Source organism: Miscanthus floridulus, chromosome 13 (genome assembly GCF_019320115.1).
Source record: "Miscanthus floridulus cultivar M001 chromosome 13, ASM1932011v1, whole genome shotgun sequence".
NCBI lineage: Eukaryota > Viridiplantae > Streptophyta > Magnoliopsida > Poales > Poaceae > Miscanthus > Miscanthus floridulus.
In genome coordinates, this window is record NC_089592.1 from 75,438,499 (window position 1) to 75,509,712 (window position 71,214).

Genomic DNA, 71,214 nt, shown 5'->3' on the forward strand with positions numbered 1-71,214 from the left:
GCCTCGGTCTTGCTGGTCAGAAGCTGCAGCCACATGTACCGGCTGTAGTCATCCACTAGCAAGATGAAGTACTTGCGTCTGCCGGGCGTTGCCGGCGTGATCGGCCCGCAGAGGTCACCATGGACCGGCTCGAGGGTCTCTGTTGCGCGGTACTTCGCCGTCTTTGGGAACGGCAGCCTTCTTTGCTTCCCGACCAGGTAGCTGTCACACAGCTCGCCTGCGTGCTCGATGTGAGGCAGCCCAGTCACCATCTTCTCCAGCCGACCAAGAGCGTCGAAGCTGAGATGCCCATATCGAGCATGCCACAGCCACGGCTGCTCAGTGCGCTGTGCATTACCTCTCACTTGGACCATTCATTTAGATAAACATGTGCACTTGATGTTTTCTGTTACGGGAGTGTACGTTTGGCTTTAGAAATGGATTGGTCCATCACTTTCTCACTCCCCATCGTTTCTCACTCCCCATCGTTTTTCCTGTTTGGTTTGAATAATATGCAATGTGTTGATCCATCATCATTCACCCCTGACAAGCCACATGATTAGTACAAACATTAGAGATGAAGTCATTACGCCGAAACTCATAGGATCATCTTATTCTTTTAAAATAAAAGGGAATTTCTTTATTCCGGCTTCTACATGAGTTTTGCCCTTAATCATTCAAAACTAAGTCTGAGACTCTGAACCAATGGCTAAACAAAAACTGCCATGTGCCAACAAATAAGAGCAATCATAAAATCAAACTCTTATGAACCGTTATATCAAGATTGTGGCCAAATGCCTCCTAGCTAGGCACCCCAGTTACTACCGGAGTAATAAAGAGACGTATATATTATCGATCGTCATCACAGGTATGATTGTACGTAAGCCATGACAGAGACTGGAGTAGGATGGCTGGCGGCGGGTCGCTATCCTGGGGGCGTAGGCGCTGGACGCTCAGCGAGTCAAGTGTTCTTGCTTTGAGAGGGGGAGAGCGTGACCTACCTATGAAGTCAAGTTGCGGTCATGTCCAGCCTGCCTGCACCTCGGAAAGCTGTGGGTGTGGCTGCTGGTTACTCTTGAGTACTGTGCTGGGCTACTGGCGGGTGCTTCAGCCTCCAGGAGTTCAGGCCAGATGGAGTCAAGGCGGGTAAGTGATGCAATGCGTGCTCAAGATGACGCAAACCAAGATTCGTGGCTGTGGCTGCTTTGTCGCGTGGCAGGAGTTAGGACGACTGTAGGGCTGGAGGTGGACGACGAGGAGGCTTAGCCTTCAGCGGTGGCGTCTGGGAATTCCCATCGCTGGGAGTGGTGGCCGCGACCGGCGAGGCAGCCCGCAGCTGCGGAGACCTGACGAAAATGACCATGACGCACCGCGAGCGGCGAGCGAGTGTTAGAGAGAGCTTTGGAGGAGAAAAATGTCCCGTCTGGCCTGCCAGCCCAAGCACGTCCCGTCCGGCCCAGCGGCCCACCTCCACCTACTCTTCCAACTCGCAAGCATGTGCCCCTCGCGGGCACGCGCTCCGATGGCAACGGGACGTAACAGTTGGTATCATCGAAATGTTACGTTTCTCGCTACGGAGAATTCATCCCGTCTTCATCTCTATTAACTATCTTGGGTATAGATTCTTGTCTATCTTCGTACCTGTTGGGCATCGATCGGGTAACAGATACCCGACGGGTACTGCATACCCGATAAACAAGGACACTTTGGGTCGCAGCTTTACCATCAGAGATGTTTCTTCTTTACCCGGGTATAAATGTCGGAGTCTCAGAAATACCGAGGAGAATGAGCGAGGTTGCGAGGAGGACGAGCAAAAGTGGCAGAGAGACCGAACTAAGGAAGCGAAGGGCACGAGCGCTCGTGAGGCAGGCGTGCTTGTGCTGCTGACGGAGATGGTGAGAAAAAATTAAACTAGGATTTCTAGAACACACAAACTATATATATGATTGTTTAGATTTGGACCAAAATACCTATGTTGAACTTCTTTGGGCCTAATACTCGTATGACAACTCAAATAGTCGGGTCCCCAACAGGTAACGGGGACGGGTAAACAAGGAACGTTTCCATACCCGTTATACCCGTCGAGGATGGATTCTTGCCCATTTAGATGCTTGCGGATAAAGATATGATCACATTCCGTCTCTAATGGATCAAATATCCGTCGGGTATCGGGGCCGGTTGCCATCTTTACTCCCTGTGTCTAGTGGCCATGACTGGGTGCCCTCCGCTGCCGCCACCGCACTATACCTGCAGCCTATTTGTTTGGCTGTGGCTTGTCGTAAACGATCGTAAATTTTTAGCCAGAACAATATTTTTCTCTCACACAAACTAGTCAACAGCATTTTTTCACGAACCAGCTACGATACGAACAAGAAGTCTGTAGGTCTTCAGCTTCGGGCACTCCGCCGGCGACGAGCACCCACCACCACCAGGTACGCTCACCCATTCTCTTCCGTTCCTGCTGTGCCAAACTGATCACCCAAACCCTCGCTTACGCAGTTAGGCTATTTGTATTCGGATCTGATCTGATCCAATTACAAGAGTAGTATACACGCATTCTGCCTATAAATTTCGATTTTCTTCTTTTATAATGCAAAAATTATTGAGTCTACTGTGTCCACCCATGTCCTTTACTGTGCCCCCCCGGCCGCCCATGGCAGCGGCAGCCGGCAGGTTTTGCTCGGCTGAGTTGCCTCGGTCTGCCTGGAAAGTGAAAACTGATTGGCGCGTGCTGGCTGATGCTGCTTCGGTGGCTTTGGCTCTTGATTGTTTGCCGCTTTCCTTTTTTCCATGTCAGGGATTCTCCAGTGCGAGTTTCGGCCAAGTTGAAATGGATTTTGCTACTCTATACTATATATTCTGCTAAGTTGTGCTAGTCATGCCAGATGGGATGTATATTGGAGTGGGAATATAATGCTTCGTATCTAGACATATCTGTAATTCGTCTTTGATTTTTGAATGTTGCAGAGCCTAGAGGGGCCATTTCTTATTTTGGAGAGACTCCACTCCTCCCTCCTACACCATCACCATCCCTGTCAACAATATGGCACGTAAGTCCGCTCTGTCGCTCGTGAGAGATCAGGCGAAGGTGGGAGTTCTGAAGCGTCTGACTCTGGGCTCGTCCAAGACGGCCGGGCGGAACTCGTCCGGGTGCATCACCTCCTACCACCGTGGTGGAGGGGCCAAGAGGTTGCAGAGGAAAGTTGATGTGAAGAGGGCCACCTCTTCCCTGGGCATTGTGGAGCGGATCGAGTATGACCCGAATCGCTCCTCTAGCATTGCTTTGGTGCGATGGGTGCAAGGAGTGCATTTTCGCCGCCCAAAAGCTCTGCAAGAGCTCGGTGCCAAGCCTCAGATACTGGAATCTGTCACTACTGACGTCTCTGGTAGATTTCCCCTTGCGGCATTGTCTGGTAGAGTGCATAAGGAAAAGGAAGCTTCTGTGCTGTACTCTTCTCTGGGCAATGGAGATATTGCATCTGTTAAATCTGGTGGGAGCTTACCTAGGATAGCATTAGCTGGTGCCAAGCCCACTTTCTTCGCTCAAGTCAGAGGAAATGAAGAAGGAAAACAGACATTCTCTCTTTCTGGAATTCAAAAATGGGCAACGGATGATGCGCTTTGGACACAAAGAATGAAGCGTCAAGCTGCTCTCTCTTGGCAGAATGATCTGGAGAAGAAACATTTGGTTCAGACACAGGCTAACCGCATCAGTAGCTTGGCAGCAAAGTCTGTTGGTATGAGCAAAGGGACAAAGGGAAAGGATGATCGTGTACCAGTATCTTATATATTGGCCAGTCACCAATGCATGCCAGGTAGTACAGTGATGAACTATGATTCCTCGAAACCTTCTAAAGGTCGAGCCTCTTCGCCGTATTCCGCATCTAATCAGTTTGATATAATTGATCTCAACTCAAAGGTAGGGAATTGCATACCACTAGCGAATGCAAGAATTGGAACATGGGTGCACGATATTGAATGTCGTCCCGGTCAGGGTGGGAAGATGGTCCGAGCAGCTGGTACATATGCTAAAGTAGTCCAGGAACCAGGTGCACAGTGTGTTCTGCGCCTTCCTTCAGGTGCTGAGAAAATTGTCGATTCAAAATGCCGTGCGACAATTGGTATAGTCTCCAATCCAAGCCATGGCACACGCAAACTAAGAAAGGCAGGGCATAGCCGGTGGTTAGGTAGACGCCCTATTGTCCGTGGTGTTGCTATGAATCCTGTGGATCATCCCCATGGTGGAGGCGAGGGGCGTACCAAAGGAGGCAGGCCTTCAGTTTCTCCTTGGGGAAAGCCCACTAAAGCAGGGTACCGGTCACCAAGTGTGGCCAGCCGTAAAGCTTAGTGTGGTGTAACAAAGGTTATGGAATGACCATTCTTTTTGTTTTAGATCTTGTACTTGAGTATAATAACGAACAGATGGTGGTGTTAAGAAAGAAGTAACGTTTCCAATACAATGTATGTTAGTATTATATTCTATCCTGAAATGCAAGTTATCTAAGGTTTAAAATTTGTCCCAAATTATATGGTATTCTGGATTACTCAACTCCAATCTATGTGTTTCTTCCTTTTAAACCCCATCCATATACATGCTTTTTAAACACTATCTTGCCCAAAATAACTCATGTAATTGGTAGCCAAAATCAGTGACATGCTTGCTTGCCTTTTTAAACTGTGGCTTAATAGGAAATTATGCAAGTTAACAACTGAACTAAGTAATTAGTGAGAGGCAGGTTAGTCTTTTGCCGGACTTGTTTACCTTGTATTTCAGGATAGAGGAGTACTTTTCTGTTTTTCTTTTTGCAGAAATTTACGGATTTCCACTGTGACATCTTTCACTCCAATTTCCACTGTGATATCTTTCACTCCAATGTGATATACGTCATGTTTCGTGTTTGGTCAGATCTGATTATCGACTTCCTTTCTATATTCCTTTTCCTCTGTATCTTACGGCAAATTTGGTTGTGGTGCACTGTTATGATTGAGAAGGGGGGGGTGTTCTTGTCTTTTAGGCCAAGGCTCATGTTGGTATATTTTGCTATTTCTCTTTATTTTTTTTTCTATATGTTAACATATTGTTCATATTGGATCATGGCTATGTGTATCCTGTGCAGTGAATGCAATTAACTATTTCAAGACAGACGTTCTGATTTATAACAGAGTATGAATTTGGAAATATTGATGATGATCAATATGATAGTCTAACATCCTCAAGCTAGAAAACCGGATGTTTTGGCTCCTTCAACCATTGAAACTGGTTGTTTATCCTCCTTCGGTGGGTTTTAAGGCGGTTTAGTTTGACGTGGCGCCATGTCAGACGTCCTACTTTGCGTCACATCAATCACGAGGAGGTAAATTGGACTACATGGATAGTTCAGTGTAGGGTTCCACGAAAAGCTCACAACCCGGTAGCTCGCTTGACTTGCTTGTTTGTTGCTCGACTTGGCTCGGCTCATTTATATTTGACGAGCTAAGCCAACATTTCAAGTCGTGTGATTAAGGAACCAGCTGCTGAATATTATTGTGTCCATCTTTTTTTCTCAAATGCAAAAGGTTCAAAGAGTGCTGGCGGACAATGAATCTAGAGAAAGAAAAAAGCTCTGCTTGAAGGATGTAAGTCAGGACTGAAGTTATCAGCCTAATCTTCAACATGGTTACATGGACCTAGAGTCGAAACACAAGATACTAGTTTTCCTGTGGTAGTGGTGGTTGGCAAGGAACAAAGCTAATGCAAGAAAAAGAATGGCATGTGTGTCTGAGATCTGCAGCTCTACTGCTTACCATCAGATGGAGTTGGGGAAGATTCAGAACATGTCCACATCAACAAGGCTGAGACAAGGTTCTAAACGGAAGCCACCACCGTTTGACTACTACAAGATCATCGGAACACCGGCAATGGAGGAAGGGGTTTTGTTATAAGAAATGTGGAGATGTACTTGAGGTAGGGACTGAGAAGTTGCAGACTTGCATGCAGAGGCTCTACCAACGTTAAGGATCCTGGAAAGAGCTGTACGCATGGGGATGACCAAGGTAAGGCTTGTATGGAGACGGGCTCTTCAATCCTCAGTGAAGTGCTCAAAACATCAAAATGGGACCGGAATCCATATGGGGTTGTGTTTAGACAAATTCGAGGCTTAATGCTTTCTGAGTTTTCCACTTGCTTAGTTTCGGACTGTAACAGATGTTTAGTTGCCTATGGTGATTCAAACGTGTTTATGAACTATACACCAAACTTTGTAATTCAAATGGTCCCCGGCGATTAGTATCTACCAATGCAAAGGAAGCTCTTGTTTCCGAGTTAAAAAAAAAAAGAGATGTTGACACGCATATCTCACAACACGATGACTCCATCACCACACTCCGACCATAGTGCTCTTGCCGTCCTAAAATAACTGTCTCATTCAGCATCACCAAGAGTTCCCAAAATACTCTCCCAATCTAGAATTTTTAGCAAAATTGAAAAAAAAAACTTATCTTCAACGACTTACAAACCCATCTCCCAATCTTGCATTTGGAAAAACTGACCCCAACGCGCGCAAAGTTACGCGCATCCGAGGTCGTGCGGATTCTGCTCGCGGTACGATTCCCCCGCGCCTTCTACTCCTTCGGGCGCCATCGCGGCCTGCACCGACCGGCACAGCTCGTCCTCCTCCAGGCCCACTGCCACCTTGCGCCGCTGGGCGAACTCGAGGGCTATGCACGGTCGCGCGGGATGGGCCGCCGCCGTTGCCGATGCCGCCACGTTAGGGCATGCGCAGGACCTTGATGCCGGCGGCGACGTGGTCCAGCGAGGTGTCCACGTAGAACATGATTTTTACGACGACGACGATCGCCTTGGAGACGTACACGGAGTCGGTGGACATCTACTCGTACGGGTGCGTGCTGGAGATGGTGACGCGGGGTGCAGATCTTCCACAACGTCACCCGGGGCGTCCCGCCCGCGGCGCTCAAGCGGCTCAAGGACCCCGAGGCCCGAGCTGCGGGGCTTCATCGAGCGCTGCATCGGCCAGCCCCCGGAACCGGCCCTCCGCCGCCGAGCTCTTGCAGGACCCGTTATTTAACGGCATCCGTGGCGGGGAGGACGACGACGCGCTTGCTGATGCATCCAGGCTCCAGCGTCGTCGCCGGCGCGCCCGTGACGTGCTCCAGGAGCTGCGTCGACGACCTCGCCGGGCTGCGGCTGGACGGACCGACTGCTCCTCCCAGCATTCTGCTTCTGTATAAGGCACGTGTTAACTTTATCTGTACCAAAATTTGATTTTTTTAGAGTGAAATATTGCAAACTCTTAGAGATGGCATAATTTATTCCTACCAATTTTTTAAGTTATAAAACAATATGATCTTGGAAAGAAAATATTGGGCACTCTTGAAGATGCTGAGGAGTCCAAATTTTAAATTTAACTAGATTTATATTTGTACATAACATGTTTATTACTAATACTTATTACTGCATTATAAATATCGGTATATTTTTATATATTTTATCAAATTTTAAAGAAGTACAAGTTCTTATCAAATAAATTTATATTTATTTCAGAACCGAGGTAGTGCACATGGGGAATTATGAATTATGAATTAGAAAAAAAAATATTTTTTCAGACCGAGGTAGTGCACTCATTGGAGAGGATCCCCCCCTCGCCCCCCCCCCCCCCCCCCCCCCCCCCCCCATCTCCATAGGCCATAGGGAATTATGAATTATATTAATTAATTGATTAACTAACTATGAATTTGGAAGAGATTAAAACACGGTCTCACGTCTGACGGCGCTCGTTTTTTTTTCTTTTTGATTTTTGGGCACGACACGCCGTGTTCTTGGGTTGTTGCGACTGAATAATATCAGAGAGCGCGTGCATGGTTCCGAGAATAATTTACATAGATAATATCAGAGATCGACGATGCCAGACTGCCAGTACAGTACGTATAAGAGCGTGTTTAGTTGCAGGGAATTTTGGAATTTGGCTACTGTAGCACTTTCGTTTTTATTTGGCAATTAGTGTTTAATCATAGACTAATTAGACTCAAAACGTTCGTCTCGTAATTTCCCACCAAATTGTGTAATTAGTTTTTTTTATCTACATTTAATGCTATATGCACGTATCATAAGATTCGATGTGATAGGTACTGTAGCATTTTTTGGAAAGTTATTTTAGAACTAAACACGGGCTAAATGTATAATATGATATGAGATGCAAGCCTTGCAAGTTGCAAGCGCAGGTGGCGGCGGCGTGGCTGGCTTGACGCGAAGAAAAGAAGAAACACGCGTGGGCAGCACGAGCATCTTGGGCTATTATTATTCTGCCTACCTTGGTCGTCGCCTCTCTCGCCCGTTCGCTGCTATTATTATTCTGCCTGCCCTGGGTCGTTATTTTTTTTCAGCTTATTTTTTCTGTTAGAATATTATTTTTCTCTCACAACAAATCAGTTAGAACAGTATCTGTCGATTGTCGTCCGATAGCGGCAGGGCAGCTCCAGCGTACTCCCTCAGTAAAAGAAAAAAAATCACAGAGTTTTGTGCTGATCAAATATTTTTAAATTTAATTAGGTTTGTAAATAATATAAATAATATTGGTATATTATAAAAAATATATTCAGGATTAATCTAATAGTACTAATTATGCACCATAAATATTAATATTTTTTTGTACTATCTCTGTCAGAAAAAATATAATTCTAGGAGTATATAGTAAACATTAATGTTTATGACGTTAAATAAGTATAGGGAAAATTTGCTCAGAGACATCAGAGAAATGTGGTATATACTAATGAACACCACAAACTCGAAAAGTTGTCAGTATCATTATAAAAATATGTATCTTTGCCGTAACACGCCGCATCAATAAATTTCTCATATTTCAAGAAAGAGAATATGGGCAAGTGTCTTTTCTACCCTTTTCTTTAACGTCCGGCCGGTCCTGGAGAGTGTTCGGCTGGACTGAAATTTTTACTGTTTATGCTGGAATATTGTTCATGCTGGAATATTGTGATAGAGAAACACTGCCCCGGCTGAAAAAATAAGCCGAATAAGCCGGAATTCAGTCCAGCTGAACATTCTCCTGGTCGCCATGGACCCCAATCCTTTACTTTTCCATCCTGTCTCCAGCCATCTCTCTGCTTGGCCTGTCTTCCTGAGCGAGCTCCATGCAGAGCCAGAGCTGGCAACGCTGCAGTGGAGGTCCAAGCCGAGCTCCGATTCCTCCGTGTTCCCAACCGTACAACCCTGCCCATGGTGTGCGCGGTGCGGTGGCGAGCTCCCGTGCATTCCTGCGGTCGGCGCGCAGTCTCCGTCTTCTTTCTCCACGCCTCGCATCGCTATCACCACATCACCCTTCCACTATGTTTCTACAGGGGTGATTGGTTGCTCAAGGGTCAGCGAGCCGAGATGGAGTGACTATCCAGGCTCTTTTAAGCCATGATAAGACTATGTATTTTGCTGTGTTTTGTTGTTTTTGTTGTTGGTCCAGTACGAAACGAGATCGTGTTTGGTTGCACGCATGCATCAAAGTTTTAAGTGTCTGACACATGGGCCCTGCGCCATGCGTGTATAAAGCCATCCCGGATCGCGAGGAAAGGTGAAATTGAGAAGACAGAGGCGTGTGGGATGGAGGGGGGGCAAATGAATGGAACGAAGCAGGCAAAATGTGCGATGAGGAGAACCAAACATAGCCACAATGCACCGCTTGGTACCGGATGGGGCTTTGGACGGCGCGAGCAGAGCAACCAATCACCCCCTACATTGTCGATGATGATAACAATAGATAAGATATATATGCGCCCGTGTGGAATAATCATTTTGGTTCCATAATTATGGCCCAAGACTTTATTTGGTCCCTAAACTTTTAAAACGGCCATAACTTAAATTTTCTTCTAGCCTAGTTTCATCTAGAACCATCAACATAAAAAATTTAATCCTTACACTTTGTATTTTGGATATAATTTCATCTGTAAACAAATAAAGTGTATTTTAGTCCTTAAACTCTTTTTTCGGCTCTACTTCGTCCCTTATCCTGTGGAACGCTATGTTATCATGACTGGTCAGCTCTATGACCTCCTGCGATTCAAGATGGACGGGCATTGTCAGTACTCCCTTCGTTCTAGCATTCTAACTTTATTGAAGAGTCAAAACATTTTAAATTTGATCAAAATTATAGAAAAAATTACAAAAATTTATGACATCAAATAGATATATTATGAAAATATAGTTATTGAAGAATCTAATAATACTTATTTGATATCATAAATGTTATTATTTATTATATAAGTTTGGTTAAACTTGAGATGTTTTGATTTTCTAAGAAAGTTAAAATGTTTTATAATTTAGAACGTAGGAAGTACCATTTTCCTTGGCAACGTCCTCGGCTATCAAATCGGATAGCACACTACGATATTTCCATATTTACAATGAATATAAATAAAATATCCTCCAACAGCTTACGGACTAAAACATATTATTTATATCCTGATTGATTATTAGTTGAGCCTAACGCTAGAAATAGCTAAAGAAGAGATCGTAAAATATGTGTTCTCGAGGTCCTAAATAGGATCACCGTTGGGGCTGTGTAAATTAACCGAGCTAGAGCCGACGGCATCGGCCGGTGCGTAGCTACCCCCTGTCGCAATCACAGCGTTCACCTTCCACTACGTGGTGGCGCTCAACTTGCAGGCGGGCTCGTTCACGACCGACCGCTAACCCGCCTCGCTTGCCGCAAAGTTTATTAGCGGGCTTGCGGCTTGCCACAAAGCTGTAGATCTTGCGGACAAGTGTTCCGCGGACACAACAAACTTATATGCAAAACCCATAAGACGTACAGTACAGTCCCTCATGCAATCTTAATGAGAACAATGTCGATGTCAAGCCACTGCCGTATGAGAACATAATGATTCGTTGGCCAGCCTGTATAAGAAGCAAAAATTAGCTGTGCAGGATGAAGATACATAAGTTCATGGAATAAAGGCACAAAACTCACTAGACTGTTGTGCTTGTTGTAGATTACAGATGCCAGTGCTGCATACAGAGATGCAGTATACATGTTACCGATTTGTTTTGGAAGCAAAGTTGATGGTTGAACTTTGATGTCATACAAATGCTTTGCAACTTGTTGAGAAGCCTGAAAGTTCATAGGATCTTACATCAATTAAGCTTTAAGAATTATCCACCAAATAAGAAAGAACCTTTTCCAAGTCACGGCTTTAGTAACTTTCTTTACTAGTCAGATTTGCAAAAGGTAGAAGCTTCTCTTTAGCATCGTTATCAACTGAGCTAGTGTGGAAGAAAGAAAAGAAAATAGATAAGAAGCTTTGCCTGGGGACCAAAAGCGTTGAATAAAGAAAGGGTAACTTGTACCTCCCAAAATGGAGGTCTTAGAGAACTTCGTAACATTATTTGGTTGACATACCAAAAGGATAAGTATTAATAAGTAGGAAAACAAATGCAATTTAAGCGTAAAGAAAACAAAATGCACCTGCAATTGTGCATGAAATCTGCGATAATAAATGGAAGTGTTAGCATTCCACATAAATTAGGTGAATGGATGGGAAGAATTAATCAGTTGCTAAAAATTATTAGTATTTGAGCAAGCGTGAAGTCATGATACCTTATTATATGGAGAATGGAACACGCAGTAATCTGCATCAGATATTGAGAACTGTTCTCCGACTAGCTTTTCATACCTAATGTCACTCACCATGCATGAATAGGATGTTACTCAAGACCAATACAATAGTAATCGCAGCAAGCTTACTTGGTACAAAACTGTCTATAACATGAATCTAGAGCCATCAAGCAGCATGCTTGAGATAACTTTCCATCAACAACCTACATAATATAAGTCCAGGAAATAAGCAATGGCACAGAAAATATGATAGATAGCCTGAGAAAGGAATAACGAAAAGTATCACTGTGATTTAGAGAAGTCCCTGTTAGCATGCCAAAGTAATTACAGTCATAGATATGAGAGTGGACATGGCTGAATCCTACCGGCTATTCACTTGCAAGATCTGGCTTGTAGAAATCATAAACATGGGCCATGTGGGAAGCTTTATATTTTCTTTCAAAAGATATAGGAGCATCTAGACCAATAAGCATTGCAATAGCAGCAGCACCCCCTGTAGGACGAGCAGGTCCTTCTGCATAAACCTGAAAAGAAAAATTGCATAAGGTAGTCTAGTGCTAAATGTTGCACAGAGACAGAAGGGGTAGACTTAACAACTAGGTTCCAAAACTAGGTGATTTGAGGTGACAAACCGTGCTGTCTGTGCAAACGACAAGGCCATAACGTCCATCCCATGATTTACTCTCAACCCAATTCACACAGTTCAACAAGGCAGTTGTTCCGCCATAGCATGCATTGCTCGAGTCAACTCCTTCAATGTTAGTATTACCACTTTCTTGTGTTTGTATTTCATAGCAAACATTGACAATGACAGATTATTAGGTGAAACTGAAGTGGATGTAGCTAGCAAAATGATGAATGCCACATTGCAACTTTGGGTTAGGTGGAGTGCTCCCCCTCCATTCCTTTTTTTTGTAATTTGCAGAGTCTGTGTCTCAGGGGACAAACCTCGAAAATTTGCATCAGCTATGTTTTGATGGACTTGCTTTTGTCTATCACCGTCTCACTACCAACCTCCAAACGTCCAATGAGCTTAGGATCATTGTTGTACTTTTGCAGTAGGGATGCAACAACTGTCAAGCTGAGAGAATTTCTCGTCATGAACATTTGCAATTCAAGTAGATCGTTACATGAAACACATTCATCTTCACTGCAATTGCTTGCTAGTTTCTACTCTTTGGTTTAGGAGGTCTAATTCCAAAGATAGAATGGAACCAACAGTTATGAACATACCTCATAGATACAATGTCTTCCACCTCGCTGCAGAACGCCATGCAATCCTGCCCAAGCCCAATTGTGTACTTCCCCTTGCTGGCACCGTCATGAGCCTCCGGCGCTCCCTGCAGTCAATCAATGACTAAATGCATCAGGTGCCTACAACCATGACGCATAAACCAACACGTTGTATCCCCTTACAACCCCACATCGAATTCAGCCCTGAACATGAGTCCTCGCCCCCATGTATAACATGATGTAGCTTCTACATCCACATCACTAACCAAAGTCCTATTGAACTTATGATGACAAGAACAAGATCCGAAAAAGGAGCCATGCCCCCACTGCAATAATCCAGGACCAAATATTTAAGAATTTCAAAAGATAGTAACATAAATAAAGTTGAAATGCTAAATTGAAAGGAGTTCTATATCTACGATGAAAAAAATGTCATTTTCTTCTCTAGTTCTCCCTATCTTGCACCCCTTCTTTGCCACCCTTCTTTGCTCAACCTGACACCTCCTTTCCTCAAATATCATCACCATCGCCAATATCATCTTTTAATAATTTAACATCTGATAAACCTGAAACAAGAACGAATAATGAGTTATGAGGTGTCGTTATTGCTCAAACAACAATACTCAAACTAACAATATGCTACTTTGTACAATTCAAAGAAAATGTACCTTCTGCTCTCAACCAATCCTGCAGGCATACTAAGGCTTAAACTTTCTTGCTTGTTAGTCGGCTTCTGTAGTCGCTAACAATTCTTCCACTAGTGGAAAATGCAGATTTAGAAGCTATAGTCGATGCGGATGCTGCAAACACATCTCTTGCCATACGAGAAACTATAGGATACTTTGTAGAATGCATCATCCACCACTGTAGAATATCAAATTTCTTTTGTCGAGGGAAAAGATCATCTTGCAGATATGCGTCAAGCTAACTTTTCACTCTTCCTTTTTTGTGCTGCAAGATGTTGTTCAAAGTCTGCCCAGCAGTCATCTTCATCAGTACTTCCATCATTGGGCTCTGGTTGTGAGTAGTTTAAATCAGGTGCCATTGATGAATATGTAGAAAACAGATTTTGCAATGTGGCCTTTACCATTTCAGTGTATGCTGGACTTTTATCACCAAAACCAGCGTCCAAACGAAATGATACAAAACTGAGCTTAAACCTAGGATCTAGAACTACTGGAACACATATCTGCAACAAGCATATGTCCCGATATTTCTGAAACTTCAGTTTTATTTTGCTCGCCATAACTACAATGGAAATATCTATATTTGATTTCAAAGTTTCTATTTTTCCTTTGACTTCCCATAGGACATGGAAACAGTGGTTTGTTGTTGGGTATAATGTACCAAAAACTATATTTGTAGCATCATAGAAGGGTTTGAACACATTGCAAAGTAGGTCTACCATGTTTCAATCTATATTAGAAGGCTTGTCCATGTAATTAGGATCTTGTGACTCCATAACATCAAAGACTGCCCTATACTCTATTGCAGACTTCAACATTAAATAAGTTGAGTTCTACTGAGTTGAAACATCAAGAGACGGTCTCTTCTCACAGGATATACCTAATTGTGCAATGATTTCCTCGAAACGTTGTTTACGGGCTTGTGAGCTTCTAATGTACTTGACACTATCTCGAATGCGATCAGTAGCACCATCTATCACCTTAAATCCCTCCTTAACAATAAGGTTCAACACATGCGTTACACAACGCATATGTAGGAGATCACCATTTCCAAGCATAAGGTGTCTTTCTGAAAGATTTTTCCTTAAGGAACCAACCATGTTGTTGTTGTTGTTGTTGTTGTTGTTGTTCTTTGCATTATCTAAGGTGACGCTAAATACCTTGTGCTCTAACTTCCATTCTTGCAAACACTTCAACAATGCATTAAACAAAGTAAAACCATCATGAGGTGAAGCTACAAGACCAAAGCCTATTATTCTCTTCTTCAACATCCAGTCATTATCAATGAAGTGGCAAGTAATACACAAGTAATCTAGGTTTTGATTTGAAGTCCACATATCAACAGTTAACAGTGTTCGCCTAAACGGCCTAAAGGCTGATTAAACGGCAACTAAACGATAAACGGTGGTAAACTGTTTTGTTTAGGGGGTAAACGGAAATTAAACGGTTGACTGTTTAAACGGTAAAAAAAAACGGTCTAAACGGCCTAAACGGAACGGAGATAAACAGTATTAAACAGGCTAGGCTGTTTAGACGAACACGAGGTAAATCTAGTTTAGTTTTGTATGGATAAATTTGTATACTTAAGTTTATTATATTTATAAATGTGTACACTTGATATGTTACATGCATAAATATCTATATTTGGTTCTTTTCACATGCATAAATATATATATACATACCAAAATAATTGATTTTTACTCGGATAAATATTTATAAATGCTAGAATACTTTATTTTTTATATGCACATATATAATTATATGTATTTTTAAAGTACAAAACCGTTTAGACCGTTTAACTTCATTTAAACACTGTGTAAATAGCCTAAACGCTAAACGAAGGGCGACCGTGTAAAGACCGTTTACCGTTTAGGAAAATATTAGTAGTTAGACAGACCCTTGAATTTGAATTTTTGATAGTTTCCCGAAGGGCTAACCTTCGATCCTCATATAAGCTCATAATATCATCAGCAATTGTAGTTCTAGACACTATGGTAAACCAAGGATTTAAGGTAGCAATAAATTTCTGAAATGGTGCATGGTCAACTAAACTAAAGGGCAGCTCCTGCAATACGATAAAGTTAACCATGACTTTATGTAAGACCTCTTGGTAAAACTTCCAATTCTTCAGAGCTAGTGAATCAGGGGATAGTCCTGTGTTCATGCTTTCAACCAATTGGTTCATTCTAGTCCTTACTTTGCACACTTTCAAATGCCTATGACAAGCACTTCTACCATTATCTCGAGTAGCAGACAAGAGCTCCAAACAATGAATACATTTAGCTTGTACTACTAGATTCCCCTCATAAATAGGCTTAAATTATTTCCACACATCAGATCTAAGTTTACGTCTCTTAATTAGTCTTGATGCATCTATACAATAAGTATGTAGGTATTGATTAGTACAAGCATTTACTAAAGTATACATAGTCAGTAATTAAGGGAACCTCATGCAGCAAGAAAATTCATCTAAAGGATCAGGACAGTAGAAACGGGACCCTAACCAAGATAGAACAAATCAACAAAGTCAAGACAACAAGAAAAATTTGAGACATAAACTGGTTGCTTCAATATGCAGAAAGTTAAATCTAACCTGGGCCAAGATCAGGAGAAATAAACATTCTTGTATCATCAGATGAAGACAAAGATGGTGATCTTGCATATAGTACCGGAGACTGTCTCATCCTTGTTGACTGTAGCATTCTATTAAGTACAGGAGATCTCACATAATGCACACGTGAAGCAGGTGACTTCCTCTACATTCCTTCTAGATGATTTGAAGCATTAACAACAGATGACTTTCGTTTTGACAGCAAGGATTTGATCCTATCCACGCTCCTTGATGCTGCATCTTTGCCAAGATTAGGAGAAGCAGTCGTTCTTGTATCATCAGGTAAGGTTGAAGATGACAATCCTTCACATGGTGACCTCTGGTGTTTGGCTCTGGAGTGGCGCATCCTTGGCGATGCTAGGATCCTATTCAGTAGCGGGGACCTCACAAATTGCACGTTCGAAGCAGATGACTTCCTCCGCTTCTCTGTTGGAGGCTTTGGAGCATTAACAGCAGATGACACCCGTTTCACTAGCAATGACTTCTTCACGTTCACACTCCTTGAAGTTGTATGCTTACTGCTTTGTTGATCTACTTCTTGACCACTCAATTCTTCTGGCGCAAGCTCAGATGGCAGGATTGCCATGTCCACACCAGCACATCTAGATAGAATACAATAACATGATAAGCTAGAGGACAACCAAATGGTGGCAACAAAATATGGACTACAGTAAAATTAAATATTTGTAGTAGACGATTTAAAAGACCATATTTAAAGATTTCTAGACAATAATTAATCCCGTTTTTAGTTTGTGTTCATGCTCAAAATTGGTTCGGTCCAATTTTTATATGAACACTATGTTCTGGTGATTAATATGAACTCGACGTAGGACTGTGGAGTCTGTATAATTTCTTTAGGGTCCTAAAACACAAATGCAACTAAAAACACTCTGCTGAAATCATCCTTTGCACTATGAGTGTCAACTCTATAATCTGCTCTACTTCGTATATCAGTTCAAGAGAGAACTGTAGAGGTAAACAACCAAAACCAAAGGGAACCGAGCAAAATCCTTACCCATATTTATCTGTCTATAAGAAATTGCTGGACGACGAAGCCACACCCGAGATCTAGCGCCCCAATCCCGCAGAAGTCGACGCTAGGATCTTGGAGGCTTCATGGCCCCCGTCCTCTCCTGCCTCCTCTTGCTCCACCATGGAGGAGCACGAGTCGAGGGCTAGGTTTCCGCCGCCTGCTACGTCCGGAATCGGCATTTCCATCTACGCCAAGGGCCAGGACGAGTTGGAAGGGAGAGCAGAGGAGGGTGATGCCCGACGGCTGACGCCATTGTACCGTGACAACGCGATAGCGGTAGGGTTCAGGGCGAGACGGAAGAGAGAGCAAAGGAGGGTGTTGCGGGTCTTGTGGGTTGTTGCGAGCTTTGTCTCTTGCCCAACGGACTTGCCGGGTTCAAAGACGTTGGGCCACACTACAGCCACGAAGAAAAACTTTGTGGGGCGAGTGTGCGGGTCTCGTTAAGAGCCCGCCCCGCCTGCAACGTGAGGTGGTGCGGTCAGCCGGCGTCGATTTCTCCGGCCGTCGGGCATCACAAGTACTATACAAGTGATGCGAAGCGACACGTACGGCGGGCCACACTCCATCGACAGGTCCAAACCCATGCCCATGGTTGCTACCGTACCCGCCGGCCAAGCGCGTACCACCCGAGAACCAGCAAATCCAATGAAACTGATTTTCGTGAGAAAAGATCTGCCAAAGCACGAGATGTCGCCCATTTTAAATGTTTAAAATACAACACGCCCAATTAAATGAGAATGTGACACAACACGCCCAATTATCTACTCTATCTATCTCAACTAGTAGACGCTACGGTTCTTTGAGAGCCAGGAGCTGCTGCGCCTGCGCGCGTCTGGTGCGGTGCGTGTGCGTCCAAAAGGACCCCACGCGACATCGTTTTCGCAGTGGGTCGTTGTCGGCCCTGAGCACGCACCCCACGCCGCATTGTTTTCGCGGTGGGTCGTCGGCCGTGAGCGCGCGGCGTGTCGGGACGCGACAAACGCCGCATCTCCGGTCGCGCCCCCCGCCTCCGTGCTCCCGTCCACAGGCAGAGATGCCATCACCGTCCCGGTGGGCTGGGAAATATCGCGGCCTGGACGGCCGCCACCGCCCGCGCCCGGTATAATTTCTGTCTGCCACCCATCACACTGCACGTCTGCACCCCGTCCCGCTCCCAGGCTCCCAGACGTGCACGACTGTCTGCTCTGCCCGGCCTCTCCTTAGCCATGGACGCCGCCGCCGCAGCAGCCTCCACCACGCTCCTCTACGGCGCGCTCCTCCTGGCGGCGTTCCTCTTCGTGGCCGCCGCGGTGCGCGGCCGCGGGAGCAAGAGCAACGGCGGCGGTCTTCCGCCGGGTCCCACGGGCCTGCCGCTGGTGGGCAGCCTGCCGTCGCTGGACCCGCAGCTGCACGTCTACTTCGCGCGCCTCGCGGGCAGGTACGGGCCCATATTCTCCATCCGCCTGGGCTCCAAGCTGGGCGTGGTGGTCAGCTCCCCGTCCCTGGCGCGCGAGGTGCTGCGCGAGCAGGACCTCGTCTTCTCCGGCCGCGACGTCCCGGACGCGGCGCGCTCCATCTCCTACGGCGGCGGGCAGAACATCGTGTGGAACCCCGTCGGCCCCACGTGGCGGCTCCTGCGGCGGGTGTGCGTCCGGGAGATGCTCAGCCCCGCGGGGCTGGACAACGTGCACGGCCTCCGCGCGCGCGAGTTCAGGGCCACGCTCGCACACCTCCAGGCGCAGGCCCGCGCCGCGGCCCCCGTCGACGTCGGCGCGCAGATGTTCCTCACCGTCATGAACGTCATCACGGGCACGCTGTGGGGCGGCAACGTCGGCAGCGACAGCGAGCGCGCCGCGGTGGGCAAGGAGTTCAGGCACCTCGTCGCCGAGATCACCGACATGCTCGGCGCGCCCAACGTGTCCGACTTCTTCCCGGCGCTCGCGCGCTTCGACCTGCAGGGGATACGGAAGAAGTCCGACGTGCTCAAGGAGCGGTTCAACCAGATGTTCGCCAGGATCATCGAGCAGAGGGTCAGCGCCGAGCGCGCCGGCGGCCAGCCCCCGGCGCCCGACTTCTTGGAGTACATGCTCAAGCTCGAGAAGGAAGGCGGCGACGGGAAGGCATCCTTCACCATGACCAACGTCAAGGCACTGCTCATGGTATGATTCATCGAGCACCTGCTAGCTGCTAATCACCCAACCTGTACGTCACTTAGTAGTACTACTCCAATTAATACGGCTAATGCATCCAATAAAACGAACGGCAGGACATGGTGGTCGGGGGCACGGAGACCACGTCGAACACCGTGGAGTGGGCCATGGCGGAGCTGATGCAGAAGCCGGAGCTCCTGGCCAAGGTGCGGCAGGAGCTGGACGAGGTGGTGGGCAGGGACGCGGTGGTGGAGGAGTCGCACCTCCCGCAGCTGCACTACCTGCATGCGGTGCTCAAGGAGACGCTGCGGCTGCACCCGGCGCTGCCGCTGATGGTGCCGCACTGCCCCAGCGCCGACGCGACGGTGGGCGGGTACCGCGTCCCCGCGGGGTGCCGCGTGTTCGTCAACGTGTGGGCGATCATGAGGGACCCCGCCGTGTGGAAGGACCCGCAGGAGTTCATCCCGGAGAGGTTCCTGGGCGGTGGCGCCGGCGGCGAAGGCGAAGGGCGCAAGTGGGACTTCAACGGCAGCGAGATGGAGTACCTCCCGTTCGGGTCCGGGCGCAGGATCTGCGCCGGCATTGCCATGGCCGACCGCATGACGGCCTACTCGCTGGCCATGCTGCTGCAGGCGTTCGACTGGGAGCTGCCGGCCGGCGCGAGGCTGGAGCTGGACGAGAAGTTCGCGATCGTCATGAAGAAGGCCACGCCGCTGGTGGCCGTGCCGACGCCGAGGCTGTCCAAGCCTGAGCTCTACGCCGCCTAGTCCATGTCCATCCACGATCCACATCCACTGGAATGGGTCATTGCACAGAAGAATGTAACACATTTTGGCCATCTGTGAGCCCTCGTGAATACGTTGTATACTGAACAGTGATGTTTTACAATTTTAGTCATAAACTCACAAGATGAACAGTATCAATTGAAAGCTCCATAGATCGTTACTTCTACCTATGGACAAATTTGACACGCGTGCGACAGCACCCGTTGAATGGTGGATGGCCGTGTGCGCCAGAGAATCTGCTCTTGTTATCTCTTGTTATCCGATCCATTCTCTGATAGCAAGGCGTGTGGACTTTGGTGCATGCATGTGTGATGTGTCACGGCTGCAACTGCGAGTGACTTTTAGGAGCAAGTTGCAGGCTGCAGTGCAGGGACACCTGACTACCTGAGAGATTTGCATCTGATGGTTCGAAGTTTTATGGTCCTTCGAAATGAGTTTTGCATTTTATTCCATGACAAAGGGCCTATTTGGCACAGTGAGCTGTTTTTTTAGCCAAACTAGTATATTGCCCATGCTAACGCTACGGGACACATTAATCCAAAATGGTGCCCCCACATAATGCAAGAAAAAATAAACTTCAAAATCACTTGACATGAACCAATAGATGAAAACAAAGGGAGAAAAAGGGAGGGTGTCAGAACCGTGCTAACCCTACGGGCCACGCTAAGTCCAAAATCAATTCAGGGTAGGAAATTGCAATTGACCTCATAATTGCATCAATCATCATTTGGATATTCAGGTTTTCATCATAGGTGAAGACATAGAAAAGAAGATGATAATTTAAAAAAAAGGCAAAAGGTAATTAAGCAAGTAGATATCCATTGATATCCTTGTAGGCAAAAGAGTTCCCCTTTGTGTTAACCACTTGCACCCCACGCTGATTGTGAAAAGTTGCAAATGTCATTTGTCTTGTGGCCTTGGTAACAAGTCCACAAAAAATGAGATACTTGATGCCAGTTTGAGTGTAGCCTATACCTGCCTTACCAGACAATCTCAAGCAAGCAAGAAAAACAAAATTGTAGAGATCGATTAAAGGAATAATAAAACAAAAAAAAAAAGCCTGACAAAATCAGGCGCCTATCTTCAGATCACATTTTGTACTGTATAAAATGGCAATGCCAAGAAGACAAGCAAACACCTAATTATACACAGGGCTAAAGGGAAATTAAAATACTCCTGTTCAGAAGTTTCAGTTGGTCTAGATCATTGTACAGAACTGCTCCAGATAGGAGAACATACCAATAGAATTTGTTTATTCTCCCATCACGAATTAAGGGTGCATATAGAGTTGGCATTCTTGTGTGTAACATCAGATTCTCTCCATTTCTGCCCGGTGGTCACCCTGGTGGGATTATCTGCCAAGTTCATCAAAGTTCCAAGAAATTTTAAAAGTCTTGAATACTGAACCAAGAGCAAAACCACAAATCAAGTGCTTGAATATTGAAGACTAAAATAGCACCAACTTTTGTAATTCAGTAACACTTTTACCACGTCAAAATTTAGCAATCACCAGATAGAATATTTTTGGCTATAAGCAATTTGTATAATTGTACTGTTGCACAAATAATGATCAAATTGAGAGCATTCAAAGTCTTGATAAATTGATCTGACGAGCTGGTAGACTTAAAAAAAAAGCTAATGAGCCCCATCTATTCTCGCATCAAACTGGTTCTGTTATTCAAGTGAAATGACATACTGCATGGACAGACTCATGCAAATACTAAAGCCATTCACAGGATATATTATTTCTTTACTAATCTGAAGTCTAGATAGAACAGGAACTATGGAAGATAAAATAGATGCAACAATCAAATGGTACATGGAAGGGCAGGCCTGGTGCAGTGGTGAGAGCTGTCTCACTGAGTCACCAGGTCGTGGGTTCGAAGCAGCCTCTCCGCAGATTTTGCGGGGGAAAGGCTTGTCTCGGTTTATCCCTTCCCCAGACCCCACTCATGTGGGAGCCTCCGGCACTGGATCTGCCCTAATCAAATGGTACATGGAAAAAATCAGGAATCTTCTCAAGTTGATATGGGATATGGTTGCTATGCCACCATGCTCAAGCCAGCAGCAGCCACCCCTACTGCTCTGAAATGGAACATTATTACCTACCTTTACTGCTCTGATATCAAGGTTTATTTCGAGGACTGAGAAGGATCGAAGTTGTGCTTCGTCATCAGGTCGTAGTTCATGGATGCTAGCTGAGAGATATTCTGCACATCATCACAGAAAAAAGAAGGAAAGGCTTGGGCGTCTGAAGTCTCACAAGGAGGGATCAGTTTATGATACAGCCATACAGGACACTCACATCTTGTGTTCTCCGCAGGGGCAAGTGATACGGCGCCGGCGGTGTGGTGAACGGAGGGGAGAGTGGAGAAGGAGGCTGGATTGAGAATTGGAACGCAGAGGATAGCGAGGAACCTCGGCGGTGGGATCTGGTGGGATCTTCTCAGGTGGTCACGGCTGAAGCGCTCGACGCCATCGTCAAAGGGAAACTCCCACCCCGATACAGGGAGAGTTTGTTCCTTCTTCGATATCCCCTGGTTACAATCTAGATGCCCCTTTATAGAACAGAGACATATCTCCTAACAAATCAACCAAATCTCCTAAAATGTCTCCCTGACCCTTACTTTCCTAACAAACCGGGCCTTAGCCACGGTTGGACTCTTTGGACTCTCGTGGACGCCTAGGCCGGCGCGTATACTGGCGGCCAACGAAGGAATCCACAACACTTCCCTCCTCCCCAACAAACAGCTCGTCCGCGAGCTGAAACTGCAGATACAGCTCCTTGAAGTCTTTGACAGGCTCCCACGAAGCTTCAGCTGCAGCACGGCCCTCCCACTGCACAAGTAACTCCCAGCGACCACGGTTCAAACGTGCACAGACCCCACCTGAGAAGGAGTAGGCACCACGCGGTCATGAAGAATGGACGGCAGAGGTACCAACTCAGCTGGAGGGTCGTCCTCAAATTTCTTCAGCAACGCCACATGAAAGACATCATGGATTCTGGCCTTTGGAGGAAGGCGCAGGTGAGAAGCCACAACACCAATCCGCTCCGTGACTTGATAAGGCCCAAAGTAACGAGGCCCAAGCTTGGAGGATGATGCTGGAGTGATGCCGACAGCTGTGCGATGCTGAAGATGGAGCAGAACCCAATCACCGACTGCGTACTCCACAGAGCGCCGTTTCTTGTTCTGGTGCTCAGTCATGACATCCTGAGCCAGCAGCAGCCGATCACGGATATCCTGCAGGAAAGCGTCGCGGTCACGAAGCTGCTGATCCACAGCAGCCACCTTGGCCGTGCCGGCTGTATAGGACAGCAAGGTTGGCGGAGCACGGCCATAGACAACCTCAAAAGGAGTGGCGCGAAGGGCGGACTGGAATCAAGTGTTGAAGCAATACTCCGCCCATGGTAACCACTGCAGCCACGAGCTCGGACGATCGCCAGCGAGGCACCGCAAATACATGACAATGATGCGGTTTGTTACCTCAGACTGTCCATCCGTCTGAGGGTGGAAAGCGCAGCTGCGGAGCAACTTGACCCCCCCAAGACAGAACAACTCCTCCCAGAAGATGCTAGTGAAGACCGGGTCTCGATCGCTCACTATAGAACATGGAAACCCATGGAGCCGGACGATGTTCTCAAAGAAGGCACGGGCCACTGATTGCGCTGAATATGGATGGCTGAGGGCAATGAAATGTGCCATCTTGGAGAACCGGTCGACAATGGTGAGGATGACCGATTTTCCGCTGACACGCGGAAAGCCTTCTACAAAATCCATGGCGATGTCGCTCCAGACATGCTCCGGCACGGGCAGTGGCTGTAGGAGACCGGCCGGATGCAAATGCTCAGTCTTGTTCCGCTGACAAACCGAGCAACTGCGGATGAAATCACGGACAAGGCGGCGTGCACGGCTGTTGTAGAAGGACGCACGCAGCCGGTGTAATGTCTTCTGAGCTCCCTCATGACCTGTGTCGTGAACCTCCTGCAGAAGCTGAGGCCACAGGCACAAAGATGCGCCCCTGGAACAGCAGCAGCCCATCAACAAGAGTCCAGCCAGCAGGGGCTATGCCAGCTGCCAGCTGGTCGCGCAGACTTTGTGCTTGGCCGTCGGCCTGCAGCTCGGCCCGTAGAGCGTCGTAGAGGTTGAAGATGGGCGCGGACAGAGACCGAACTGCAGGAAGGTCTTCATCCCGGCGAGATAAGGCATCGGCGACGGTGTTGAGTCTCCCAGGTCGGTAATCAACAGTGATGTTGTAGCCGAACAGCTTGGTGACCCAAGTGTGCTGCGGAATTGTAGTGAGGCACTGATCCAATATGAACTTCAAGCTCCAATGATCTGTACGAACAGTGAATGGACGCCCCCCACAAATACGGCCGCCAATAACGGACCGCCTTCACCAAACCGATGAGCTCGCGCTCATATGCCGGCAACTTGGCATGATGGGGAGCGACCGCCCTGCTGCTGAAGGCCACCGCACCGTCCCCCTGATGGAGAACAGCACCGAACCCTGCCCCCGACGCGTCGCAGTCGACGATGAAGCACTTGGAGAAGTCAGGAAGCTGGAGCAGGGGCGCCGTCATCAGCGCCCTTTTGAGGGCCAACAACGCCCCATCGGCCTCCGGTGTCCAGGAGAACGCCTTGCGCTTCAAGAGTGTCGTCAAGGGCTCCGCCACACCGCCATAACCGGCGATGAACTTCCGGTAGTATCCGGTCAAGCCCAGGAACCCCCCGGAGAGCGCGGGCCGTGAGAGGCCGCGGCCAAGCCTCCACTGCCTCCACCTTCACCAGATCCATGGCAATGCCCTCAGCTGATATGATGTGACCGAGGTATGCCACCGAGGGTTCGCCAAAAAAACACTTGGAGCGCTTGGCGAAGAGACGGTGAACGCGCAGCTGCTGCAGCACTGTTCACACATGCTGAAGGTTTCTGCCCAGGAAGAACTGAAGATCAAAATATCATAAAAAAACACAAGCACAAAGCGGCAAATGTAGAGCTTCAAAATATCATTCATAAGTGCTTGGAACGTTGCAGGGGCGTTGTGAGGCCAAACGGCATGACGAGGAATTCGAAGTGGCCGCGGTGCGTTCGAAACGCGGTCTTGGCGATATCATCCGGGTGCATGCGCACCTGATGGTACCCGCTGCGAAGATCAATCTTGATGAAGAAGCGGGCACCGCGCAGCTCGTCCACCACCGGAATAGGAAACTTGTCCTTGACAGTGCAATCGTTGAGAGCGCGGTAGTCAACGCAGAAGCGCCAACTGTCATTGTGCTTGCAAACTAGGAGCACCGGGGAGGAGAACGGCGAAGTAGACTCCCGGATGATCCCTTGCGCCAACATGTCGTCGCACTGGCGCTCGATCTCGTCCTTGAGGAGTTGCGGGTATCGGTATGGCCGCACAGCCACAAGAGGCGAGCCAGGCACGAGGTGGATGCGGTGGTCGTGGCGGCGACCTGGTGGCAGTCCGCGCGGCTCCTCGAAGATGTCGGCGTATGACTGCAAGAGCTCCTCCAGCACACCCCGGGGGTCGGCGATGATGCGGACAGCCATGCCAGGGCGGCCCATGCCGATCCAGTGGTGCGAGCGCCCGTTGTACCAGAAGGCCATCGAGAGGGCGGCGAAGTCCCAAACGATAGGCCCCAAAGTACGAAGCCACTGGACGCCGAGGACGAGGTCGAAGGCGCCAAGGTCGAGGGCGAAGCAGTCGATGGCGAAGCGCTTGCCCTGGATGACGACATCGGTGGCAAGGCACACGCCTGGGCTGCGCACGCGATCGCCATTGGCCACCATGACGTTGAGGCCGGCGCGTGGGGTAACCGAGAGGCCCAGGCGAGCGGGCACATCGGAGTGGATGAAGGTGTGCGTGGAACCGGTATCCACCGGTGCCTTGAACAGGACGCCTCCAATGGTAACCTGCAGCAGCATGGAATCAATAGGCCCGAGGCCGGTCAGTGCGTGCAAGGAGATCTCCAAGTCGATGACATCGTCGCCGAACGGATCGTCCTCGCCCTCCGCAAGGTCCATGAGGAAGACGCCCTTCGCCGCGCATTTGTGGTCCTTGGAATAAGGCTCTAGGCAGAAGTAACATTGGCCATTCTGCCGCTTCTCCTGTATCTCCGCCTGTGTAAGACGACAAAAGCGAGAGCGCGGCCCTTCCGTCTTGCTGTCCTGCACACCCGCACCAGTTGACACAGAGGCACGGCGAGTAGAGGACTTGGGCGGCGACGAACTGTTGACGGTGGAGGCCTCCACCTAGTGGCGCTGCTCATACGCCCGCGCCAAACTCATGGCATGCTACAGGTCGACTGGGTACTGGAGTTCCACATTTGAGGCCAACGGCTGACCTAGCCCACCGGTGTAGAGGTCAATGGCCGTCTGCGTGGAGAGGTTGTCGCAGCGGGAGAGCAGGGCTTGGTAGCGCCGAGAGTATTCCTCCATTGTGCCCGTGCGGACCAGGGCCTTGATCTCGACAACAAAGTTAGTGCGAATTGGCGGACCAAAGTGGAGGTTGACGAATTCGACGAAGCGCGGCGAAGAGATCATCCCAAAATCGCGCTCCATCTAGTAGTACCACTCGGCCACGGTGCCATCCAGGTGCAACAATGCCATCCAGACCTTCTCGTCCTCCGTCACACGGTGTCCGCGAAAGTAGTTGTCACATTTGTTGAGCCACGTGAGCGGATCAGACTCCCCATCGAAGCTAGGAAACTGAAACTTCGGTGGCCTATGGGGTTCACGACGGCCGGCGACATCGTCACAGCAGCGCCCTCCGCGGCCAAAGGCGCAACTGCCGTAGTCGTAGTCGCGCCCAAAGGCGCCAAGGTCGAAGTGACGTCCACCAGAGTCGAAATCGCGGTCATCACGAATGCCGTAGTCACGGCCGCGACCGCCACGCTCGTCCAAGTCGCGGGCGCCCCGACTGTAGAAGTCGCGACCGAAGTCGTCCTGATCACGACGCGCAAACCGATCGTGCGAGTCGAAATAGCGTGTGCGGTCTCGAAGCGCGCGGGCGCAGAAATCTTCCCAGGCGCGGTCCCGAGCAGAGCCACGGGCGTCGTAGTCCTCGCGGTCTTCACGGTGGGCGCCGCTGTCGTCGCGATGGACATCCCCGCCGCCAGCCGCGTCCGCCCCCCCCCCCCCCCCCCCTTGCTTGCATAAATCGGGCTTGCCAGTCTCAAAGCGCACTAGGAGGCGGTTGGTGATAGTGGTAAGCTGACTGAAGATACGGTCCAGTTTTGCATCCAGTTTCGCCTCAAAGGCTGCAAGGTTGAAGGGAGTGCTGGACATGGTTGTCGATGCACTCGTGGAGGTCTCCGATACCAAATTGATACGGCGTCGGCGGTGTGGTGAACGGAGGGGAGAGTGTTGAAGGAGGCTGGATTGAGAATTGGAACGCAGAGGATAGCGAGGAACCTCGGCGGTGGGATCTTCTCCGGCGCTCGACGCCACCGTCAAAGGGAAACTCCCACCCTGATACAGGGAGAGCTTATTCCTTCTTCGATATCCCCTGATTACAATCTAGATGCCCCTTTATAGAACAGAGACATATCTCCTAACAAATCAACCAAATCTCTCCCTGACCCTTACTTTCCTAACAAACCGGGCCTTAGCCACGGTTGGACTCTCGTGGACGCCTAGCCCGGCACCTATACTGGCGTCCAACGAAGGAGTCCTCAACAGCAAGCCCCTCCTGTTCCCCTAAAAAAATCATATCACAGTGCTGATTGCTACCTCAATCCGATGAAACCAAATAGTAGATGGTGTGGAGTTTGCCAACTTTGCTCCACTTCAAGGTAAATGAGAAATAATCCAATTCCATTTTCCCAACAAAACTATTCTCTGATACCGCTGCAGCTCCAAAAACAGCAACCGACTACAGAAGCAAACGCCATTTTCGGTACCATTTTCCTAGGAGGTTATTGGAGTATAAAAAAGCAATCATCTATTCATTGAAGTGGTGAAATTGGAAAAAAAAAATCAATAAACAATCAGCAGCACAAGCACCAGATTCAATTATGAAGCAATTCAGAGCAATGCAAGTTACACAGAGAACTTTGAACTAAAAAAATGACCGAAACAAGGAAAACGGAAGAGCTCACCGAGGCAGCAGGAAGCTTATTGGGGTGTCGCTAGCAGAGACCGTGGAAGTTTTGTTACTGCTGCGAGCAGAATGAATATTGTAGAATTAGTAAAGTAGGATTTGATTATTTATCATGAGAACCACAGGAACCCCTAAAACTGATGACAGTACCTGATTAATCACCACTCCTGTTCGTAGTCTTCAGGCTTGCGAGGCGCTTTCCATCTCCAAATCCATCTATTGGAGAGAAGAAAAAAAACCTAAATTTCAGTAATTCCACCAGGAGGTCGACAGTTTGGTTAGTTTTTTCTTGTCTTACCCACCGAGCGGAGGATTTGGCCAGAGCTGCAAACCTCGATTTCCAGCAGCCAAGCAGGGCGGCATGGATGCGGCTAGGAGCACGGGATGCATCGACAGCGCATTGGATGGCTCGAAGTAGGAGGATTACCACGTACTGGGCAGTAGTAGACGGAGCAGAAGGGGGCCGGCCGGAGGCGTCACGCGCGGCGCGGCGGCCGTTTGACCCGCATGCCCTGGCCGGCCGCCGTGCAGGCTGCCTCCCCCGGCGCTGGCGGCCCCGCCCGGCTTCGCGCCTCGCCAGGCGGCGGCGCCCTATCCTGGAACTCCCCGAGCAGCGCTACGACCCGGCGCCAGCGCACCCGCGCCGATGCCCTGCGCGCCACCAGCGCGGCGGCGACCGCTGCCACGCCGAGCCCGACCCTCCGCATCTGCCGTTGGGGGCGCCGACCGCCGGGGCCCCGTTCGCGCCGCTGCGGCGCCCACGGAGAAGATTCAGACCTGTGACCACGTAGGAGCGCGCGGCGATCTCCTTGATGGCCTCGGCCACTCCCGCGCGGTCAAGGTTCCCCACAGCCGCGTCGGCCTCGATGGCCGCCTCGTCCACTCCGTCGACACGAACGGGGAGAGAGCGTCTACTAGAGGGGAAAAATTTTGGGGAATCCAGGGATCGAACCGTGGGTGCACCGCGCGGGCGTGGGGGCGGAGGGAGGGCGTGCGACCGAAGGAGGTGCAGATCCGTTGAAGGATGACCGTCGGATATGGTTAAGGACGGAGAAGAGTTACGTTTTTACGATGATGTTTTTTTTTTGTCTATTTTAGTGTGGATTTAGCTTTTAGGTCGTAGCGGTGAGAAAAGATAATTGTTGAATATATATAGAATAATTTAATTTTTTTTAAACTTGCCTTTCAATAACTCAACCGGCCGAGGCCTCGTACAAGATCAAATCACTAGCAAACGCTGCAGTTACATGCCACCTCTCCGAGCGATTTGTACTAGTGACCTACTTTGGCTAACAAATGTGCAATCTTATTATAATTTCTACTAACACGATAAAAAGAAAATTCTTGAAAGGCAAGTCTAAATTGATCTATCTCCTGTAATACCGGATCAACGATGGACCTGTGTGACTCCTCCTTCCATCCAGATCAGCCGGTTGATCCCCTCAGCAAACACTATTTATCAACCAGCCGCTACAGTATTTCTCCCTCACAAAACCGGCCAGTTTCAGTCAAGTTTCAGACCAGCGAACGGGGCTAGCTCGAGGCTATCAGTCTCCAAAGCAATCCGCTGTAGCCCCAATTCTACAGCCAGCGTCAATCCATCATGGCACGCCATTGCTTCCATTGTGCACACATCTAAGCAGTGATCATACCACTGCGCTTGCGCCGCATGAAAACCTCCATGATGATCTCGAATAATACTTGTTGTCGCTCCTTCCTTTCTGCCCGCATGAAACGCTGCATCGGTATTAACTTTCACCCAGCCTGACGCTAGCGGCTTCCAGCCCGAAGCGACAGACAGGCTCCGGCTTGTGCACCAATTGCCAGAGATCGAAGGCCGTATCCCTTGCCCATAGTGCTGCTTGTTGTATTGTCATCGATTGCTCACCATGACACCGCTTGTTGCGCATCATCCAGAGAGCCCACATGCCACAAAGGATGCCCATACATCAGATCAGAGGCCCAGGTGGTTGTTTGCAAGCTCGGTATGTTAACCCCTGCAGCCAATCTTGTTTGAGACCAAAAATCCTTGGCCACAGTGCAGCCTAGTAGAACATGTCTTATTGACTCTTCTGGTGCTCCACGTGTTTGAATCAGTGTTTTACAGGGGTAGAGATAGAGATAATAATTTCTAAAACAGTTTCATGATGAGGTTGTTTTTCTCCTTCTCTCACAAAAAAAAAATTATAAATTGAAATAAAGCTGAAAGAAAAAAGTCTATATAACCCCAACGTATGGCAGGTTGTCTACTTTGCCTCCTAAACTATAAAGCCAGACATTATACACCTTAAACTATGCAATACCGTTTAAATAACTCCTTAAGGTCTTATTCGGTTACTCAGTATTCCTCCTAGAATGAATCCAGGTGATCAAAACTTATACAAATTATGCAAGTAAATCGGGTAGTAATGATTTCATGCCACAGTTCCCCTTGAAACGAACGGGCCTAAGTGATTTTGCAAGGTGGTTTTGCTCATGCGGCGGTCTACCTTGAATCCGATGCTCTTCTGCATGCGGCTCAGGCGATTTAGCCGCGCCACCTCCCCGTTCGGCTCATCCTGCTCCACCGCCGCAAAATACACAGACTTAGTTTTGTCGGCAGGAGACAGTGGCGTGCCGTGTGTGGACTCTGCTCTCCCGCACCAAGGCGACCGCACTGCCCTGTGCTGGCAGGACGCCGTGGAGAAGAGGAGGCCGACCACTGCGGGGACGTCGGTCGCTGCCAGAGGAGAAGACGAGCAGCCCTCAGCAATCGAGACGCCAGGCCACTGCTGAAGGACTGTGAGAGGCGGGTGGCCGTGCAGACGGACGCGGACTGCCGCAGGGAAGCGCGCGGATCAGGAGGAGGTGCATGTCTCTGCAGAGCTTGAGGAGAGTCTGCTCTCCATCAACCAATCTGCGTCCCCCATCGGAAGCGCCTCTTTGTCTGCAGAGTTCAGTCCTCAGATCTCAGCGGCTCACTCGCGGATAGGATACGGAACTTGTACTGTCTCAGGTCCTGCGCCAGCCTCGACTTGTCCACTGCGCAGCCTCGAAGGGAGACTGCTGCCGGTGCTGATTCAGTACTAGGCTCAAGTTTAGAGCCTAAACCAGCTCTGTTGATTGACCCCTTTCTCTCATATTCATGGGTAAACAACTCAATCGTTTTTGACAAAAATCATTCATGGTAATATGGTATATAGCTCTACCATTTTGGTTTAAGGACCTAGGGTAAAACCTTAATGCTTTGAAAGATATAAGGTCCCAAAGCTTGGTAAATTTGGTACTAAATGAAATTGGAGTTCAGTATTAGCTAGAGTTCGCATTCATGGCTGCACTAGGTGCTGAAACCAGCCATGTTCTCTAACTTTTTTCTCTCACAATTCCATGTCCAAACTGATGAAGAGAGCGCAGTTCGAGGCAGCCACGGCAACGTTCACCACACCGTCTCCCGTCTCAGCTCAGCCGGCAGCCGCAAATCAAGCCACGACACAGTGGCCGCGGCCACCACGGACTGCACGGTAGCCGTCTCCGGCCGCAGCTCGAGCCCTCAAGGAATGCACGCACGCGCCGCTCCACGACACGCACAGCTAGCGGCGCCGCGGTGCAGGCCGGGACGGGAGCGCAGCGCGGGACGACGGTGCGGGACGGGACAGGAGTGCAGCGCGTGGGAAACCCTGTCCGGCGTGGGAACCTCTCAGCAGCCTTGCCTGAGTTGCCTCTGTATAAAAAGGTGGAAGTATGCGCTGCCTTTCTATGACGTGTGGGCCCAAACACCAACGTTTCAATGTGAGTTAGCTCGGACAGACATGTCAACAATACCACCAGCCAAAACAACTCGGAGTTAAATAACTGGTTTAGAAAAGTTTAGACGTTCAATACGTGGTTTTAAAGTTTAGGGATAAAATAGGCACATCATCAAATGAGAGGGGATTATATAGATTTTTTCTAAAGCTAAAAATAGTAGCTAATCCCAACTTCACCCCACACATGTTGGACCTATCCTGCAAAAAAGACAGTTTTGCCCCACTGTAGAGAGAGAGCGCGCGTGCAAATGCCGATGCCGAGGAAGGAGCACGTGCGCCGGGGGCGCCGGGCGCCATCGGGGGCTCGCTCGCTCGCGGCCACCGGGATTTTAGAGTACTTCGTAGTTCAATTTATTTTTCCTACAAAATTCTTTTCTTCCAAGGAGCCTTAAAATAAAATATAATCTTCACACATACAGGCAGTTTGTTCCCTAAGATAAGTTAAAAAAAACAAAATTGGAAAAGGTAGAGCTAAGTGGTTAGATAAATCCAATTATTGAGAAATTTGAGTTGGACATAGACAAGATTAGGTTTCAGTATCCTAGGAGAGAGACAGAACTTTATAGGACTCCATAGGAGGTTTGGGCAAAATATTAAGTGCAAACTATATCTTCGGTGTAATTCATGAAAACCCCATTAAAATCATATTTAAGAGTTTTCAAAAAAAATTGAAACTATACACACCAACCGTGCATCTATAGATGTGCATTGTCACAAAATTTGAGATTCAAACTCGTTTTGCAAAAATTCATATGAAAATGACAAATTTCATCTGCATATGCTGAAAATTTCATCCGGAGGCCGAGTCGTGGGCGTAGGTGCCGACGCCAGCGCCAGCTCTGGCGTTGCCGGAGGCGGAGGTGGTGGTGCCGACGACAACTCCGGCTCTGGCGTCACTGTCGACGAAGGACTGGGCTTCTCTTGTCGTATCCGTCGCTTACTAAAGCTGAAGGTTCATGTTGTCATTTGTGTCTTCCATTTGATTTTTGATTTCATTCATTTTTGGTTTGGGTGCGGGCACGAGTTCTAGATCTGTCTCCTCCCCACCTTCCTCGCCTACATCCCTGGCATCATGTACGCTGTGTACGCCATCTCAAATTAGTAGCTTATTAGTTTAGCTACTACTGTTTGCTCGCCATATGTATGGTATGGATGCCGATTCCAATACCAGCTAGTACTTAGGTAGCACCTGCTCTGCTGTTCTGTGATTGTATCTATCTGTTCATATGCCGATCGAGCCGAATTGTTTATCAGTGTGTGGTCTTCTTTATTAGTATTGATTCAGACATTTCAGTACATGTTAGTGTATAGTTTGAGGTTCAGTTTTCCTTCAATGTTCAGTGTTTCAGATTTCAGTATTGTAGTTTTTCAATTTTCAGTCATGAACGACGCTGGTGCTGGTTCTTCGGGAGCCCTGTTTCGCACTCATCGGTAGGACGCTGCTGCTGGTTCTCCGAGAAACTTGGTTGCCTCGCCCTCGGTGAGATCCTCTGTCCTATGCTTGTCTTATGACCGTCCAGAGCCCAAACATTGGTCACCTGTGCGGCTGTGCTTCTATAGGGATTCATAGTTGTGGGAGATTCAGATTTTTTTTATCGTCCATTTGCAGGGGAGCAGTAGTTCCCAGTTGCTTTGTAGTTCAGGTGTTTGATAAAATGCCTACTTTAGGCCATATTAGGTTTTTATTTATTGATCAGTGGTCAATATTTTTAGGGTGTCCTTTTTGTGTATATGTTTTCTGATCAATAGCCTATATATGCTCCAAAATCTGAGACCCCAGACATGGGTATGACCACATACTCCATTCAGATTTACACAAATTGGTGGAAACCAAGTTTTGGCTGCAAGTATCACCAGATATTTGTCTCCTCTTTTTTTTCAACAAACTCATAGTCATACAAGAACTCCAAACTTTATTATTTGCATGTTTTTTTGGCTAGCAGTACATAATATGTTTCATTACTGACCGGGGACCGATTTCTCGGTTTGTTGTGCGTAGGCACGTCAACAAAAGGTTCAGCAACCAGTACCAGGCCACCATCGGCGCGGACTTCCTCACCAAGGAGGTCCAAATCAACGACCGTGTCTTCACACCTGCGCGCCTCCAATGTTGTTTCAGTGCCTGATTTTGAGTGTTCGGTTCAGTTTTAGGCGTTCTGTCATGTCATCTTAATTATATATTCATTATAAGTTGTATTTTCTCCCAATCTTTAGTATAAGTTTCCTAAAAATAGCTTCATTATATCTTCAGTATAAATTTCTCTGAATCTAATTTCAGTATTAGTAATATATGTAGAGTGTATCCTTAGATTGTTGCTTACTTTCAGTCTCTAATGGATAAAAAAAGAGTCTGATTAAGTGTTGAAAACTTCCAGATTGTAGTTTGTATCTGATATTTTCTTGTGATGGTATGTGTTTACCTAAGTAGGCTGATCCCATCTCCATTTTTTCACTTCAGGACTTGGTAAAGTGGACTTCACTGTCAGGCACCTATCTTCATCAGTCCAGACATTTCCAAGCTCATTTTCTGGATTCTCAAGTGGCCAGCCTTGCATTAGTCCATTGTCTCGTCAGGTTAGTCATTGATGGAAATATGGAATGACCCTTTTCTTTGTCGATGACTTTTGGTCTGTTTCTGCTTTCTGTTTCCATGTTTTAATGAATGAGCACTAGTCTTTGACTCTATCTTTTTGTCAGTATCCTTAGTTTGGTTTCTCACTCTGTCCAATAATTAGGCCTACAGATTTGGTGACTAGTTCCAACTGACCTCCCCCGTCATTTGTTTTCAGTGTGTGGCTTCTACTGCACCGGCTAACTCACAAACAACTAATATTTGAATTTTCAGTTTTGAATATTTTTTTATTGCTTGCATATATTTCAGTTTTTTTATTACCTGTACTCATTTTTGTCAGTATGGTAGCTTTTGCAAGTTGTAATTGTGTGATGTCTGTTTTTTTATTGTAATCTTTGTGTTCTCTCTTAAGTTAGTCTTGTAGATTTTATTGAAATGTTTCCATTAGCTTATAGTTATGAGTGGTTTAGTTTTATTAGTCGTTTTTTGTTCTGTTTCATTCATTTTCATTTTTGATGTGGCTGAGTGTATTGACCGTGCTTTCGTTTGCATACTGTGAACTATTTCAGTTTTTTTTTGTTGAATCTCAGTTCAGTTAATAACTTGAGCCATGATGTGTCCTACGCACATTGCGTCTCCATACGATAGGCTTATTGCATACTGCAGAGGCCATCACCTCTGTCTCCATTTGATTTCGTTGAAGGACCTGCTTGGATAGGGTCTTGTTTGTTCTATTATTTCAGTTTTTCAGAACATGGCTATTTTATTGATTTATTTGGGCCTTGTTCGCTTGAACTTATCAACCGTACATTTTTAGCGAAATAACAATGTTTTCTCTCTCACAACAAATCAGCATCAGCATCAGTCGTTTTTCTAGCCAGCCGAATAGGGCCTTGTTCCATTAGTTTGTTATGCCATGAGACCATGGTTCTGCTCCCTTGATTGTTAAGCAAGCAATGGAGGTACTGAAGAGAAGGAGCAGTAACATGTATTTAGGTTCATGGTGTCTAGGGTGTTGCTGTCTTCCTAAATCTACCTGTACCTTTGAGACAAATCCACATAGAATGGGGTGGTTGAGGATGGAGGGAGTGATAGAGAGAGCATAGAAAAGCAGATCAGAGTGTGGTTAATCTGTTTCAGTAAATGTTTAAGTTTTCTGTTTCAATATTTGTTTGTTTTGTCTTTGGTTAAGTTTTGTTTTTTTCTTCTTCTTTTGATCAGTTTCAGTTTTATGTTTTTTTAGTTTCAGTGTTTCAGTATTTCAATTTTTCTTAGATCCATTGAGTTCTCCGATCTCCTAGCTTCTTCCTATTTTAGTGTTTCAGATTTCCTGGAACAGTCTGAGTTATCTGTTTTGATTTTCAGTTTCTCAGTCCAGCGTAGCTCAACTCTCTGTTTTTTTTTTTTTTTTGCAGACTAGTGGTAGCAGTTTGTTCTGCTGGATTGTATTTTCTCTTTGCAGTTTACTCGGCTGGATTGCATTTTTTTAATTAATCAGTTCAGCAGCAGTGCAACAGCAGGCGAACAGCAGGAGCTCAGGCGAACAACAGCAGACGAACATTTTTTTCAACCTTTGCTGTTTTTTCTTCCTTGGCACACATGTTCCCTCTTTTTTCCTTGCTGTGGTCCCATATTCTGTTGGTCATCTTTCTTCACGTGAGATTCCTGTGTGGTTTGTTGCTGCACGTGAGGAGGTGGCTTATTTGATTAGATCTGGCTGTTGATTGTTGTAATTTCATTCATTTTTATTGTTTTATTTTTCTGTAAAATCTGGGTGTAATTATTTTTCTTTATCTACCAGATTTTGATATGGTTTCAGAAACCTATGTGTCATGTAATGATTGGATGAAAATCTGTTGATAGACTCAAATAAAATCATCCGAAAGATCTGTAGTCACTCAAAAAAAAAAAAAAAAGTTCGCACTACGTGCAATCTTTCCGAAGCTTACATCTCTTCGTTTTACCCACTCAAAAAAAAATCTCTTCGTTTTGCCTGGTTTGTGAGCCTTCTTTTGGGTAGGTTCAAAGCCAGTTAACGTTTTGCGAAGATGAGCACAATGATGTTTGTCTTGACCCAGTAGTGAAAGAGGAATTTATGATATTAATTATGGTGTTAAGTGAGCAAAGTGATAATATAGCATTGGAATTAAGAAATAGAGGAAAAAAATGGTTTACACGAAACCACGATAGAAAAGTATGTGATAAGTCGATGATATAAGAGAAAAAGACAAGTAGATTAGCTGAAAATAGTTTGTATAAATATCTATTGAGAATATATTTTTTATATATATTGCTCCATGACCAAGATTTTAGATTTCGGTATTAGAAAATTTTCAGCCACCGGAATTTCGCAAAATTTGCTCAAAATATCACAATTTTTTTTAGATACTTAAACATGAAGTAAGTTTTTTCTAAAATTTTTATATCAAAACATATTATTAACATGATTTTAAAGGGCGTACCCGGTGCAAGGGTCTGGGGAAGGGTATCAGTGACAAGCCTTACCCTCGCCTGTGCAATGTGAGGAGACCACGACTCGAACTTGGGACCTTTTGGTCACAGGCGGTAAGACTCTACCGCTTGCACCAGGCCCGCCATTCATATTATTAACATGATTTATGCCTACATATTATTGAGTAGAAGAATATACGACATAAACAATAGAAAATTACGAGTTTAGAGTTATATAACACATGTATTAGTGTAATACGGAATTTTGGAATTTTCTTTCGAACACCCCTGTTTTTTTCGAAATTCATGAAATTTTGGTGAATTTTTTAACCTTGTACCACTGTTTGTGACATGTCAGGTACTGAAGTATAAAACATACAAACTAGAGACAGGATCGTGCGAGGAACAATAGAAGGAGATAGGGGTTGAAATAATAGCAAGAGATAACAAAGGTGTTGTCTTTTCCACATCTTGGTGCGATCATATTTTTTTGAGGTCAACACCAGAGGGAGTAAGGACTTCCCACCTGAATTTTCATTCCACAGATACCGGGCTAACCGGTAGGTGGAAGGGCTTTGGCGCCAATCTGTTTACAAGGAGATCATTTAGAGGGGGGTGAGGGTTAGATTACATGCCTAACACTGAGCTCCAGAGTTCTGCTAGTGCAGCGTTCCTTGGTGGGAGGCGGCAGCTCCAGGTCCTGACCGCTTCTTGGCAAGCAGCCAATAGACGGCGTTGGTCGACGGGCAACCACGGAACACGACGTCGTGTCTGTGTTTCCAGATCCCCCAACAACATAGGAGGATGAGGGTGCTCATCGCCGACGGTACGGTGGAACATGGGGTGGCGGGGTGGACTTCTATAGTTCTGAAGTAGGAGCGATCAAGTTTGGTTGCCATCCAATACGCCTCCAGAAGGACTTGGCAAACCGGCATCCCATGATGATGTTGTCACTGGTCTCCTCCTCGTCACCACAATGTCGCAGACGGCGTCTTGTAGGATATTCTTGCGCCTTAGGTTGGTCTTGCACTGGATCATGTCCTTAGTGAGGAGCCATCCAAAGAACTTGACCCGGGGTGGGGCAAAGTTGCGCCAGACGAAGTTGAAGGAGGGGCAGTGTCGGGTACCATAAAAAGGGGGTTTCCTAAGCAAGGACTGAAAAAATCGCTTAACACCTTGTAAAAATCAAAACTAAGAGACAACCACCGGCAAACCCCCACCTTATCCGAGGCTCGGCTGGGCCGCCCGGCCCACCTCGAACAATATCCGGGCTCACCCGAAGCGGGCTCGGCCCCGAACGAAACCACGAGGCCTCGGACGAGGTACTGACTCTCCGCCTTGCTCGAGGCCCCGGACCACGAGGCATCGGACGAAGTACCGATTCTCCGACTCGCCCGAGGCCCCGCGCAAGGCCTCGGACGAGGAACCGATTCTCCGACTCGCCTGAGGCCCCGCGCAAGGCCTCGGACGAGGTACCGATTCTCCGACTCACCCGAGGCCCCACCCGTAAGGCCACGGACGAGGTACCGATTCTCTGCCTTGCTCGAGGCTGGCTCGGCAACAACCCCGCCGCCTCCGCCTTGACCGACTTCTCTGATAGGACGTCACGTCCAACTAACGCTTTCAACCACTCCCGCGATACCAGCCGAACGACGGCTCGGTACAGCGGAGTGGCCGACGAGACGTGAGTCACATCGACGCCATGCCATCCGGGACAAGATAGGGCAGAGGTTACCGGCCGCTGTGCTCAGCACTGTGCCCACGATTGACACCCATGCTACACTGTGTTGCCTAACCCTTGCTCCGAGGACAGCGTGGCGTGGAGAGTCATGTCCGGGTCCCTGTAGCCTCGGAATTGACGTACAAAGACCAACTGCTCCCTCCGAGCCTTGGCTATCCGTTTCGGGGTCTCGATAGCCTCGGGACTCATGCCCGCCGAGCCCCCCACAATGGTTCAGCCTCTGCACCGGCTGGGCCTCGGCTCTCTACATTGTCAACATACAGCGACCGGCATGTCATCCATAGTATGCGCCATGCCCTGCGTCAAGCCATCACAGGAGCTCCCACGTCGCATAGGATCGGGCGTGACCGGCGCGTCGCTCTAGGGCACCAAGGACAAGACCGCTCCGTCGACCATGCCGCCACAGTGACAAGTTGCAGGGCTCGAACATACCACCTCCGCTCACAAAATGACACATAGCGAACACATGTATCGCCCCTGTCCCCCCCCCTTCAACTATAAAAGGGGGTGATCGGGGCCGTTTCTAGAGACGAGCTCACAGACTCACGCATAGACGGAAAGAGACTCAGACAGACGAACACACTCGTTTCCTCACTGCAAGAGATCAACATCTCAAGCAACCCACGCCACTCCACGTAGAGACCTGGGACTAGCTCTATCTCTCGCCCTGCTTGTAAACCCCTACTATAAGCACCTTGGTGCAAGGAATACAAGATCGCTCTCTCAAACTGGACGCAGGGCACTTATTGCCTGAACCAGTATAAACCTTGTCTCTCTTTGCATCACCATCCAGGATTAGGGGCACGTAGTACATTTTCACTAGTCAGTTGAGGGCTCGTCGGTCCAAAACACCGATAGTTGGCGTGCCAGGTAGGGGACATACTGCGTGTCAGCTTAGTCATCCCAACAAGTTCTGGATGGCAGACCCCGTGCGACCACTGCGTCTCGATACGGTGATCTGGTTCGGGAGCCTAGAGTTCATGTCTCTAGGATGTGAGTATGATATGGTACTCCTCACACCTAGAGCCCCACCGATCGACGACGACATCACGCACCAGCAGCCTAGGCGCAGACGGCGCTTGGGCCGCCGCTCTCGTCGCGCTCGCCAGGTACGACACGAGCGGGACCACCCCGACACCGCACGAGCTTAGGGCGACGCACCACGCTCTGCCGGTATCCCATGCCCGGCTGTTGGTATGGAGTCCCTGGTTGGGGACCTGTCCAGCTTAAGCCTGGGCAAGGGAAAGACGCTGGTGGCGCGCAGCGATGCCCCGTCATCAAGCTCTGCCCCACCACCTCCTGAGGAGTCAACTCCGGCGGAGCGGAGCCTGGTGATGGCACCATCCCCATACCCCTTCGGGTTGAGCAATGCCGCCGTCGCCTATGCTTCCGCTCACGCGGAGCCCTCAGGATGCCACCAACGTTTTGCCCTCAACCTCATCGCCACCACCTCAACCCACACCCACACTGACTCCTTAGAGGAAGATGAGATGTGGGCCGGAGTGGACTTCTCCGGGCTTCGTGACCCTGAAGCCATGCGCCACTTCATGGCCGCGAGCGACTACTGCTTCGGCTACTCTGACTCCGACGATGAAGGTACTTATGATCCCACTCGTGAGTGCTTCCACATCAAGTTTGGGATGCCGAGCGCGGGCGATGAGGACAAAGGGGCAGGCAGTCGCTTCCCGCCCCTCGAGGGGGTAGGTGACCCCACACCTCCACGCATTGAGCCTCCAGCAGCGCAGAATGAGAACCCCGCCCATGAGGAACTTTGACGCCTTGACCTGGAGTAGCTCTGTGAGCTTCAGGCCAAGGTCGAACAGGACCGACTCCTTCTATAGCAGCTCCGAGACACCCTCGAGCAAGAGCAGTAGGGTCACGGTGATGGCGGAGCAGCCCGGCAGAGGGCTCGCGACGTCAACCACCGCATCAACAATGACATAGGGGGCGAGCAACCCCCTATCTTCAATCACGCTAGCCAAAACGTTGCAGCAGTGGCGATGCTACTCTAGACTATGCCCGAGCCCTCTACCATGGAGGGGCGACTGGTCCACGGCGAGCTCTGAGACCTCCTCGAGACTGCCACGGTAAAGCAGGCCAAAAGCTCCACCTCTGGACAGCGCGGGGGCACCTCAGAACTACCCGTGGCATCACCTCAGCAGGGTAGAGAGGCCTCAGTTTGTCCCGAGCCTGCTCGGGCACCGATAGCCAACAAGGCCCCCTCGGTGCACGACCGCCTCGATGACCGACGCGAGACGCAAGGCGACCACAATGTGGTCAGCAGGCGATGGTGCCACAACAATGATGGGCCCACCCGAGGCTACTACCCACACCGAGGCAGTCGCTACGATAGTGGGGAGGACCGCAGTCCTTCTCTCGGGCCACCTGGCCCTTGAGTGTTTAGCAAGTCCATCCGTGGCGCTCACTTCCTGGCCCGGTTTCGGCAACCGACCAACCTCACAAAGTACAGTAGCAAGACCAACCCCGAGCTGTGGCTGGCCGATTACCGCCTGGCTTGTTAGCTAGGCAGCACGGACAATGACCTGCTCATCATCCGCAACCTCCCCTTGTTCCTGTTAGACTCAGTGTGAGCCTGGCTCGAACACTTCCCCCCCTTCTAGCCCTCGACCACAAGGTTAAGTTACACGATGAGCCAAAACTTACGTCCTCAGCAATGGCGAGTTGTACAGGCGAAGTCCATCTGGCATCCTCCAGCGATGCATCACCACCGAGGCAGGCCAAACCCTACTTTGGGACTTGCACGTAGGAGCCTACGGGCACCATGCAGCGCCTCGGACGCTCGTCGGAGATGCCTTCCGCCAGGGGTTCTACTGGCCAACGGCGGTTGCTGACGCCACCAAGCTGGTACGCTCCTGCAAGGGATGCTAGTACTATGCGTGACAGACACACCTCCCGGCCCAAGCCCTCCAAACCATCCCCATTACATGGCCATTTGCCGTATGGGGACTCGACATGGTTGGGCCTCTACAGAAGGCCCTCGGGGGCTATACCCATGTGCTGGTAGCGATCGATAAGTTCTCCAAGTGGATCGAGGCTCATCCGATCAATCGAATCAAATCTGAGCAAGCGGTGTTGTTCTTCACTGATATCATCCACATGTTCGGGGTTCCAAACACCATCATCACTAACAATAGGACACAATTCACCGGCCACAAGTTCCTAATGTTCTGCGATGACCACCACATCCGTGTGGCCTGGTTGGTCGTAGGACACCCTAGGACAAATGGCCAAGTAGAACGTGCCAACGATATGATCCTACAAGGCCTCAAGCCAAGAATATACAACCAGTTGAAGAAATTTGGCAAGAAATGGCTTGCCGAACTCCCGTCGATTATCTGGAGCCTGAGGAACACTCCGAGCCGAGCCACGGGGTTCACACATTCTTCCTGGTTTATGGAGCTGAGGCCATCCTCCCCACTAACTTAGAGTATGGTTCCCCAAGGCTATAGGCCTACAACGAGCAAAGCAACCGCACTGCCTGCGAGGACGCCCTCGACCAACTAGAGGAAGCCTGAGATGTTGCGCTGCTACACTCAGCCAAGTACCAGCAAGCCCTACAATGCTATCAAGCCCGACGTATTCGAAGCCGAGACCTGAAGGTGGGTGACCTGGTGCTGAGACTGAGGCAAAGCAATAAGGGCCGCCACAAGCTGACCCCCCATGGGAAGGACCGTACATCATCGCCCAAGTGCTAAAGCCCAGGACCTACAAGCTAGCCAACAAGAAGGGCAAAATCCTCACCAACGCTTGGAACATAGAACAGCTACGTCGCTTCTACCCTTAAATTTCCAAGCATTATATACATTGTTTCTCGAAATACAATAAAGAAGCGTTCTTTAGTTATTCTAATTTTTCAAGAAACCCCCTGAGCCCATCGATGGGGGATTAGCGTTACGATAACGCAACAAGGGAGACTCAGCTCTGCCTCTGTAGAGGTGCCCACCATGGGGCTCGAACAAGACTCGGCTCTGCCTCTATAGAACTGAGCCTCCCTCGAGGGCTAGAAGGGAGGGACCCCCCTAAGTCCTAGGCACCATTTTTTAGTCGTTTTTTGAAAAAAAATTCTATGCCAAACTCTCTAGCGTACTCTGACAAATCGATTGTAAAAAAACCTAAGGACCGAAAGTCTGTCCCAGGGCCAAAAGGCCGGCCGAGCCGTGAGACGGCCTACGCCTCCGGGCTATGGCAGCTCCCTCACCACCTTTTGCCCGAGGGGTAGCTTAGGCTCCGAGGAAGTTTTTTGCAAGTGATATATTCAGAGACGAGACAGAGGGCAGAGGCTCGGAAATACAATAAAAACAATTAAAAAGCGTATATGCATAAGTACTTTAAAAAGGTCTCGATGGCCACAAGCGTTATGGTACAATAATGTAAATCCTAATCTATTTACATGGCCCCTTTGGCCTAGGTTAGAACTCAGGGACGCCAGCGTCGGCGGTCGGCGTAGGAGGAACCACCTCCTCTTCGAACAGCTTGGCCTGTGCCGTGCCAGGGGCCTCAGCCACCTCCATCAGCTTCATGGCCTCCTCCTCGGCCTCCTTGTCATCCTCAGCCATGACGTAACCATCGCTGATGGCCTCAAGGTCGATGTCAGCATAGTATGAGGAGACAACGGCCAGGGCGCGCTTGACGCCCGTATGTAGCGCCCCCCAGAGCTGCTCGTGGACTCGGCCGCTCAACGCGATCAAGTGGCTCCTGAGGGAGCTGCCCAACTCGACCCCCCGTCCTCCAGGGCCTCGCAGGTGGTACGGGCGGCGCTTTGCAGCGCGTTGTGCTCCCAGATCTCGGCCTCGAGCACCACCTACACTTTAACGGAGACCTCAACTGCTCGGGAGACCTCCTTCTCCAACCCTGCACCAAGACAAGCGAGATGGGGTTAAGCACAAAAGGAAATAAGCCGAACAGGGGCAAAGGCCTATGGGACTCACCCTTGGCTTTCTCCTTCTAGCTTTAGACCTTGACCCAAGAGGCCTCGGCCACCCTGGAAGCCTCCTCCAGCTCTATGTCACATCGGGGAGTTAGGGGTCGAACCCAAGAAAAACATATAAAACAAGGGGCACGGCTTAACAGGACTCACCCTCGGCCTTTTCCTTCTAGGCTAAAGCCTTGACCCAGGAGGCCTCGGCCACCTTGAGGGCCTCCACCAGGGCACCTTTGGTTAGCAGGTGCACGCCCTGCTCCACCCCTAGCTGCCCAGCGATAGCCTTGGCAGAGGCCTCCACTTGTTCGGCCTAGGACCTGAAGGTGTCCCGCTCGCCAGCCACACGGGTCAACTCCTCCTCTAGCTCCTTGATCTGCGCCGCCAAAGGGGTGGCCTGCTCCCGAGCCGTGGCCACCTCGGCCTTCATATTAGCACAGCAAAGGCGGAGGTCCTCCACCTCCGTGCTCCGCACCGACAGAAGCTCATTGGCATTGGCGAGCAAGTCCTTCTGCTGCCGGAGCTGGTCCCAGATGTCCCTCTCCCACCGGAGGAACAACGACTTCCCAAGGGACCAGGCCTCAAGCTCTTAGATAGGCAGAATAGACGTCAAGCACTGCGAGAAAACTCGGGAAAAGACGACACAGCACGAGAAAGGAAGGCGCGTACCTGGGCAACACTGGGCAGGTCGTCGGCCACGATGGACAGCGCTGTCCTCAGTGACTGCTCTGCCAGACAGCAGAATTGCTCGAAGGAGTCCTAATGCTCCCCTCGGCCGCGTCCTCGAGGGCAAATAGAGGCTCCCCCTCAGGGTCGTCCCGGCTCCGCCACAAGACACGTGGGCTATCCCACCCGTGGGGCTCGAGTTGTACCCGGACGAGGGCCGAGCTCCCCTCGCCAGAGGTCGAAGCTAGCTGCTCCACAGTGCTGGCCGCCTCGGCGTCCGCCACCTCCTTCCCCCGGGAAGTATTGTCGGAGGAGATCGAATGGACCTCCACCTCCCGGGCGCCCCCTATGACGACGACGGGTCTTGGACCAGGGGTGGTACTAAAGCTTGCCCCGCCTCCGTCTTCGCTTCCTGGGCTGTCGGCTCCATCGTGCCCACGCCAGCCTCCGCCACCTCGACCTCGGTGGTCCCAGGTGGTCCAGCCTCCGCCACCTTGGCCTCGGCGGTCCTGGATGCCCTGGCCTCTGTCGCCTCCGCCTCGGAGGTCCTAGGGGCCTCGGCCTCACCCTTGGTGGCCTCGGTGACTGAGGGCGCCTTGGCTTCATCTAATTTGCGGGCCTTGGCCTCGTGGGATGTAGGCGCCTCCTCCACCGCTCGCTTCATGGCCGCCTCGGTAACGTCTCCTTGGGTGACCGGCTCCTTCGGGTCGGCCCTCACCGACGCCGCGCTACGCTGTATGGTGGCTTGCGCCTCCACCACCTATTGGGTGGTGGAGCTGGTGCTCACCTTGAGCGCCTTACATGGCGCCAGGGCGAGCGCTTCTGCCTGACGCTTCCGGCTGAAGGCAAAGCACTCACAAGGTCAGCATATGACCAAGGGATGAGAGGGAGATGCTGCAAACTCCACTGATAAAACAATTACCTTGAATGGGGACACAACCGCTTCCACACTGCGTCCCTCGTCCTCTGCAACGGCGGTGGCAGCGGCGGTGGCATGGCCTCCATGTCCGCCGATGCCGGCTGGCCCTCGCTGGACTCTAGCACCCCCTCGACCCTCTATGGAGGTGGTTGCGTCACCCCCGCTGTCACCCGCTCCACCTCCGCCGTCGAGCCCACTGGGCTGACGGCGCGCTTCCCTAACACCTGTGCCTTGGGCATGTCGGCCTCGGCCCTAGGGTAGGCAATCGCCGTCCCTGAGGCATCCTCTCCTCCTCCTCCTGGAAACGTCGGACTGCTCGCCGACACCCTAGGTGCCGTCCCCCTAATGTTAGGGAGATGGTCCAGGGTACCCTGCCCTACCTTGCTCTCGTCATCATCACTCGAGGAATCTGACAACAATGGTGACGGAGACGGCTCCACCGGGAGACCATCGTGCCTCTACTGCCGGTGATGTTTCTCTAGCTCGTCGCGCTCAAGGTTCTTCCTCTTATGCCTTGCCTCCTTAGCGTCCTTCTGCTCCTTGTACGCCTTGGCATATGCCCTATTCACCGCCCATCGCTCTACGTCCTCGGGAACAGGTGGCGGGGAGGCTCGCACATCCCTCATCCCCTGCAGGAACAGCGAACGCCAATAAGGGAACAGGAAAATGCAAGGAGCAAGGAGGCCTCGGGGGCCGCAGTGGCGCGTGACTTACCAGAGAGAGGTACCCCCGCGACGGACGCATTGGGAATGGGGACAGACCACTGCTCCTCAACCGCCCCTCCACCGTCTCTCTCACCCGACGTAGAATCTCCTCATCGGAGAGGGCGACAGCGGACATCCAGACGCCATTGATCAGCTCGTCCGATGTCATCTCGAACAGGCACTACCACTGAGCCATCAGCGGCAGCACCCTCTGGCGGTGGAAGGCCGCCATGACCACAGCCATCATAAGGCCACGACTGCGTAGCCTCTCCAGCGCCTCTAGGAGCGGCTGCAGCTTAGGCTGATCAACCACCGGGACACCGTACCTCCACCTCTCTAGCTGGCTCTCCACAATCCACCTGGTATAGGGGGAAGCCTGTCGTCATCGTTGCGGAGGTAGAACCAGTTATTGTACCACCGGTGGTTAGATGACGCGAGCTGGGCCGGGATGTAGAGGGGCTACCGGTCTTGGCGCACTTGGAGAGTGTAGCCACCGGCCCTCATCGCCTTCCGCGTGCCCGTCGTGCCCGCCGGCTTGGTGGTGAGCCCCACCTAGAAGAGGTGGAGCCACAGCTCCCAGTGGGGGGCAATGCCCAGGTACCCCTCACAGACGGCGATGAAGATGGCCGCCTGCGCGATGGAGTTGGGGTTGAAGTTGTGGAGCTCCACGCCATAGTAATACGGGAGCGCCCGCATGAACCGGTCCACTGGTAGGCCAAGACCATGCTCGTGGAAGGCCACAAAGCTCATGATGTAGCCGTCGCGTGGCCTCGGCCCCGGCTCGCCCCCCGAAGCAATCCACTCCGATCTGGTGGGGTCAGTAACCGGGCGGAGGAGGCCATCGTCGATGAGTGACTGCAGCGTCGCCACAGACATGTCAGACAAACCCTAAGGATCTGCCTAGAGGACAACAGCGCCGCCGACTATGGGTGCGGTGGAGAATGCGGCTATGGTGGTAAGGCGTGCTCTCGCTATCCCTCTCTCTCCCTCTCGCCTTTCCTCCCCCTTCTCCCTTCTTCTCTCCGGCGCTCTCTTCCTCTATTCTAGCACAGTTAGCAACCGCTCGAGGGCAAAAAAAGGCGAACGCAGGCAGGCAGGGTAAGGAGGGGAGGGGCGAGGCTCGTCACGTATTTATGAGGGAAGGGGGCGAAATGGATGGGCGACGAAACCAGGGAAATTTCCCTTAGATCTAGCACAGTTAATCCGGATCCGACTAAACCACCCACGCATCCACCTTTTCCTTATTAACCGCGCACGCACAGTAACATCCCATCTGTAGACATCACGTCGCATCCGACCATAGCAATGGTAGGCACTGTTCCGTCTCCTCGAGGAACCGCCTTAAAAGGCGCAACCACCGTTATCAGCCGGTGGGAAAGGAATATCCCCCACCCGATTCCTTCCAGACTAAGGAACTGGGCACCGAGCCCGTTACGGTCCAGGGGTTCGAAGGCTAGGCCCCCGAGGGTCTCGACAACCGCCTCAGGACAAACAGAGTCAGGGATGACTATGGGCGAGCCCGTACATGGTCGAGGCCCAAGCAAGCAATTGCTTAGGATGCCCTAAGTCGTGTCTAAGACTAGCAGGGAGGTCTCTGAATGGGATCCCACGGCGGGGAGGCACCGAGCCCCCGGGGCCAATCGAACGGCCCTAGGACCCACTAGAGAAGTCCTCTAGTACTTTTGGAGTGCGTTTCTGGACCACCAGCCGACCCCTATCGAATGGGGCATGGGCGTCCACTTGGACTTACCCGATAATAGCTCACCGGAGGTGTCACTGCTCGCGCCCACCGAGGGTAGCCTGTCATACTCCACCCCTCCTTCCGAACGAAAAGGATGCGCGAGGGCCGCATAAAAAAGACAGGGAAACTCCTAATCACCCTCTTGCTCCACGTAGAGGCTCGGGGGCACTTCCTGCAACCAAGCCGAGACCCAGCGACCCAAACTCGCACTCGGGGGCTCGGCAAAATAACCCCTCCTTCCAAATGAAAAGGATGCGCGAGGGCCGCACAAAAAAGACAGGGAAACTCCTGATCGCCCTCTTGCTCCGCGTAGAGGCTCGGGGGCACTTACTGCAACCAAGCCGAGACCTAGCGACCCAAACTCGCACTCAGGGGCTTGGCAAACAACCCCTCCTTCCAAACGAAAAGGATGCGCGAGGGCCGCACAAAAAAGACAGGGAAACTCCTGATCGCCCTCTCGCTCCGAGCGGAGGCTCGGGGGCACTTCCTGCAACCAAGCCAAGACCCAGTGACCCAAACTCGCACTTAGGGGCTCGACAAACAACCCCTCCTTCCGAACAAAAAGGATGCGCGAGGGCCGCACAAAAAAGATAGGGAAACTTCTGATCGCCCTCTCGCTCCGAGCAGAGGCTTGGGGGCACTTCCCGCAACCAAGCCGAGACCCAGCGACCCAAACTCGCACTCGGGGGCTCGGCAAACAACCCATCCTTCCAAACGAAAAGGATGCGCGAGGGCCGCACAAAAAAGACAGGGAAACTTCTGATCGCCCTCTTGCTCCGCGCAAAGGCTCGGGGGCTCTTCCTGCAAACAAGCCAAGGCCCAGCAACCCGAACTAGCGCTCGGGGGCTCAGCAAATGTGATAAAGGGCACTGAGCCTGTTATGGTCCAGGGGTTCGAAGGTTGGGCCCCGAGGGTCTCGACAGTCGCCTTAGGACAAACAGAGTCAGGGATGATTATGGGTGAGCCCATACATGGCCGAGGCCCAAGCAAGCAATTGCTTGGGATGCCCTAAGTCGGGTCTGAGACCGGCAGGGAGGTCTCTGAATGGGATCCCACCGTAGGGAGGCACCGAGCCCCTGGGGCCAATCAAACAGCTCTAGGACCCACTAGAGAAGCCCTCTGGTACTTTTGGTGTACGTCTCTGGACCACCAGCCGACCCCTATCGAATGGGGCACGGGCCTCCACTTGGACTTACCCGATAACAGCTCATCGGAGGTGTCACTGCTCGCGCCCACCGAGGGTAGCCTGGCATACTCCACCCCTCCTTCCGAACAAAAAGGATGCGTGAGGGCCACACAAAAAAGATAGGGAAACTCCTAATCGCCCTCTTGCTCCGCGCAGAGGCTCGGGGGCTCTTTCTGCAACCAAGCCGAGACCCAGCGACCCAAACTCGCACTCATGGGTTCGGCAAATGCGATAAAACCCCTCACTCAACACGAGAAAAGCTCCTGGAGGAATAAATCCACTCCTCCAGGGCCTCGGGGGCTACACCCGGCGGGTGCGCTTGCGCGCACCCACCGAGGCCTCGAGTACGAAATACCATCCCGCCAGAAGATGCCGCGAGCCAAGTCTCATCAAAACCTCAGGAAGAGCGCTCACACTCTTCTCGAGGCTCGGGGGCTACTGTCGGGTACCATAAAAAGGGGGTCCCCTAAGCATGGACCGAAAAAATCGCTTAAGACCTTGTAAAAATCAAAACTAAGAGACAACCACCGGCAAACCCCCACCTTATCCGAGGCTTGGCTGGGCCACCCGGCCCACCTCGAACAATATCTGGGCTCACCCGAAGTGGGCTCGGCCCCGAACGAAACCACGAGGCCTCGGACGAGGTGCTGACTCTCCGCCTCGCTCGAGGCCCCGGACCACGAGGTCTCGGACAAAGTACCAATTCTCTGACTTGCCCGAGGCCCCACGTAAGGCCTCGAATGAGGAACCGATTCTCTGACTCACCCGAGGCCCTGCGCAAGGCCTCGGACGAGGTAACGATTCTCCGACTCGCCCGAGGCCCCGCCCATAAGGCCTCGGACGAGGTACCGATTCTCCGCCTCGCTCGAGGCCGGCTCAGCAACAACCCTGCCGCCTCCGCCTTAACCGACTTCTCTGACAGGACGTCATGTCCAACTAACGCTTTCAACCACTCCCGTGATACCAGCCAAACGACGGCTCGGTACAGCGGAGTGGCCAACGAGACATGAGTCACATCGATGCCATGCCGTCCGGGACAGGACGGGGCAGGGGTTACCGGCCGCTGTGCTCGGCACTATGCCCACGACTGACACCCGTGCTGTACTGTGTTGCTTAACCCCTGCTCCGAGGATAGCACGGCGTGGAGAGTCATGTCCGGGTCCCTGTAGCCTCGGAATCGACGTACAAAGACCAACTGCTCCCTCCGAGCCTCGGCTATCCGCTTTGGGGTCTCGGTAGCCTCGGAACTCATGCCCGCCGAGCCCAGCCTCTACACCGACTGGGCCTCGGCTCTCTACATTGTCAACATACAGCGATCGGCACGTCGTCCACAGTATGCGCCATGCCCTGCGTCAAGCCATCAGAGGAGCTCCCACGTCGCATAGGATCGGGCGTGACCGGCGCGTCGCTCCAGGGCACCGAGGACAAGACCGCTTCGTCGACCATGCCGCCACAGTGACAAGCTGCATGGCTCGGACATACCGTCTCCGCTCACAAAACGTCACGTAGAGAACACATATATCGCCCTTGTCCCCCCTTCAACTATAAAAGAGAGTGACCGGGGCCGTTTCTAGAGACGAGCTCACGGACTCACGCACAGATAGAAAGAGACTCAGACAGACGAACACACTCGTTTCCTCACTACAAGAGATCAACATCTCAAGCAATCCACGCCACTCCACGTAGAGACCTGGGACTAGCTCCCTCTCTCGTCCTGCTTGTAACCCCCTACTACAAGCACCTCGGTGCAAGGAATACAAGATCGCTCTCTCAGACTGGACGTAGGACACTTATTGCCTGAACCAGTATAAACCTTGTCTCTCTTTGCATCACCATCCGGGATTAGGGGCACGTAGTACATTTTCACTAGTCGGTTGAGGGTTCGCCGGTCCAAAACACCGACAGGCAGGTTTGGTCACCGCGCATCTGTTGAGTTGTGATACAAATTTAGTTACGTACAAGATAAATGCTAATTTCTACCGGAGCAAAATGAGGCCCGTCGCCGGAAGGCTTGGGCCGAAGCGAAGCGGAGGTTGAAATTAGCCCATCATGTTTTGCCGCCGCAACCAGGGACTCGGGGGGGGGGGGGGGGGGGCGAAGTCTTGGGATAAGAAAAATGGTAAATCTCTGACATTTGTAACCTCACCTGATATAGTGAAGATTTGCTGGCTGGTGCCCGTCGTTTTTTCCCTTTCACCTTATGAGGGTTTTCCACGTTAAAATCTCGTGTCCCCTGTGCTTGATCTACTTTTCTTCGTCGGTTATATTGCCCATCGTTTATAACAGCATCGAGGCTCTGTAGATGAGGCCAGACGAGAGGCGGTGATCGGGGCCTTCCAAGCAGCAGTGCCGCACGTCGGAGTTGTTCGTAAGGTTGACGTCGAGATAGCTCCTCTAGCTCAGCGGCGGCCTGTGTAGAGAGACGGCGCTGGACCACGTTCCTGATCCCAGCCTGCACGACGTCGCGGACTGATGTCGCGCTCCCGGCCATATGGCTATGCAGCGCCGGCATGTGGTCCGCGAGGGGGGCGTCCAGAAGCCATGCATGTGTCTCTTCAGAAGTCGATGGAGCTGCCGTCACCGATCGAAACCGTCGTCATTCTCTGGTACGCCGGCAGCAGCTGGCGGAGCGCAGTCTAGTGAGCCCCACTGAGACTGCCGTTCAGGTCCAAGAGCGCGGTTTGGGACGCAGCCCAGCGCGCCCAGGTATAACTGTCCGGGTGGTGGAGGCGGTGCAGGAGCTTGAGGAGTAGGGCTGCATTCTGGGTCTCCAGGCGTTTGACGCCGAGGCCCCTGTCCTTCCGTAGCTCGCAAACCTTTTCCCAGGCGACGAGGCACCGGGCACCGGTAGCACGGTCAGACCCAGACCACAGAAAGGCTCTGCGTTTGGCGTCAATGGCCGCGCAGACCCCGGGGGGAAGGAGCATGGCGCCCACGGCGTAGGTCGGCAGGCTGCTGAGGACGGAGTTGATGAGGACGACGCGGCCGGCTGGGCTCAGGAGGGATGCTTTCCAGCCGGCGAGGTACCGGTCCACCTTGGCTATGAGCGGCGCAAAGGCCGACAGTTGCAGCTTGGTGTTGGATAATGGCAGCTCGAGGTAGGTCTGCGGGAATGTCCCTTGTCGGCAGTGGAGCGCAGTCACCAGGTTTTGGAGTTGGTGCGATCATTTTAGATGTGGCAGTGCACCGGAAACAGAGGCTTGCGTCGAGGGTCTACGCCTGGCCACGCAATGGTGTCACTCTCTGATCATCATCAAATTGGATTGTTCACGTATCGTCGACACTATGAGAACTTCAGCAGCGAATAAATCGGAGACTAGATTTGTGATAGCTGAAGCAAGGGAACTTGCCCTGCTCCTAAGCGAGTGAAAATACTTCATGTAAAGAGAGGTTGTAATTAAGTGGCAAATGCTTCAGCTGCTTTAGCTAGACGAAACAAACACTGCAGTTTGGTTGGGACAAGCACCTGTGTGTATCTAGGATCTCATAATAGCGATATTGTGCTAGCAACCATATCTAGTTAGTACAACTCTCTCTTTACTCGAAAAAAACATACAAACTGCAAAAGTAGAGCACCTGCTATTTCTTGTTCAAAAGGAGTAGCCCAAAAGGACACCAACTTTTGTTTTCGTGGTACAGTGACCTCTGGTAGGACCATCCTGATATATTCATCTCTGTACGTACGTCTAATATTGAAATCTGGGGCGGTGTTTTGTTGGGCAAACTTTGTACAGTGAAGATTCTCTACTGTAGCATTTTGTTTGTATTTATGAATTATTGTCTAAACATTGACTAATTAGGCTCAAAAGATTTGTCTCGCAAAGTTAAAGCAAACTGTGTAATTAGTTTTTGATTCCATCTATATTTAGTACTCCATGCATGTACCGCAAGTTTAATGTGACGGAGAATCTTCTTTTTACATAGTGCACTTTTCAGAAGTTTGGAGAAACTAAACAAGGACGAGGTATGCTGAAAGTAAAATTGATGAATTCCAGTACACCCTACCTGTGTGTATCTAGGATCTCATAATAGCGATATTGTACTAGCAATCATATCTAGTTAATACAATACAACTTTCTCTTTTCTCGAAAAAAACATACAAACCGCAAAACTAGAGCACCTGCTATTTCTTGTTCAAAAGGAGTAGCCCAAATGGACACCAACTTTTGTTTTCTTGGTACAGTGACCTCTGATAGGGCCATCTCGATATATTCATCTCTGTACGTACGCCAAATATTGAAATTTGGGTATGAACTCTGAAAGTAAAATTGACGAATTCAGTACACACTAATAAGCAATCACAATCAATATAGCCCACGCCTTGATATTACAAGCTACAAATAATGCAACGCCATCAATCTTGTCAACTCTGCACAGTGAAGCTCTGGAGTAAACAAGCCAATCTTGTCACATAGGACAGCTTGTTAATCAAATGCCAAAGCAAGCCATGATTGTCCACGCCAAGCGTCATCAAGCTTTGTTTTTGCAGGAAACGAGATATGCAAGGCTGCAGTAACAATTAATCAGCATATTCGCTGGTTGATTTCTGAGTTGATAAATTCGGCTGATGCTGATTTGTTGTAAGAGAAAAGTATTATTAGTTCCTGATAAGTCCTGGCTGAAAAAAAGCAAACAGACTGAACTGCTACATGGCTTTCGTTCCCTTAGTGGCCCCATTCGCTGGTCTTAAACTTGACTGAAATTAACTGAAAAATACTGTTTTAACTGAATTATTGTAAGAGAAAAACATTGTTCTAACTAAAAAACAAGTCAAACAAACCGAATACGGGATAAGACGAACGGACCGGTGTTTGTCGGCTGACCGCATCATTGTTGGCAAGTGCAACACGCCCCTTTCGTCTTTTCGATCATTCCGTCTCAATCAAAAAATAAAATCCGCTGCCTGTCCCATCTGCTGGCTGCTTTGTGTCCACATGCAGTATACAACAACAATACGGTCATTTTCTACGTATCTCATTTCCCTCGTGACATTTATCATATTTATAAGATTGGGGTGAAACGTTACGTGCCATGCCATTATGTGGCAGAACCTCTTAAGTTATAAGACCACATGCATCTGTCACTGTCCAACGACCTTTGACATTTATGCATATGTTTCCATTAACTTAAAAGGACTGTCGGGTGTCCTCGGGGAACCCCGAATCATCCACGATTTCCGAGCAGGACCACATTACAAAGTCATTATAGTATTACAACATTTATTCAAATATCAGCACCAGAGTAAAAACAGCGGAAGTCTTACAATAACATAATTTACAAAACAGTAGTTTCAAACCTCGCAACTAGGTTCAATGTTTATTACAAAACGAAATAGTGGAGTGGCATTATAATATAATACAAAATACACAATAAAACTGCCCTGCCCAAGGGTCACACATTTACTTCTCATCGTTATCACAAGGTACAACTGTCATGCAGCACGATCCAAAACAGATCTGCTCATAAGGCTCACCTGCAACAAGGGTCAACGAACCCTGAGTACAAAAGTACTCAACAAGACTTAACCGAAATAAAACTGATAGAACTCAGGAATGCCGGCTCATGGGATTCAAGGTATGGCTTTAACAATAATCAAGTTCTTTTGCGTAAAAGCTCTTTAACAAAATTCTTTATAAAGAAAACTTCATAAAATCATATACAAAGCTGACACGATCCATATTGAGATCATGAAACTTCATATCCAATACCTTCACAAGCCTTATTCGAGTTCCAGTTATTAGTACTACGATGATGAACAGAGAAGTGAGTCTCCATAACCGAGGAGCAACGACGATTCGAACCGATTAAGCCCAGCTGGGGATTCCAGACCACACGACATATGCAGGTCCCTGACCTACATATACCAACCTACCCTCGGATCCTCTAAAACAAGAACGGGTCCGCGCCACCCGAGAATATAGTACTCCACCAATCCAGCCCATTGCCATGTGGGTACACGCTATTTCCGCCATCTCTCTACTCCCAGTGCGCGAGTAGCCATTCTCGTAATAGAATCGCCAAGTTCAGGCTTACCAGAGTATGTGGTTAGTACTACAAAGTCTCACCGCACACAGTTCAACAACGGACGTGCCTTAATCGACACAAGCGGAAAGAACCTGCTCACAAGACCTCCATGTCTTGTGGCTCACACACACCGAGTCCGCCCGGTCTAGATTTATTACTCCACATTCCCATATCACATGATAACATAAGTTAATCAAATCCCGTTTAAAGTTTGCAGGTGACAGGTAATCACCTGACTTTCATCGTTCTATGCATAGCTAAGCATAACTAGGTATATACGAATTTAAAACTGGTAATATGGTAATTATGGAATAACAAGGTGGTTAATGCACCAATTAGGCTCTTACTTAACTCCTAATCACTTAATGCAGTAACGGAAAGCAAAAGCAAAATTAATTTATAAAACACAAGGTAGGGTTGTATGCATCTAGGGCTTGCCTTCGTTGACGAAAAAGTCCGGTTCCTGTGACGTTTCACAAGTATTCGATCCGACCTCAACATACGGATTAACCTCCTCAACAACTTGATTAACTACCACGTTTTCACCTTCATTCACTACACGTAATAACAATGCCATGTTTAACATGATGCGGAATACGAAACATGATGCTCGATGATGGATGCAAAATTAATAATTTAAATACAACTTTCCTTCGCGGTACAGTGGCAAGTCAAACTAATCAAACCTTTTTCGCAACACCCAAATCAATTGCCAAGGATCATTATCAACTAATCACCCAAGGACATCACTCAATCAAAAATTCAAACAAAACCTAATTCATTAAAGGTTATAATTTGCTTTTATGAATTAATTATTTAATTCAAAATTATGAAATAAATCAACTTATTCTAATTGAGCTCAAAATTTTAGTAAATGTTCATTACATGATAACTAAGTGGCAAAACAAATTTCATAATTTTTTGATAAATAAATAAGCCTAGAAAAATCATGGAGATCCATTTATTAATAAATTGAGCAATTTTTATCACATTCAAAATTACCGAAAAACATTATTTCATATTTTTCTTAAATAATATACATCACAGACAAGTCACATAAAAGTTTTCATAATTTTTGGAGCTCTAAATAAATCTACACAAAAATAACAAATTACATTACTATTCATTCAAATCTAAAAATAGAAAAATCCATTTGAACGCTGAGTCACTGACAACCCGACCCCACCTGTCATCCCTAACCTCGCGCGGTTGACCATGACGGCGACAGTGCTGACTGACGTAAACTCGTCGACGGTGAGTCCAACGGTGACGACCAAAGTACCAAAATGATCACCAAGACTAGGCGTATCGATTGACGTCCCTATTAGCACTGATTACGGCCCTATACTAGCTCGTCGTCGACCATGGCGGATGCGGTGGCACGGTAGCGCTACGCCGGCGATGTGAGACCGGTAAAGCTGAAACAGAAGGCCTAGGAAGCATCAGCAGCTCACCCCAAACACGACTGAGTAGAGCACAAGGCCGAAGGAGCAACAGAGAGGTGGGTCGACGTTCCAAGCAAACACGGCGGAGCAGATCGTCGTCGGTGGCGATGTTCCGGGAGCTATGGTGGTCAAAATGAGAAATCAATGGGTCATGAAGGACTATAGCATCGTGGCGAAGCTGAAACAAGACTCAACAGGGGCAGAGGATCACCGTAACACGCTAGCCACGGCGAAGCGCTCGCGATGGGGACGCTGCCGGCCGCGAGAAAGAAGAGCGCGCACCGCGAGTTCCCGATGAAGACAAGCCAAATTGGTGGGTCGGCTGGATGCGCAAGGAGTAAGCAAAGCTAGGACACGCTTTGCTGCGATGGCGCGGGCGCTAGTTCGACGGCAAAAGCTCAATGGAGTTATGGCAACGGCGCCGGGAAAACAGAGGAAGGGAAACGACGAAGAACGACGACAGCTTAGGCCTTAAGGAGCGACCAGAAGCACAAGGAAGCCATGCAGGAGCCTTTCCCACGCCAGCGTGAAGCCGAGGACGTCCACGCGCGCGTCTGGAAGCGAACCGAAGGTCGCCGGCGGTGTAGCTACGGCGGTGAACACTGTTCACAGTATTTACAAGTTTGCCATTCGCCAAAATTCATAAATTACTCTCAAATTTTCATAACAACTCAAAAATCTCCAAAAATAAAAGTTGTGCAAAATCAAAAGTTCTACAACTTTACTTTTATAACCAACTCCTAATTCGGTCTAGATTTTGAAATGAACTTTTGAATTCAAATGGGGAAATTTAACGAATTATGCCTTTTTGAATTACTCCAAATTTTACTAAACAACTTGAAAAACTCCAAAAACAAACTTTGCTTAACTAGTCAAGCTCTACACTTTTGCTTTTGGACTCAACCCCAAAATATGCTTAGATTTTGAAATGGATTTTCAGGGTAGGATTTAAATACTGAAAATCGGGGTTTTCACGAAAAATTCAAAATCAAACAAACTTTGAACTTGAGTCAAACAATACAATTCAACACATACCACATGAATATAAACTTGTTTTAGTGTATGCATCTCAAAGTTTGCAATATGAACAATTGCCTTGTAATGCATATGATGACATGTCATGTTTTTAATATTTAAACACCCGGGGTGTTACAATCCTTCCCCCTAAAAGAAATCTCGCCCCGAGATTCAAAGCCATAGGGTAAGTAATGGAAAAGGAAATGTGTCGCGAGAACACATACAAAATTTGTCCATAAAACAGCTGAGGTCTCTTTACAAAACACAACTTGTACTACCGAGCTCAACTAACTTTACTCTATTCTATATTGACGCTAGAAATTCTAAAAACTTTTGTAACAAGTAATCTTCTTATTCCTAAGTAGCTTCCTCTTCTGAATGTTGATTCCATTGTATTTTATAGAACTTGATGGTCCGTCTTTGAGTAACACGATCTTTCTGATCTAACACTCGGATAGGATATTCGGAATAAGTTAAATCCGGTTCTAGTTTCACTCCTTCAACTTCAACATTCTGTTCAGGCACTCGGAGACACTTCTTCAATTGAGAAATATGGAACACATCATGTACAACTGCGAGATGTTCAGGTAATTTCAAGCGATATGCCACTTTTTCATACCTTTCCAAAATTTGATATGGTCCAATATATCGAGGTGCCAACTTTCCTTTAACACCAAAACGGGTAACTCCTTTCATTGGTGATACTTTCAGATATACAAAGTCTCCTTGTTAAATACCAATGGTCTCCATCTTCTATTCGCATAACTCTTTTGGTGGAATTGAGCTATCTTCAAATTACTTTGTATTTGCCTAACCTTGTCTTCTATTTCTTTCACAAGGTCAACTCCAAAGAATCTTCTTTCTCTAGGCTCAGACCAACTCAATGATGTTCTACATCTACGACCATAGAGTGCTTCAAATGGAGCCATTCTAATGCTTTCCTGATAACTATTGTTGTATGAGAACTCGACGAAAGGTAAGCATTCATCCCACTTATTGGAATAGTTAAGGACACAACACCTTAACATATCTTCAAGTACTTGATTGACTCTTTCAGTCTATCCATCAGTCTACAGATGGTAAGCTGTACTATACAGAAGTTTGGTACCCAATAAAGAATGCAATTGTTTCCAAAAGTTGGAGACAAATTGTGTACCCCTATCTGACACAATAGTCTTGGGTACTCCATGGAGACTCACAATTCGCTCTAAATACATCTTGGCATACCATATAGTGAGATATGTATTCTGGACTGGAAGAAAATGTGCTGATTTGGTTAGTCGATCTACAATAACCCATACTGAGTCAAATCCCTTTGATGTATTGGGTAGACCAACAATAAAGTCTATACTTATGTCCTCCCACTTCCAAGATGGAATAGGTAATGGTTGTAATTCACCAGCAGACCTCAAATGTATAGCTTTCACCTTTTGACAAATATCACACTTTGCTATATATCTAGCAATCTCTATTTTCATTTTAGTCCACCAGAATCTTTGCTTCAAGTCATGGTACATCTTGTTGCTTCCCGGATGGATAGATAACCTAGTAGCATGTGCCTCATCTAGAATTGACTGCCGCAACTCAGGAACTTTTGGTACCACTAGGCGATCCTTGAACCACAACACATCTTCATCATCAATGCTAAAACATTCTGCTTTTCCATTCTTGACTCTTTCCTTGATATGGGCTATAGCCTTGTTTTCCTTCTGAGCAGCAATAACTTGATCTCGAATAGTGGCTTCAACAATTATGTTGGTCAGACTTCCTTGTTGAATTACTTCTACATTCAACTTTTCTATTTCTTGACATAAATTCAAATCCATTGTTCTCACTATCAAACAATTGCAATAACTTTTGCGACTGAGGGTATCTGCAACTACATTTGCTTTACCCGGGTGATAATGTACTTCCAAATCATAATCCTTAATCAGTTCTAACCATCTTCTTTGTTGCATGTTTAACTCTGACTGATTGAAGATATACTTTAAGCTCTTGTGGTCTGTATACATATGGCACGTATTACCAAGCAGGTAATGCCGCCAAATCTTCAAAGCATGAACTACAGCTGCTAACTCCAGATCATGAGTCAGATAGTGTTCTTCATGTTGCTTAAGTTGCCTGGACGCATAGGCAATGACTCGGCCTTCTTGCATCAACACACATCTAATACCAATACCTGAAGCATCACAATACACATCAAACAGCTTCTCGATATTAGGTTGGGCTAATACTGGTGCAGTAGTCAACAATCTCTTCAAGGTCGGGAAAGCCTCTTCACAATCAGATGACCAGACAAACTTGACTTGATTTTTCAATAGTTCCGTTATGGACTTTGATATTTTAGAGAAATCTGGAATAAACCAATGGTAATACCCTACCAATCCTAGAAAACTCCGAACTTGATGAACTGTGGTTGGCGGTTTCCAATCAAGCACATCTTTCACTTTGTTGGGATCAACTGCAACTCCTTCGGCTGACAAGACATGTCCAAGAAATTGCACTTCCTTAAGCCAAAAATCACACTTGCTGAACTTGGCATATAGTTGATATTCTCTCAAGCGGGTCAGAATAATCCTAAGATGTTCCGCATGTTCTTTCTTATTCTTGGAATATACTAAAATGTCATCAATAAACACCACTATAAACTTGTCTAACTCCGACATGAATACTGAGTTCATCAGATACATGAAATGAGCGGGAGCATTTGTCAAACCAAAAGACATTACCAAGTATTCATATAATCCATATCTTGTGGTAAATGCCGTTTTAGGAATATCTTCAGGCTTTATCTTGATTTGGTGATATCCTGATCTCAAATCTATCTTGGAGAAAACTTTGGCTCTGGCCAATTGATCAAAAAGCAAATCTATCCAAGGTAATGGATACTTATTCTTGATGGTCACTTCATTCAATGGACGATAGTCAACACATAACCTCAGGGTCTCATCTTTCTTTTTCACAAAAATTGCCGGACATCCCCAAGGTGAGGAACTAGGTTGGATAAACCCTTTCTCAATCAATTCTTGTAACTAAGTCTTCAACTCGGCCAATTCCTTAGGTGGCATTCTATAAGCTCTCCGAGAAATCGGAGCTGTTCCAGGTTGTAACTCTATGTTAAACTGTACATCCCTATCAGGTGGTAGACCGGGTAAATCTTCAGGAAACACATCCAGAAATTCACACACTACCGGAATATCTCTAATCTCTTTGACAGCAGTTGTACAAATCTTGCCCACTGATCTTCTTAGGGTTGGAAGTTAGATGAGAAGTTGAGAATTACTATCAGACAAACTTACTCTTAATGTCCTATTCAGAGCATCTATAATAGCCTTATGCTGATACATCCAATTCATTCCCAAGATTACATCTATATCCTGATCCTTAAGGATAATCATGGTAGTGGGAAAAATATGCCCACCTAGGTTTACGGGTACCTGATATACCATTTCCTTAGTACACAGACGTCCCCCGGGCGACTGTATAAAGAAACTTTCCTTTGTTGCCCCAATTGAAATTTCATGCTTCACAACAAATGTTCTATTGATGAATGAATGCGATGCGCTAGAATCAAAAACTATAACTGCAGGGTGATTGGTAATAGGAAACATACCCATTATCACTGGCTCTCCTTCTGGAATTTCTCCAGCTTGAATATAGAACACCCGTCCTGTCTTCCTCTCATCTTTGCCCTTCTGAGCATTCTGATTGGGGTTCTTGTTTGGTGGCTGACCCTATTGTTGATTGGCAGGGGCCTTCTGATAATTTTGATTAGCCTGCCTAGGATATGGACATTCCCTAGAGAAATGACCAGTCCTTCCACAATTGTAACATGGATAGTTGTGACCCTGGGATGTTGGAGCATTGCCACCAGGAGCATTGGTTGACTGTGAATTCAGATAGATTATAGCAGGACGGACATTTGACTGTTGCCCGGCTTGGAACTGCGGCGGATGGTAAGGAGGATGATTATGATGTACTGGATGATAAATCACCCTCTGCCTCTTCTCATTTCCCCAGCGCGAAGCCGAGGACGTCCACGCGCGCGTCTGGAAGCGAACCGAAGGTCGCCGGCGGTGTAGCTACGGCGGTGAACACTGTTCACAGTATTTACAAGTTTGCCATTCGCCAAAATTCACAAATTACTCTCAAATTTTCATAACAACTAAAAAATCTCCAAAAACAAAAGTTGTGCAAAATCAAAAGTTCTACAACTTTGCTTTTATAACCAACTCCTAATTCGGTCTAGATTTTGAAATGAACTTTTGAATTCAAATGGAGAAATTTAACGAATTACGCCTTTTTAAATTACTCCAAATTTTACTAAACAACTTGAAAAGCTCCAAAAACAAACTTTGCTTAACTAGTCAAGCTCTACACTTTTGCTTTTGGACTCAACCCCAAAATATGCTTAGATTTTGAAATGAATTTTCAGGGTAGGATTTAAATACTGAAAATCGGGGTTTTCACGAAAAATTCAAAATCAAACAAACTTTGAACTTGAGTCAAACAATACAATTCAACACATACCACATGAATATAAACTTGTTTTAGTGTATGCATCTTAAAGTTTGCAATATGAACAATTACCTTGTAATGCATATGATGGCATATCATGTTTTTAATATTTAAACACCCGGGGTGTTACACATTAGCCCATTATTTATGGAGGAGAAGAGGTGGCGCTAAGTGCACTATTGGCTGATTGCAGAAACAAAAAATCTTGATCAGCTTATACAAGAGGGGGCAGGGCCTAGTGACCCCACCAAGAAATTTCATTAGCTTCGAAAAGGCGCCTGCAACTTTGCTTTGTTTGTATTTTAGCGAGTAAAGTACATGGCCCGGTCTTCGAATTTGTGGTTCTGTGGTCTCGGTCACTAAATTCAGAGAGCGTTAAACTTTTTTTTTATAAGCTAACCGTAAGCGAATGCTAGACCAGTTGGTTTGTCTATGCGTTTTGCACCCTACTAATCAGAGTTTGAACCCCTCGGGGCGGATTTGTTAGCCGAAGGAGGCGTAATTTATCTGCATGTTGAAAAAAATCTCCTCGTCTGCTCCACGTCAAAGCACAGGTCTAAGGCCAGTCCAATCTCACAGGAGTTATGATACCGCTGTGTATAAATAGGGCAAAGATTCAGAGATTTTCTCGACCTATATAAGAAGATTTTTTTTAAGCACAATACGCCGGGCTATCTTACCCTCCGCGAGTCGGTTTTTTTTTATAAGCTAACCATGAGAGACTAAGAGACAGGAGTGCTAGTTGGGCCGGACCAAACGACTTCGTTCCTTCTCTTTTTTTTAAGAACCTCACTCAAAAAGTATTCGATCTTTCTTTGTTTTAATTTTTTGTTTGGAAAGTTGAGGTAATGGTGTTGTCGTATACCCATGAGACAAAGGCAAACGGAGCCTCATGGGTCAAGAAAGCAGAGGGGAACGCATGCGACGCTAACCACCTTTTGCCATACCACAGCCTATAGCCGTCGAAGACCAAATAGACAAACATTTCCTCCTAGTCGGCTAGTCTGCTAGCACAGGGCATATCACATTTCCTGAACCGAAACGGGACCGATACGTGACAAATGAGACGATCGATCAACAGCGAAGCCTGCCGGCAGACGTACACGCGCCTCCAAGGCTCTCCAACCATAGCGACAGTAGGCAAAGAACTTCCGAGGCACCTACAGCCACCTCAGGTTGTCCCATCGGTCTCGGAGCATTTCTCCCGGTCCTATGGCCGGGCGCGCCCGTGCGGCTCGGACATATTCGGCGGCAGTCTTCAGCTCTACGTACTCCCATGCCTGCGCTCTGGATCGGATCTGGTGCTCGCGCAGAGGACGCGGGGCGGGCGTCACGCCGCGACTCGATCGCCGTCTCAGGCTCTCGGCTCGGCTCGGTTGATGCTATGGCCTATGGCGGCTGGCACGGCCACGTTTCCCACCGCGGCCGCGACACAAAACGCCCTCGTTTCCATCAGAAAACTGCCCTGATTTTGTGCTGATTTTGACGCCACCCACGTGACGCACGGCACCGGCGCAGCGCCCGCATTATATAACCGTGCCCCACAGTTCACCTCTGCTCTGCAGCCACCATTGCGCGCCTCGACGACCGACGACTCACCCATCCGCGTCCTCCTCAAAGAAACAGAGCGAGCCGGCCGAGAGTGTGACGTCGAGAGGAGGAAGGACCATGGGCGACATCACCGCCGCCGCCGCTGCCGCCGACGCTTCGGGCCCGCCGACGTTGACCAAGGAGACCAACCTCTTCATGCAAATCGTCGTCAACCCGGACGGCACGGTCACACGCCCCGAGGTCCCTCTCGTCCCGGCCTCCGAAGTCGCCGCCGGCGGCGTCATCTCCAGGGACGTGCCCCTCGACGCCTCCGCCGGCACGTACCTCCGCCTCTACCTTCCCTCCCCGTCCCCCGCAGCGCCGGCCGCCACCGCCAGCAAGCTCCCCGTCGTGCTCTACTTCCACGGCGGGGGCTTCGTGATCCTCTCCCCGGCCACCGTCTTCTACCACGGCCACTGCGAGGCGATGGCGACCGCGGTGCCCGCCATCGTGGCGTCCCTCGAGTACCGCCTGGCGCCGGAGCACCGCCTGCCCGCGGCGTACGAGGACGCGGCGGCGGCCGTGGCGTGGCTCCGCGACGGCGCGCCGGGGGACCCCTGGGTGGCCGCGCACGGGGACCTCTCCCGCTGCTTCCTCATGGGCAGCAGCTCGGGCGGCAACATGGCGTTCTTCGCGGCGCTCCGGACCGGGGGCCTCGACCTGGGACCCGCCACGGTGCGCGGCGTCCTGCTGCACCAGCCCTACCTCGGCGGCGTCGACCGGACGCCGTCGGAGGCCGGGTCCGTGGACGACGCCATGCTGCCGCTGGAGGCCAACGACAGGCTCTGGAGCCTCGCGCTGCCCCTGGGCGCCGACCGGGACCACGAGTTCTGCAACCCTGTCAAGGCCATGGCGCCCGAGGCCCTCGCCGGCCTGCCGCCGCGGTGCCTGGTCACTGGCAATTTGGACGACCCGCTCATCGACAGGCAGCGGGAGTTCGCTCGGTGGCTGCAGGACCGCGGCAGCGCGGAGGTCGTCGTGAAGACGGACGTCGCCGGGTTCCACGCGTCGGAGCTGTTCGTGCCGGAGATCGCCGAGGTGCTGTTCGCCGCGATGCGCGAGTTCGTGTCCACCGGCGACGACGCTTGACACGTCGAATTCTCGTCCCGGTGACCAGAAGTGAACATGTGTTGCTGTTGCATCGGTGTGTGCGTCGTGTGACCGTGCGCAATAAGCCAAATAATTCTCGGTACTGTTGTAGTGTTGAATCTTGGCAACCTGGCACCGTTCTGGTTCATGCGAGTGGGTTGGAGTGCAGTTGTCTACAAATAAATCGCTTTCATGGATCTCACTGGACAATTCATGTATGCTGGCCAAAGAACATGTCATTACTTCTGTCAACAAAGGTTTAATGCTTGATTATTGGCCTGTGTATTAGGTGGTTGAAGTGGTAGGTAACTCTGAAATTCTAGTACAGCCGTGCAAGACTGCAATCTGAACCCCGAGTCCCTGATAATATTTTCGTGGAATTCTGTTACAAGTTCTGTAACCATGCCATGTGCATGTTTTATTGTAGGAAAGCATTGCTACATGTACAACCAATTAAGTACACTTTAGGGATTCAAAAGCTCAAAAAAAAAAGCATCGCCGTATGCTGGCCAAAGAACAACGGTAGGTGCCATCCATATATTGGGTTTACAACAAGCATAAATTATGGTAAAACGGTTGTATTTGTCAACGTAAAAATGTCACTTCTATATATCAGATGCCTGATTTTTTTTTATTGTCGTTGAGAGCTTGAGGCAACATGCAATTTTGTCATTGTTTAGCTATAGAAAAAATATGAATTGTCCCTTGTGAGTTGTATTTTAATTGTATTAGTTGATTATGTAGAACTGTTGTCTAAAAATTTCTAAAAATCTAGGCACTAAAATATAGCAACTCCCTAAAAATGTTCCTCCTTGAAAGCGAATGTGCTCTAGATATAGCTACAGACTTGGTATTCACATTGATGTGTCAATTTTCTGGTCCTCAGCAAAGAATATTAGGTCAGGGTTTTATGTCCCTCTTTCTAAGATTTTTAGGTGATTTCATCCCTTGAAACTTCTACCGTCTTTCTCTTTATTTATACTATGCTGTGGCAGAACCGCCTACTCTAATGTCTCCTAGGAGTACTTGTCTTCCATTAGACTCTAAGTACTTAAAAGAGGACACTAAATTACGCAGTTTCGTCGAGCACACCTCAAGGGAGAACAAAAAAATCCACATTTTTCATCAGGATCACAAATGAGAGAATAAAGCTTACAACATTCTTAAGTCATTTTTTACATCACTTTAATACAACATCAGAGTTATGAATAATTTAATTTAACAGCAGAATATAAATATGTGATCAGAGTTACAACGGAAATAAATATCTATTCATGACATGGTGAAACATTGATATATAAGCTATGACAATAGATTATAAAACTTCTATTTATAAAAATATTTAGTGAGACTTATAAATAAAAACTATGATCACAGCGTAAAGAAATCATCTCTAAGCCAACCAGGAGGAATCCACACACAAGAGTCAGCTCTAGCATCCGTCTATCACCTGCAAGAGGGTAGAACAAACCCTGAGTACTCAATTGTACTCCGCAAGACTTACCCGTTAGGAGGAAAAAAAGACTCTAAGGATATGCAAGGCTATCTGACTTGTGGAGTTAATGCATCTGCAGAAGGCATTACTAAGCGTGCATCCTTATATTCAATTTTATTAGCAGTCATCATTAGTTCATTAACTATCCATTCTAGGTAAGCACATGTGCTACCTTCAAGCAAGTGGTAAGCAATCAGAACCATTTTACCATATTTCATATTCTAGTTCTTACTGTGATGCTAGACTGTAGACAAGTCGTACCGGATTATCTTACGATTCGCAAATCAATGTGTCCAGCTGGGTACCTCGAAGCACACGCCCTGCTTGTACCCTAGGCATAAGCAAGATCAACCCACCACTCTCCTATCAAGGGGTCCAGGTCCCGTCCAAACTTGGACTCCAAGCCCCCACACTGGAGTCCCGGACTTAGTGTGGTGCTTAGACCTCCATCATCCCTGTCTCCAATCAGTCGGTCTGGAAAGAGCTGAAACCCACGACAAGAGAGCAATGAGCCTTCCCTGTTCCAATAAACTAGTATGTGCTCAGGATAATAAGTTTGTGACCTGCCTAGAACTCAATGCAACGGCCGGTCCTTAACTAACACAGGCGGAACAAATGCAATCTGAGCCTCGCTCGAATGCCAAACCAAGTCCAGATCCAAAGTACCATTCCGCCCGGTCTTCAATTATCATTCATATATATATTCTAGGTGATAATAATATTGTAACAACAATAATATTTTTTCTATCTCTCGCGAGTGACAGGCAATCACTCGACTTCTACCAGAGTCTTGTAGCAAAGCAATCTACACGATCCTGTCATACTAGTAAGACTCATATGATAAAGATATATATGCAAGTGGGTTTCATTCAACTCCTTAAAACTTAATGTACAAACATAATATAAAGTGCAGAAAAGTAGGGGTTATGCATCGAGGCTTGCCTGGGTAACATATAACCAAAAGTTAGTATTCCATCTTTGTGTCCTGATCCCTAGCACCATCTTTTCAGCTACTCTGTTTGATACCATCGATCCACCATCGTTCCTATTATGATATGTATTGATGTAAATGCAGGGATGGCGCAATCAATCCAAAGCCAACAACAATTCTTAAAATACGAGTGCACAAACCAAGCTAACAAGCTAACTCCTATGACTAATATATTAGCTAAGTATTAACTTCACTAAACAAAGCATCATTTTCATCAACAAGTACTAATTCTTACCAAATCAAGTCTCTTTTTGATTTATTAATGATTTAATATACTCGAAACTAGGGCACATTAACTACTCTAGTAAACTAATTATTATTGTGCTACAAAAATTATAGAGAACACCTAATAACACTTCTAACCTACTGTAAAATTTTTAGAGCTAACACTATCACCGATTTATCACAGAAATTCCTACAAGTTTATGTCTTAACAATATTAAGTATGTTAAAACAATTAGAGTAACCCTAAAAACATATAGAACCTATGTCAACAAAATACACTATCAGATAGATCATGATTTTAGAAACTTAACGAAATTGGTTTGGCATTTTTGTGATTTTTCTACATTTTATTATCAATTTTACAAGATCACTGCTTCGGAACAAAACACAAAACCTGAAAAGAAAAGCTTTGTGGGCTCGGTCTGGCCTAGCACTGCCCGCTCGGCCAGCCACCGGCCCAGCGGCGAGGCCCAGGCGGGGATGGGGCGCGCGCGTGGCCACAGGCCATGGCCCATGGCACGGCGAGCGCGGCCCAACGCGGCACGGTCGTGAGTGGCCCAGCAGCCAGCCCACGCGGCCAAGGCAAGGCGGCGACACTTTTCACTGAGCCCCCCCACACTTTACAAAAATACACACAACCCAAACACTATGTTGCATTATTCATAAGTGTCATGGGTTTACATTGAGAACCCTGGAAAAGTTTCTATTCCTACTCCCACTCCTCTTCCCCAACCTCGCGACAGAGCAGAGTAGAGGAGCGTCGTGTTACACTATAAATCTTTTGCTAAAATACTACATGGGCATCATGTTTATGTGATAGTGTATGTAATATAGTGTGTAAATCAAATTATGTGACCCAAAATGTTCATCGAAAATGTGAAACAAAAGTTACATTCAATGTCGTGTTATGTCACTTAGGGTTGTGAATGAATTTTTATTAATCGGAAATGGCATAGAACGTATATATAGAATTTTAATAAAGTTTGTAGTACAAACTTCATAGGTGACGATGAAATACCTGCGATCGAGAAATGAATTCCCTAGCTACCATGGTTGGTAGCTTGGAAATCGAGGTTGACGTGAATCCGGGCAAGAATTAGTCAAATTTCTTAAGTCAGAAATTGGTTCGACGAGGTCAAGTTTGGCAAATTTTGTAGGGGATTTGGGTTAAGTAATGGTGGTGTATTAGGGCTTGTTTCAGTAGTTTAACATACCCTCTTGAGGATAGAAAAGGTGGTTTGGCGCCTGAAGTAACGAGTTTGATTTTTGGGGTGCTTTAAATTACGTGCATGGCATGTTTCTGGCTGGTGTCAACGTCTGGACGCGGTCACCGTGCTCCTATGCCATTGTTGGTGTGCCGACCATGCATGCGTGCCGGTCGTGCTCGGCTAGCTACGGTGGCCAGCAACCCCTAGCAGCGGGCCCGCCTCACCGCCACGATGCATGCTATTGCTGCTATTGGTGCACTAGAGCCGCCCGCGTCGCCCTATTGCCAGTCCTGCTCTACCAGTCGCCGTCGTCGTCGCCGTCCGCTCGGGTGTGTGGCATCATAGGGCCACAACCATCCTCGCCAGCATGCATGTTTCCTCTACGTCACGTTTGAAAGGTCCTAATGGCTAGAGGGGGGTGAATAGCCTATTTAAAAATTTTTACAACAACACTTAACAAACCGGTTAGACAATTATGAGGTGAAGCTAGTGTTGCGCTAGCCTACTAAAAATGCAAGCCACCTACCACAATTCTAGTTTATGTAGTTTCTATCCATACAATAACTATGTCACTACACTTAGTTAGCGTGCTCTCAAAGGCTAACTAAAGAGCCACACTAACCAAATTAACAAGCTCTCACAACTAGCTACACTAAAGAGCTTGACAACTAGTTTGCGGTAATATAAAGAGAGTGAGCAATTTGTTTATACGGCCTTGTCGAGGAAGGAGCCAATCAATCACAAGAATGAATATCAATGAAGACCAATCACCTTGGAATCAAATGATAAACACAATGATTTTTTACTGAGGTTCACTTGCTAGCCGGCAAGCTACTCCTCATTGTGGCGATTCACTCACTTAGAGGTTCACACACTAATTGACATCACACGCCAAACCCTCAATAGGGTGCCGCACAACCAACACAAGATGAGGATCACACAAGCCACGAGCAATCCACTAGAGTTTCTTTTGGCTCTCCACCGGGGAAAGGTTAAGAACCCCTCACAATCACCACGATCGGAGCCAGAGACAATCACCACCCTTCGCTCGATGACCCTCGCTGCTCCAAGCCATCTAGGTGGCGGCAACCACCAAGAGTAACAAGCGAATCCCATAGCGAAACACGAACACCAAGTGCCTCTATATGCAAACACTCAAGCAATGCACTTGGATTCTCTCCCAATCTCACAAAGATGATGAATCTATGATGGAGATGAGTGGGAAGGCTTTGGCTAAGCTCACAAGGTTGCTATATCAATGCAAATGGCCAAGAGAGTGAGCCTGAGCTGGCCATGGGGCTTAAATAGAAGCCTCCACAAAATAGAGCCGTTGTACCCCTTCACTGGGTTGAACACGGGCCGACCGGATGCACCGGTCAGATCGATCGAACACTAGACCTCAGCGTCCGGTCACGCGATGCACGTCACGTGTCCCTCTCTTCAAATGCTGTGTGCCCAATCTCAACAGTTAGAAGACCACTGGACGCAGCAGCTAACAAAGACTGGATGCTGAACCCCAAGCGTCCGGTCGTTTCTAGTAAGCTTATAGAAACAATTTTTCCCGACTGGACGCGTTGGGTCATGCTTGACCGGACATAGCCAGCGTTCGGTCACACGGTGTCTTCCTCTGTGCTGCCACATCAACATGACCGGACACAGCGCTTTAGCGTCCCATCGCTGAGCGACCCAGCGTCCGGTCATGAGACCGAAAACGTATGCCCTCTACTGCCACTGACCGGACGCGCCGGTCCAACTGAGACTAGCGTCCGGTCACTTACAGTGACCTCCGTCTTTTCTATCTAGGACGTCGGTGGCACCATCGGACTATCCGCACTCCGCCGGTGAAGTTCCTTACCCTTGCTCAAATGTGCCAACCATCAAGTGTATCACCTTGTGCACATGTGTTAGCATATTTTCACAAACATTTTCAAGGGTGTTAGCACTCGACTAGATCTTAAATGCATGTGCAATGAGTTAGAGCATCTAGTGGCACTTTAGTAACTGCATTTCGATTCGAGTTTCACCCCTCTTAATAGTATGGCTATCAAACCTAAATGTGATCACACTCTCTAAGTGTCTTGATCACCAAAATAAAATAGCTCCTACCATTTGTACCTTTGCCTTGAGCCTTTTGTTTTTTTCTTTCTTCTTTTCAAGTCCAAGCACTTGATCATCACCATGGCATCACTATCATCATGTCATGATCTTTATTTGCTTCACCACTTGGAATGTGCTACCTATTTCATGATCACTTAATAAACTAGGTTAGAACTTAGGGTTTCATCAATTCACCAAAACTAAACTAGAGCTTTCAATCTCCCCCTTTTTGGTAATTGATGACAACCCTTTCACAAAGATATGAATTGAAATTCTATTGAATCCATGTTGCTTGTCCAAGCATATTTACCATGTGTAAAAGATATGGACAAGTTTCATGAACCCCATATGGTAGCAATTGCTCCCCCTACATATGTGCTAAGAGTTTGGATTGTAGCTTGCGCATATGCTTAGATAGGAAATAATAGGAGACAATGTCTACCAAATAATGCTAAGGTATAAAAGATGGACCTTTGAAGCATGATACCAATCGGAGTGCACCATTATACCATCCTTAGCACCATGGTTAGCTTGATACCACTTGGAAATACTTAGAAATGAAATCATTAGATATCCTATGCATGCTAGTTTTTCATTTTATCAGTCAAACCTACAACTAGCATACACCACACAAGCATG

At 48.4% G+C, this 71,214-nt stretch overlaps 4 protein-coding genes, 1 long non-coding RNA gene and 2 pseudogenes across 5 annotated transcripts; 4 read left to right on the forward strand and 3 right to left on the reverse strand.

Moving 5' to 3' along the window:
- The first annotated feature begins 2,360 nt into the window (after positions 1 to 2,360).
- LOC136502128 (large ribosomal subunit protein uL2m-like) lies at positions 2,361 to 4,327 on the forward strand. The gene is made up of 2 exons (XM_066497600.1): positions 2,361 to 2,411; positions 2,947 to 4,327. Exon 2 carries the CDS (start codon positions 3,023 to 3,025, stop codon positions 4,325 to 4,327), a length of 1,305 nt encoding a protein of 434 aa, XP_066353697.1. The 5' UTR covers positions 2,361 to 2,411; positions 2,947 to 3,022.
- A 6,419-nt stretch (positions 4,328 to 10,746) lies between these two features.
- On the reverse strand, positions 10,747 to 13,052 carry LOC136500054 (hydroxymethylglutaryl-CoA synthase-like; annotated as a pseudogene).
- A 754-nt stretch (positions 13,053 to 13,806) lies between these two features.
- LOC136500055 (uncharacterized) lies at positions 13,807 to 17,339 on the reverse strand (annotated as a pseudogene).
- Positions 17,340 to 18,049: 710 nt separating this feature from the next.
- Positions 18,050 to 20,345, forward strand: LOC136501083 (flavonoid 3'-monooxygenase CYP75B137-like). The gene is made up of 2 exons (XM_066496574.1): positions 18,050 to 19,292; positions 19,400 to 20,345. The coding sequence occupies exons 1-2, from the start codon at positions 18,360 to 18,362 to the stop codon at positions 20,048 to 20,050; spliced, it is 1,584 nt and encodes a 527-aa protein (XP_066352671.1). The 5' UTR covers positions 18,050 to 18,359; the 3' UTR covers positions 20,051 to 20,345.
- A 12,637-nt stretch (positions 20,346 to 32,982) lies between these two features.
- On the forward strand, positions 32,983 to 34,186 carry LOC136501016 (uncharacterized). The gene is made up of 3 exons (XR_010770150.1): positions 32,983 to 33,031; positions 33,337 to 33,437; positions 33,957 to 34,186. It is a non-coding gene; the product is annotated as an uncharacterized lncRNA (long non-coding RNA).
- An 8,965-nt stretch (positions 34,187 to 43,151) lies between these two features.
- LOC136500056 (uncharacterized) lies at positions 43,152 to 44,990 on the reverse strand. Its single transcript, XM_066495486.1, has 3 exons — positions 44,709 to 44,990; positions 44,330 to 44,383; positions 43,152 to 43,397 (listed from the first exon to the last, which is right to left on the reverse strand). Exons 1-3 carry the CDS (start codon positions 44,988 to 44,990, stop codon positions 43,152 to 43,154), a joined length of 582 nt encoding a protein of 193 aa, XP_066351583.1.
- An 18,432-nt stretch (positions 44,991 to 63,422) lies between these two features.
- LOC136501436 (carboxylesterase 1-like) lies at positions 63,423 to 64,769 on the forward strand. Its single transcript, XM_066496971.1, has one exon. It carries the CDS (start codon positions 63,549 to 63,551, stop codon positions 64,557 to 64,559), a length of 1,011 nt encoding a protein of 336 aa, XP_066353068.1. The 5' UTR covers positions 63,423 to 63,548; the 3' UTR covers positions 64,560 to 64,769.
- The last annotated feature ends 6,445 nt before the right edge of the window (positions 64,770 to 71,214 follow it).

Excerpts from the sequence above, each read along its gene's own strand:
- LOC136501436 (XM_066496971.1), top strand. The coding sequence starts at position 63,549 with ATGGGCGACATCACCGCCGCCGCCGCTGCCGCCGACGCTTCGGGCCCG.
- LOC136501083 (XM_066496574.1), top strand. The coding sequence starts at position 18,360 with ATGGACGCCGCCGCCGCAGCAGCCTCCACCACGCTCCTCTACGGCGCG. Across the intron at positions 19,293-19,399 it reads ACGTCAAGGCACTGCTCATG|GACATGGTGGTCGGGGGCAC; the intron begins GTATGATTCATC and ends AACGAACGGCAG.
- LOC136500056 (XM_066495486.1), bottom strand. The coding sequence starts at position 44,990 with ATGAAGCGAGCGGTGGAGGAGGCGCCTACATCCCACGAGGCCAAGGCC. Across the intron at positions 44,384-44,708 it reads CGGAGGCGGGGCAAGCTTTA|TCACTGAGGACAGCGCTGTC; the intron begins GTACCACCCCTG and ends CTGGCAGAGCAG. Across the intron at positions 43,398-44,329 it reads ACCTGCCCAGTGTTGCCCAG|CTCTGGGGGGCGCTACATAC; the intron begins GTACGCGCCTTC and ends GTCCACGAGCAG.
- LOC136502128 (XM_066497600.1), top strand. The coding sequence starts at position 3,023 with ATGGCACGTAAGTCCGCTCTGTCGCTCGTGAGAGATCAGGCGAAGGTG.